General features: G+C 40.7%; 1 pseudogene; it reads right to left on the bottom strand.

Annotated features, from left to right (window-relative positions):
* Window positions 1-34,224: 34,224 nt before the first annotated feature.
* On the bottom strand, window positions 34,225-34,980 carry LOC118543189 (large ribosomal subunit protein uL1 pseudogene; annotated as a pseudogene).
* Window positions 34,981-72,089: the final 37,109 nt, after the last annotated feature.

The following is a 72,089-nucleotide window of genomic DNA, read 5'->3' on the forward strand; positions in this document are numbered from 1 at the left end:
TCCCCACTACATTAAAATATACTTCAATTTAACCTATTGTAATTTGCATAAAATTCTCTAGAGGCAGACTCTTAGAGATCCTTCACTAGTGAGTCTCCAGGTGTGAATCAATTTAGGATTCTAGTTTAACTATGAGAGGACACTAAAAATCATGCTCACTGCAGAGATCAGTTGAATCCACATTTTCTCTTATCAGGTATGACATACATACTTTACAAAAGATGGCTTATAAAAGAAAAGCTAACATAGCTAGTGTAGTTAAACTGTCAGTTGAAAGAACCAGATGAGTGCTAATGGTATCAGAAAATAAAGCACATTAGTTCTAGGAACAATACAATGTTTTTGACAATAGGAGGAAAAGCTACATAGAAGCAAAACCCGTTGCAATGGTTTTTCACTAAATACCAGAAGAAGACTTAAGAAATCTGCTTTGCTTCCTAATTCCTCCAAATTCGGAGTCTGATTCTACCCAAAACATGAACCATTACAATAAAATTAACACACAGCCTTAAATATCTCCTTATCAGTGACCTCATACTCCTCAACTCACGCAATTATGAGGGTTTTTATCATCAGCACCCAAAAATACTAAGTTGGGCTCAAACAGTTGTGTGGTTTTACGCATGCAACAGCTCACATTGGAGCATGCACTTGACCTCTGTGCACGGAGATATCAATTTCTGACATCTAACACTAAAAGTCCACCCACAAAACACTTCATAGGACTGTTCTGAGGATATGTTCCAGTTAGATTTACAAGTCACTATTGCTGAAAATGTCCTGGAGTCCACTTTACCTATTTTTCTCATCACAATGTCAAAGAAGATTATCATATTGTAGGTTGATCCTTCTCTCCAGGCTTTTAAAAATCTATTACAAAAAGTTCTAATGAAGTCCCATTACAAAGGAAAAGTAAAAAATCAAAACACATCCACCCTTAATTTTGTTCCAGATTTATGCTTTTAATAGAAATATTAATATTGTTTCTACCTGATGTCTTGGATCTTCTTTGGGAGGGCTGGAATGAAAGCTGGGGTTAGTCTCCTTTTTTTAAAAGTTTTTATTTTAATTCCAGTTAGTTAACATACAGTGTTATATTAGTTTCAGGTATACAATATAGTAAGTCAACACTTCCATACATCACCTGGTGCTCATCACAAGTGCACTCCTTAATCCCCATCATCTATTTCACCCATCCCCCTACCTATCTCCCCTCTGGTGACCATCAGATTGTTCTGTATACTTGAGAGTCTGTTTCTTGCTTTGTCTTTCTCTCTCTTATTTTTCCTCCTTGCTTGTTTACTTTGTTTCTTAAATTCCACATATGAGTGAAGTCATATGGTATTTGTCTTTCTAGGACTGACTTATTTCCCTTAGTATTACATTCTCTAGCTCCATCAACATTGTTGCAAATGACAAGATTTCATTCTTTTTTATGGCTGAATACTATTACATTATCTATCTATCACATATATATATATATATATATATATATATATATATATATATATATATCACATCTTCTATATCTATTTATCAATTGATGGACATTTGGGCTGCTTCCATATCTTGGCTATTGTAAATAGGTTGCTGTAAACATTGGGATGCGTGTACCCCTTTGAATTGGTGTTCTTGTATTCTTTGGGGAAATACTTAGTAGTATGATTCCTGGATCATTAGGTAGTTCTATTTTTAACTTTTTGAGGAACCTACATACTGTTTCCCACCGTGGCTTCACCTGATAAAGACACCAGTGAAAAAGAGAACTATAGGCCAATATCCCTAATTAACAATCAAAAATCCTCAATAAAATATTAGCAAACCAAATTCAACAATACATTAAAGAAATCATTGACCACAATCAAGTGGGATTTATGCCTGGGTTCCCAGGGTGGTTCACCATAAGCCAATCAATCAACGTGATACATCACATCAATAATAGAAAGGATAAAAACCATATGATCATTACAATAGATGCCGAAAAAACATTTGACAAAGTTCAACATCCATTCATGACAAAAGCCCTCAACAAAGTAGGTTTAGACGGAACATACCTCAACATAATAAAGAATATGACAAACCCACAGCTAACATCATACTCAATGGGGAAAACCTGAAAGCTTTTCCCCTAAAGTCAGGAACATGGCAGGGATTTCCACTCTCACCACTATTATTCAACATAGTACTGGAAGTCCTAGCCTCGGCAATCAGACAACAAAAAGAAATAAAAGACATTCAAATTGGAAAGGAAGAAGTACAACTTTCACTGTTTCACTGTACGTAGAAAATCCTAAAAACCCCACCACAAAACTGGTAGAACTGATACACTAAGTCAATAAAGTTGCAGGATACAAAAGCAAATGTACAGAAATCTGTTGCATTTCTATACACCAATAATGAAGCAGCAGAAAGAGAAATTAAGAAAACAATCCCATTTACAATTGCACCAAAAAGAATAAAATACCTAAGAATAAACCTAACCAAAAAAGTGAAAGACCTGTACTCTGAAAACTATAAAACCCTGATGGAAAAATTCAAGATGATACAAAGAAATGAGTTTGTCTACTTTTGCGGCTCAGTGGAAAGAAAAGAGCACAAAATGGACAGAGTACATTAATGTAACAGCATTTGCTCCCTAGTATGGTCTACCTACTGAGGTCTCACATAGATGCGCTGGAAATGCATCTAGAAGGGGAAACAGATGGTATTTCTTATCCCTCCATTCTTTTGTTTGTTTGTTTCAAGTTTTTTTTTTTTAAGTTTTTATTTATTTATTTGACAGAGAGAGAGAGAGAGCACAAGCAGGGGAAGCAGCAGACAGAGGGAGAGGGAGAAGCAGGCTTCCTGCTGAGCAGGGAGCCGGGTGTGGGGCTCAATCCCAAAACTCTGGGATCATGACATGAGCCGAAGGCAGACGCTTAACTGACTGAGCCACCCAGGCCCCCCCTCAAGTTTTTTATGCAAATTCTAGTTAGTTATCATACAGTGTAGTATTGGTTTCAAGAATAGAATTTAGTAATTCATCACTTTGATACAACACCCACTGCTCATCACAAGTGCCCTCCTTAATCTCCATCACCCATTTATCCCTCCATTCTTAAAACCAGTAGTAAGAGAGAGAACTTGTCTTTTTTCTTGCTTTGAGACACAATATCCTCACCATTGGGGAACAAACACAATGTGGTCAAAAATTCCTTCTTTTTATTTTAGGAAACAAATAATAAAGTGCAGAAAGGAAAACTAGATGCATCCATCCCATTATTGACATTCCTGGATTGTTGAGTGGAAGCCAGTCTCCTCTATATAAACACGAAAAGAAAGGAATACCTTTCCTCCTCAATATGACATGAGCAAAGGTATATTAAATAATACGTTGGAGAAAATCATGTATCACAATTAACTGGGATACATTCCAGGAGTGAGAGTGGGTCAATATGAAGAAACCTATTACTATAGTCCATCAGATTAATAGAGATAAAGGGAAAATTCTATGATCATCTACATAGATGCAGAAAATGTGTTTGATGATTTTCAACTCTTAACACACATTCATATCAAAACACTCAATAAAATAGGAATTGGTACTTGTGTTGGTATGTGTACGTACATATATATATACACACATATGTATATGTCAGACGTACATAAAATTACACAGAAGAACGTAATTAAGGGCACAGAATTTAGAATAAAATAAGTAAAACTGTATACATTTGCAGGTAATATGGTTTTATATTTTAAAAATTCACAAAAACCAGTGGAAAATTACTACAAATAATATAGTTTATGGGGCTCAGTTGATTAAGCGCATCTTACTCTTGGTTTCAGCTCAGGTCATGATCTTACAGGTCATGAGATTGAGCCCCACATCTGGCTCCGTGCTCTGTGGGGAGTCTCCTTGAAGATTCTCCGCCCTTCCCCCCCCAATCTCTCTCTCTCAAATAAATAATCTCTAAAAAAACAAATAATAAGATAATTTAGCAAAATAGCATGTTATGCAATTAATAATCAGTTTATAATAATGAATAGCTATATATATATCCATATATATGAAAAAATAGAAAACATAATAGATCCATCGATAATATTACAAATTAATATAATACATAGGAAAGTAAAAAAAAAGAAAGGAAAATAAAAAAGTAAAAATAGCTAGGCATAAAGTTAAATTTGAAACTCTAAAATCCCTTGAAGGACATGAATTAGACGTGAACACAAACGAAGCCATTCGAAGTCTATTTTCCCACTAGGTTATTGGTGAGAATATGGCTCACTTCTCACATGCCTCTGTCCCACTGGGTCTCAGCACGGCCGCTTGAGAACGCAGTAAGTGCTCAATAAATCTTGTTGAATAAATGGATGTGTAAACACTTCAGCATTGAAGTGTTTGGAAAATGTCAAATGATTAAAGTTTTATACGCCATAAAAAGCCTGGCATGGTGTCATTGAGATTTCCTTGAGATAAAAATTGTTCTTGCAAATCTGTACATATATATCTCACTTGGAAAAGAAAATGATGGAGTTTTACAAATTATACGTTTGGCATATTTACATACTAATTATGCACATTACGCAATAACTTCTTCCCTATATAATGGTTTTATTCTCAATTTCCTTTAAATAGGAAGTAACTCTATTAAGTTAAAATATTTCTCAATTGAATAACAAAATTTAACCTGGTGTACACGCAACTTTCTGGCTCTGGGATGAGTGACACCTATTTTTTTGCATGCTCACTGTGATACATGGAAGTTTAGGATATTGAGATCAAATCTCTCAGGCTGTCCTGGTAAAAACTTTATAGGAAAACTATGATCTGGCTGTGATTCATTGTCCATGAATGTCAACCTTCTTTGGTATTTATTTAAGGAGGTAATTAAGGTTAGTGAGATTGTAAGGATAGAGCCCAAATTCGATAAGACTAGTGCTCTTAAAAGTGGGTATGCAGAGGAAAGGCCATGTGAAGACACGAGGAGGAGGCTGTCCTCAAGCCAGGATGAGCAATCTCACCAGAAACCAACCCTGTCCATACCTTGATCTTGGACTTACAGCCCCTAGAACCGTGGCACAAAAATTTCTGCTGGTTAAGATACCAACAAGCCTATGGTACTGTGTTATGGCCAGCCAAACAAAATAATACAGGTTTTGTCCTCCACAGCACCAGAAAATCCCTCTCATTATAAAATTAATTTTGATTTTTTTCCTCATTTCACAAATGTTTATTGTTCAAAGCCTTAGTTTCATATAGTGGAGGTAAAAAGCAGATTGAGGGTGCTTGGGTGGCTCAGTTGGTTAAGCATCTGACTCTTGGTTTTGGCTCAGGTCATGATCTCAGGGTCATGAGATGGAGCACCGCATTGGGCTCCATGCTCAGCAGGGAGTCTGCTTGAGATTCTCTACCTCTCCCTCTGCTCCTCTCGCTCTCAAAAATAAATAAATAATTTTTTTTTTTTTTAAGGAGATTGAAGTCTCTGTCCTTACAGGGTGTATATCTAAGATGAGAGATAATATCTACAGGGCTGCTTAGCAGCTTCTAGCAGCAACCATCCTCATCCTAACTGCTAATTGATAACAATGATATTGCACAACAAAACTTCAGGCTAACTGAACATAAAAACAAACAAACAAACCACAAACCACAACTTGAGAACTTCAGAATCCCAATTAACACAGTATCACTACCAAAGGATCAGATGAAGAATGTTCTAGGAGAAACTTGCTGGTCCAGTGCTATATGCAGAGAGGCCTGGGAAGTGAGCACTATAACCACACCTGTAAGTTCAAAGAAAAAAGTCACAGAAGTCATAAAAGAAAGTCTGTGGGTGCATTTGTATGCCCAGGATCATAAAAAAGCTAAGCAGGCCTTAAAAACAGTGTTCTAACTTTTCCTTTAGGTATGGTTACTATATCATTTCTAAAACCTCAACAGCTGCCAGACTGTCCTCTATGTCAAACTGTGTGACCTTTGTTTGGCTCCTTACCTTATGAACTCATTGACTCACAGCCACTCAGTACCTGCATTTACCAGCATTTAGCTCACTGGGGGAGTGTACACGGGGCCCGGGCAGCTGCAGTGCATTTACCTTGCACCACACACTCACCCGTCTGTTCTCTCCCCGGAAAGTCACTGAAAACCCAAGAAAACGTAAAATGTTCAGCCTTGTGTTTATTGAACCAAATTCATAATGTTTGTACTTTTCTCTCTCATTACTCTTGTTTTTCATTTCTAAGTGACCAAAAAATGGTTTCCTTATCATTTCCACTCTATTTTTCAAAAATGGTAATTTCTTACTCTTTTTCAGTAGAAAAATATTATTTGACTTTATGAAACATGCATGATATCAGATAGACACAATTAAAAATGCCAACCATTCATATCTTTTTTTTTAAAGGATTTCATTAATTTGTCAGAGAGAGAGAGAGAGCACAAGCAGAGAGAATGGCAGACAGAGGGAGAAGCAGGCTCCCCGCTGAGCAAGGAGCCCGATGCAGGACTCTATCCCAGGACCCTGAAATCATGACCTGAGCTGAAGGCAGACACTTAACTGACTGAGCCACCCAGTCATTGCCATTCACATCTTTTCTATTACTCTCAATAGTCATATATTATAGATCTACCTGACAATGGATCTACCAATAATGTATCTGAATTAGCACATGTTTCCGGCACCTTGCTTTGAACAATGAAAGATAATATAAAAGCATTGTCATGATAATGATTGGCTAGGATACTTCCATTTGAATGAATGAATGAAAACAAAATCTTGACTACATGGCTTCTATATCATTTCATAGCTTTTGTTTTAAAAAATGTTGGTTTATGTTGGCAATCATTAACTTATGTTTACTTTTTTATGATTAATGAAGATTACAGAATGACAAAATTCTATATCTGCTCCATAAACAAAAGATAAAAAGAAAGGATAAATAAAAAACAAATAAAAGCAAAAGAAAACAAATCTGGCAATGTTATTCTCAGACAGACCCTAATTCAAGATCTAAAAAAAAAGCATATTTTATACTTACTAAAATAACAACATTACAAAAAATTGTATCATTCATTAACTTTATTCAGTTACTAACATAGGACTAAAACATTGAAGTCAAAATTTAAGGGAACTACAAGGAAAATTTGACAAAAGTACAACCTATCTTGGAAACTCAGATTAATAAATTATGCAAACATACTGAGAATACTGAGGATTTGAAAAACAATTCTACCTGAGTAAGCAAATAGCACATATATTATATTCTGTAATGTAAGAACAAAGTTTACTCACATACCCATGGATTGTTGAAAAAATGATCGCATGTCTTTCTTGCAATCCAAAGGAGCAGAAAATTTCACAGGCTACCATCACTAGGTCATATGCAATAAAGCTTGATTATAATGAAAAGGTAGGAAAATAATATTCTGAAATTTATAAACATACATTTCAAAATAGCTCCTTTTTCAAGAGAAATTCAAATGACGAGTTAAAAATGACTTATAAATGAACAAAAATTAGAACACTACTTCTGGAAATCTTCAGAATGTTGTCAAAGCAGAACGCAGTGGGACATTTATAATTACAAACACACTCACTAAAAAACAAAAAGGAAAAGGAACTAAGATAACTACATAAAAAGCTAGACCATAACACTAAATACAACAAAAGAAAAGAAGCAATTTTTTAAAAATAGAAATTGATTTAAATTATGTGAAAATGTGATGGACCTGGGAAAGCTAAGATGTCTGCACAAATAAAAATAAAATCGCAATACTTAATAAATAGCAAAACTTAGTAAAAGGCTAGTATAAATAAAATGATATGACATTGATGTAGACAAGAGAATAGAATCCAAGATATCACACACACGCACACATGCACACACACACCACGCACAAATGACAAAGATGCTACTTGAGAACAATAGATGAAGGATGATTTTTTTTCAATACGTGGGTCCTTATCAATTATATGTCCATATAGATTTTTAAAAAAAGAATCTTGGCCTTTATCCCATACTACAGACAAAATCGGTTCCAAGTGAATTATAGATCTAAAAGTGAAAAAGTAAAACAACGAGACTTCTAGAATATTCTCATGATTTTGGGCAAAGATTCCTTAAACAGGTCATGATAATCAGTTACCATAAAGTATAACGATGGATAATATTCGAATAAAGAAAGTTTATTATTAAAATACACCATTAAGAGAGTAAAACAACAAGTTTAGGCTAGAGAAGAGCTTTGTGATGCACACAAGCTACAAAGAACTAGTACCCAAAATGTATATAGATCTCCTGTACATCAGTTAGGAAACATATTTCAATGCATTTGTATCATTTGGCAAAGCAACTCTTTCTTTTCAATTTTCATATTAAGATCATACAAGCAAATCAAACCCCACAACCAGGAAGTGTCTCTGTGGGTTATCATCAGCTAACAAGCCAACAGCTTTTCCAGATGCTTTTTTGTAGAAATTGCACGTGAGAGCTGTAAATCATCCCTTGACTTAAAGGAGATGTTATTTGCAATTGTGCAGATGCAATCTGATTTATGGTCCTAAAAGTTCTCTCTAGCTGCTCTGTAGGAGGAGAATCTAGGCAGCCAAGGGCAGGAGTAAGGAGACCAGTTAGGGGTCATCCAGTGAGAGATGATGGTACCTAGAGGTACCTACAGGTAGATTGGATGGGGGGAGGTGAGGAGAAATGGCCAGATTTGGTCTGTATGTTATAGAAATAGTGGACAGGGCTTATGAAGCACAGGATGTCAGTGAAAACAAGGCTATTTAACACAGCAGAAGCATTAGAAACTTAGTTTCCCCCCTCCACTTACATTTTATTTTGAAAGTTTTCAAACATTCAGCAAAGTTTAAATACTTTTCTAATGAAGCCCCTCAGAGCCTAACTCTATTTTCTGCTATTAACGTTTTACTTCATCAAGTATCCGGACATGTACCATCTATCTTTCCATCAACCTATTTTTATGTATTTCAAAGTAAGTTGCCGTAAATACATCTTCCTAAATACTCTGCATGCATATCATTAGCTAGATTTCAACATTTGTTTATAGTTTTATATAAAATTTACATGAAATGTGAAATGTGTAAGTCATAATTGTATATTTGCTCAATTTTGACAAATGCCTACATCTGGGAAAACATTATTTTTTTCCAGTAGGATAATGAGATGCTGCAATTCATTATGAATGCATCAGCCTCTATTAAGTCATAGGTAATTGCTCAAAGATGTACAGAAGAGCTGGCAGGGAAAGCTAGAATCAATATGTGAGGAAAATATACCCCAAATCTAGTAATTTAAATAGCCACCTAAAGGTGTGCATATTTTTTCAGCTCTTTTTTTATTAGAATGATAAATTTAATGGCTTTTTTTTTTTTTTTTTTTTAGATTTTATTTATTTGACAGAGAGAGCGAGAGAGCACAAGCAGGGGGAGCAGTAGAAGGAGAGGGAGAAGCAGGCCTCCCGCTGAGCAAGGAGCCCGATGCGGGGCTCGATCCCAGGACCCTGGAATCACGACCTGAGCCGAAGGCAGACGCTCAACCATCTGAGCCACCCAGGCGCCCCTTTAATGGCTTTTTAAAACTAACTAGAATTCCATATGGAAAAGATAAGGTTGTTAATTTGATTTGTCTATCGATTACTCAATATGTTTAGCTTGGACAAGTATTTTTAAGACTCAGGTTAATGAGACATAAAGCTTTAAAGAAAGTCAACAGTTCTGCCTAAACTGAATTCATAAATCGTAATTGTAATATTGACACAATAAAACCGTTATCTGCATATAGGCAATATATAATGACATTATTCCAAAAGATAAAAAAAAAAAATAGCTCTCAGGATGCTAACAGTGCTAAAGGACTCATTTAGCTATATTATACCATATAGATGGTTTATTTTTGGGGTGCTCTCCTTAATTTTAAAAGTATCTCTAATTAAAGCAGCACTACAGAAATGCCCAATACAATTTCTCCTCAGTATATAGTCACCTCAGGCATTGCTTATGTAACTTAAATACAACCACGGATGTCTCTACAACTGGCAGCGATAAGAATTTCATGATTTTTCATACAAACTTGTAAATAGATATCAAACAACATAAGTCTCTTTTTAAAAAAAGGCCAAATGATCTCCATTTGTTATCAAATCAGAGAAACAAAGACTTCATGTTCCTTCTTGAAAAAATTACTTTCTCGGTCATGGCTCTAATAGAAGCAGTTTGTTATAAATGGGGTAATCGATTCCAAGTTCAAAGGCTCATCTGAGAAATTTGTCATCGGTAAATATTTAAAAACAAACGAATAAACAAACAAGCAAATGATCAATTTCCACTTTCCTCCTGTATAGTGCAGAGAATTGTTTGATTTTGAGCCAGCTAACCCCATGTTTCTCCATCCTGCACCCTGCATCCTGCATCTGTTTGAGATGAATGGGCTGCATCCGTAGTTACAATTGGATGAAGGTGATCCAGACATGATGAGGCTGCATTTTACCCGTGCACACTACTGCTCAGTCTTTAGGATTCTGCTTCCTTTTTTTATGCATATTTTAACCTATTTTACCATCTAGACTTGATTTATTAAAAAACATAGTTTTAACTTTTGTAGGACTGCCATGATGTTGAGATTCTGCATTCAATTAGCTGCCACTGGTGGTATTTTTTTGAACTACTAGGCTCTTTTTGATTCCATATTTTAGGTATATAGTATGTTGTTTAATACTGTGGTAAGAAGAACAATATCACCTCATTAGGAAAAATGACACTGGCCATTTTCAGCAGAGATAGTTTGCCCTTCTTGTAGCTGAGAGTAACAGATCATACAATGTTCCTATAGTTTTCTACTCAAAACTTACAAACACACACAATTTCAACAACCCCAAGAGGCTTGTGGAAAGGAGGTCAAAGTTAATTTTTTTTCATATTTTAACAGCCCGGAACAAACAAAATGCTCTGCATTATCATCTTCGTCCTCAGCACTAAAATTTGGAGCCATGAGTCACAGTTGAGATTTTCAGAGAGGTCTTGGGAGATTCATCATGAAGTCATTTTAAATGTCATCCTGGGAAAATTAAGAGTGTGTCTTATCAGGATCCCTGAGCATGAGATAATCAGGAAACTATGAGGAAAGATAAAGCAAAGCCAAGAACTGAAGACATACAGAAAAAGCGTGGGAATGTCTCTTGGAGGAATTAATGTAAATGCTGTGAAAAAGTGAAGTATGAACAAGGCTCCCACCATCTAGACCATCAGGCAACTATATCATCCAGTTGCTTTCCGAGATTGGAGGTTATTTTCCTGCTTTTTTGTTCACTTAGTTTTTTTTCTGCACATTTTTTTTCACAGTTTAGTTTTTTCTTTTATTATTGAGGTATTAACTGACAAAGTTGTATACATTGTATGATCTTATGTGTGTATATGTTGTAAAGGGGTTCCCACCACCTCGTTCATTAACACGTCTGTCACCTGACATATTGATCTCTTTTTTTTGGTGGGGAGAACATTTAAATTCTACTCTCCTTGCAAATTTCAATTATACAGTATAGAGTTATTAACTATAATCACCATGTTTTACATTAGATCCTTGAAACTTACTCATTTTGTAGCTGAAAATTTGTACCCTTTTACCAATGTTTCCCAATTCCCACCCTACCCCCCCCACCCCCAGCTCCTGGGCAACCACTTTTCTGCTCTGTTTCTATGAGACTGTCTTCACTTAGCATAATGCCCTCAAGGTCCAACCGTGTTGTCCCAAAGGTCAGGATTTCCTTCCTTCTCACGGCTGAATAATATTCCACTGCATGTATATACTACATCTTTTTTTTTAAGAGCTGTTTATTTATTTGAGAGAGAGAGAGAGAGAACAAAGGGAGGGACAGAGGGAGAGGGAGCAAGAGAATCTCAAGCAGACACCCCATTGAACACGGAGCCTGACTTGGGGCTCGATCTCACGACCCTGAGATCATGACCTGAGCCAAAATCAAGAGTCAGATGCTTAACTGATTGAGCTACCAAGGCGCCCCTATATGCCACATCTTTATCCATTCACCCACTGATGGACACATAGGCTGTTTTCATATCTCGGCTACTGTAAATAATGCTTCAATAAACATGGGAGTGCAGACATCTTTTCGAGATCCTGTTTTCATTTCCCTTCAGATAAATACCCAAAAGTGGGATTGCTGGATCATATGGTAGTTCTATTTTTAAGTTTTTTGAGGAACTGTCATACTGTTTTCCATAGTGGCTGCTCTAATCTACATTCCCACCTAGAGAAGTTATTTTTTGGCATTTTAACTTCAAAGCAGGTCAGCCTTCCCCCCGACCAAAAAAAAAAGAAAGCCCTCACATGGTTTTCTTTATTTCTTCAGCTGTGGGGAATCTTTTGGGCTTCTTTTACCTTTTCTAGCCATTGCCACCTTCACACGATGCTCCTGTCATTTGCCCCGCCCCTCGACACACCCTTCCGTGCTTTGAGACCACAACCTCCATGTGAACGGTGGGTGGGCTGTGCTGGGGGATAGTGGGTAGGGATCTTGGTCCCTTACCCTCATTAGTTCCGTGTTGTTCTCCCCTCCTCCTGCCCTCTTTACTCCAACGTCATGATCACTCACTGCACAACCCCTGAAACACTGACTCCAAGTCGCCCTACCGTCTGATGTCCCATCCTTTCCTCTGGGGCCACTTGCTCTTACACTCCCACTTCCAGAACCCTCTGACCTTAATGATACCTCCCCACAAAGTGGGCTGGGTACTCTCTCAGCACCTGTGCACCCGTCACGTCCTCATTTTCCCAGCCCAGACCCTCAGCTCCCTTTGAAGCCCTGAGAAGGTGTAACTCTGGCCCAGTGAGTTTTATATCCCAAGAGACATCAGTGAACTGACAGTAGTGAAGAGCAGGACTTTGCCACTTGGTGTCAGGGTGGGAGGGTCCCAGTAAGTCAGCGTGACAGGCAGTGTGACAGGCAGTGCTCCAGGAGACAAAGGCACCAAACGCACAAGCGCTAGATGCTGCACAGCTAATGAGACATAAGGTGGATATGCCAACACAGACATTGATGGAAAATCCCCACACAGGTGACCCCAAATGTTCCAGGTTGATCTAGAATAGGAGTGCTGACAACACTAAGTCCATCTTGGGTCCTTCATCCTGTTCATGCCTGGGCAATGACTTGCCTCAGGCCTAAACGTTCCAACCCCTGTGCAAGTGAATGCACGCCCTGAATGGGATGTGGGAAGGTTTGTTCTGATCTTCCCTAAAGTGGTGCACAGAAGGCCCCACTGTAGATAACTACCCTGTGACCTCATCGGCGTACCCCTCAATCTATAGAAGCTGGTGGTCTGGACGTGGAGGAGAAGCTGTGGAGAATGGTCACAATAGTGCTGGGACCGTCTGTCTACCTGATGCCCTCTGTCAGTAAGGTGACCCTGAATACACCTCTGTGTAAACAGTATGGAGGGGTTTGCTTGGTTTTTTGGTCTTCAAGTGCCTTCTCAGGCTGTAGGATACATTCCTGTCCCTCCTCCATCTCCTATCATCCCCTTTGTTGTAACAAATAAGGGCATCCACTTGACAGAGAAAGAACTATTGCCACATCTTCAAAAGGAAGAAAATGACTCAAAAAACCACACCTAGACCATTTACTTATATGGAGTCCTGCTTCAGAACCTTTGGTGGTTAATGAGTTGAATAATGATTCCAGGATTCCACTATAAAAACTGATTGTAGCATGGTAACAAAAATGATGATTTGGTTATTTAAAATAATTATTTTATTTTATTTATTTTTTTTTTTAAAGATTTTATTTATTTGACAGAGAGAGACACAGTGAGAGAGGGAACACAAGCAGGGGGAGTGGGACAGGGAGAAGCAGGCTCTCCGCTGAGCAGAGAGCCCGATGTGGGGCTCGATCCCAGGACCCTGGGATCATGACCTGAGCCAAAGGCAGACGCTTAACGACTGAGCTACCCAGGCGCCCCAATAAATAATTATTTTAAAAAGTTTTGCAAACACTGTTTCCATAAAACAGTACACCTTCTTAAACTATCCCTGGAAACTATTGTCTCCTGAATTATTTATTGAGAAGATAAACACACAATATTTACACTCGCTATTTTTTTTATAATGCTCTTAAATACTAAACTTTTTATTTCCAGTGGAAACATTAGTTTGATTTTTAAGTAATACCCATATCTGTCCTTTCCACTGGTATCATAAGGAAAAAAGTTTTTGCTATGATAACACCAACGTCAGTAGATACTGGTTGTAAAATTGCAGTGGGATGACCACGCTCTGGAGCTTTTATTTTTCAAGGTAAAGTAGTTTTATGTGTTTCCAGTGCCTTTCACATTTCACAAAAAATCCTCCTTTCCCCAACAACACCCGCGCATTTCACTGCTTACCTTTTACTATCCAGCAAAACCATATTTAATGCACTTCTTGACCTCATCAGTAGGGATTTCTCACATCTCCATAAAGAAACTTAGATCCTAATCTGTCATATTTAAAAAAGATTTGTTTATTTATTTTAGAGAGCGAGAGAGTGAGCATGAGCTAGGGGAGGGGCAGAGGGAGAAGGAGAGAGAATCTCAAGCTGACTTCCTACTGACCATGGAACCAGATGCGGGGCTCAATCCCACGACACTGAGATCATGACCTGAGCCAAAACCAAGAGCAGGATACTTAACCAACTGAGCCACCCAGGTGCCCCTAATCTGTAATTTTTTTTTTTTAAGATTTTATTCATTTATTTGAGAGAGAGAGAGAGAGAGAGCACAAGCAGGGGAGAAGGAGAAGCAGACTCCCCGATGAGCAGAGAGCCCAATGCAGGGCTTGATCCCAGGATCCTGGGATTATGACATGAGCCAAAGGCAGACTGTTAACCGACTGAGCTACCTGGGCCCCCCACCCCAATTTGTCATTTTTAAATGCAATGAAGCAAGGGGGAAGCTCTATAAGATAGACTGCTTTGTCTCTGGGTTTCTATCACATACACTGGTTTAAAGTCCAGGCTCAACAAGACCAAGTACATATGCCTGAGAGGAAACTGCACAGGCCTGTTTACACATGCACTTAACCTTAATTAAGAGGGCATCCTGTTTTTGCTGAGACTCCATCCAAATTAAAAAAAAAAGAGAGCAATATTTTTCCAGATTAAGACACAAAACTCTACGTTGAATATAATCATGGAGAGTTTTTATCTGTCTCAGAACGTTAACATTATAAGGATTTTACACAGAGTATTGACTGATTTGATGTGAAATACAGGAAATTATTTTAGCAGGAAGAGTTAGAAGTGGTTATTAACAGTAGTTTAATGCTTTTAAGATTTTTTTCCTGCCAAATAATCTTTATACTAAAAATTGCACTTGTTTGATGGGTTCCTGGAGCAGTACAGAGAACCCTGGGACTCTTTTTATGAATGTTTGTTTTTGTTGTTTGTTGTTTTTTTTGTTTTTGTTTTTGATTTGTTTATTTGTTGGTTTGTTTTTTAGAGAGCATGAGCAGGGCTGGGGCAGAGGGAGAGAGAGAATCTCAAACAGACTCCATGCTGAGTACAGAGCCCAATGCAGGGCTGGACCCTGAGAGCATAATCTGAGCCAAAATCAAGAGTCAGACACTTAACCAACTGAGCCACCCAGGTGTCCCTAATGAATGGTTTTTATGTAGAGTATTATGATGAGACTTTTGTGTTCAAAGTCCATGGCATTTGGGGATTATAGTGTAAGACTAGAAAATAGAGAACAGGGGAGCTGAACTTTAATTGTTGTCGGCTATGATGTACTTTTTTGGCTAAATAAGTAAAAGTTTTGATACTGAGAATTTAGTGGGAAAATGAAGGGTGCCACCTAATGGGGTATATCCACTATAGTCCCTTTAGCCCTCATTTTGTTTTCTTTGAGCCAAAGTATCATTCAGGAGTCAAAAGTTAAAAGGCCCTTCAAGACCAGAGTAGAAAAACTGGTCCTTGAGATTGGGAAGCACAGAGAGGGACGAGAAATAATGGAGTCCCGCTACTCTAACGGAAGAGTAGTTTCCAAAGGTAAATATCCACAAACCTCCTAAATGCTACTGAATATACCGCTCACGTTCACTCTCCCCTCTTGAGCGCAGAGCAGGACTCCATTTCCTATGCCCCCCAGTTAGGTATCCTCCTTCCAGATGACTGGTGTGGTGAGCTCACAAACCCTCAGAAACCACACAAAATGGCTGAGCAGCTGGAACAGCCCTAGACTGTCGAGCAAACAAGAAATAAACATTTTTGTTCTAGCCTTTGCATTTTAGGTCCCATATTGTATCAGTAGTTTAGATATCCTAATTATAGTAGAACAACAAAGGTTCACTTCAAGAACAAGTCATAGCAAGTCACATTTCATTTTGTTTAAAATTGTCTGCTTATTCATTTACTGCTGACCCTTCCCTGTGGCCTCGGAGCTCTGTGGAAGCAGGATTGGTGTTTCCTTAGCATTCCCTGCACTCCACATGCTAATGACAGACCCTGGAGGCAATAGGTCCCCCAAAAGTCCTTTCTAAGATAAAAGTCAGAGGCCAAAGTCCACAGCCTTGTGAGGATCACCCTTTTCTCTCCGGGGAGCCTCAGGCATCAGGGCCCCTCAGGAAGGTCATGATCAGGGCTGTCAAGACTGTCCTGCCGGCCATTTCCACAGCCCCAGAGTGTGCCTATTTTGACACATCCTGTGCAAGGAGCAGACCATACTCCTTCCTTTCATGGAAACATACTTTAGAGGATTTTCATGACTGTACTCACTCTAGGACAGAGGGGAACATGGTTTCCAAGCTCACACCCTCCCTGCTAGTCCGAACATTCCAAGAGCTTGCTATTGGAATGGGACATTTTGCTTTATTGTGCTTTATTCTTTCTCAATATTCCCTTTCTTCCTTGCCCTCATTATAAACTTACTGTCTACATGAGGGACATGACAACAGAAAATGAAGGCAAAAGGAATCTTTTCTAATATTGATTTTTAATATCTTACATTCTGAGGGATGTGGAAAGACTCCTGGAATAGACCAAAATAATGGGCGAAAACACCAGACAAGAGCAGAAAACTACTTCCCAAGCTGGAGACTGGGAGGCGTGAGATGGAAGATACAATCAGATGATGGACACTGGGGACCTGGGACCAGGGACTGAGTTAGGGAAGGACAACACACAGGGGAATACTTTCAACAAAGGGAGGTTTCCTGCTCCCCTCCCCAGCTTAGCTGAGGATAGTGCCAGCTCCGGAGCACAGGGCTGCATGAGCTGTCTTTCATGGCATCTGAAGAGTTCCTTCTCAACAGAAGCCAATGTGAAGCCAATTCATGGACCATCAGGAATAAAATCTGAGCTTTTGCTCAAATGCACCCCAGAGATGGGGCAATGTCCCAAGGCACTGCTAACCTTCCTGAGAAGTAGAGTGGAACTCTATCTACACAGCTGGGAGAGTGGTAGTAGTGCCAGCCATCAGGTTTGAAGCAAACCAGCACCAGCGTGAGTCAGAACTCCCTTTGCAGCCATGACATTTACAACTGTCCTACAGGCAGCCAGGATGCAGATCTTTAGCAGAGGGCTTTTCTTTCAAGAATCCAGCCATTGTGTCCAACTTCAGCTTCACAGATTCGCATAGATTAGTCAGATGAAGATTGATGCTCTTTTTCTTCTACATCTCTGTCGCTATTTGAATTTCCTGTGCTATTAGCATGAAAGTTTTATAAACCATCGAACAGGTAAATTGAAAAGGGAAAAGGAACTTCTCCAAAAATTGATGAAACAGTCGTTGTGTTAGGGAACATGTGAATTTTCTTTTTTTTTTTTTTTTAAAGATTTTATTTATTTATTTGAGAGAGAGAGAATGAGAGAGACAGCACATGAGAGGGGGGAGGGTCAGAGGGAGAAGCAGACTCCCTGCCGAGCAGGGAGCCTGATGTGGGACTCGATCCAGGGACTCCAGGATCATGACCTGAGCCGAAGGCAGTCGCTCAACCAACTGAGCCACCCAGGCGCCCCAGGGAACATGTGAATTTTCAAGATGGTTCTAAAAAACTTCTCTGAACATCGGCTTTATCAGCTTACATTCTTTTTGAGTTCTAAGCGAACTCAAGTGAAAAAATATTGCAAATCTGTGGGAGAACATAGCCCCCTGTTACAATGAAAGGGCTGCACCACCTCCTACAGGAAGCCAGTTGCCTGGGCTGTGTGGCTCATCCCCCTAAACAACACCAGCAATAATAAACCACCATTCTCTTTTGTATCTTCAGTACCTTCCCCATGACCCTAACTCCTCCTTGGCTAGCTTGTCCTAACATTCACAACTAAGCAGCGTGAACCATCTACACCTTCTGCTTCCATCATGCATTTTCTCCTCCATCCTCAATTCACTGCACTCTGGCTCCTGTCCCTCCTCCCAGTGGAATTGTTCTAGTCAAGGCCACCGATGGCCCACATATCCTTAAAGCCTATGGTACTTTCCCTTTAGCAACCTTAGCAACTCTGCCCCCTCCCTCTCTTCTGTGGATCCTTTGCCACCACCTTTTCGTGGTTTTACACTCCCTTCCCTGTCTTTTCATTAGGCTTCTTCCCATCTTCCCCTCCAAAGATGTTGTCATTCCAAAGGTTTTGATACTGGACTTTATTCTTCTGTCCCTATATACTTTCTTTGTCTAATCTTGGGCAGCTCCCTAGCTTCAATTACTCCATGATAGCCAAGGTTTCTTGACTGTCCAATATCTTGCTCACTTTTCTTTTGCACATCTCCATTCAAACTCAAGCTGTTTGGCACTCAACTCGTCATATCCCCTCATCACCTCTACCAACTCCGTGCCACTCCATCATGGATCCTGATTCTCTTTCTACCTTACATGAACAATCACCCATTCATCCAGGGTAGAAGCAGATCTGCTCTTTCATCATTGAGATCTCAAGTTCACCATAGTGTTCAACTTCATCAAGAAACTTTCATGTAGATGTCATGGCAATGGCATCCCGGCATTGCTCAGTGCACAACCTGCACAGCTGTAGGAGGTATGCTGATCTTCTTCTCCCTCATTACCAACACTCAGATAGTCACTAAATATGTTTAGCTCTGCTTCTGAAATATCTGTTGCACCTCTCCATTTTCCCCTTCCAATTCCAGGTAGAGTCTGTATTTTTATCCCTGGACTATGGATCTAGTTGTCTGTCATGCCTCCTGCTCCCACACTATCTCTCTAGTCTCTGTAGCTAGAGGGACATTTATAAACACAATTATGGTACTTAAACTCTTTAATGGCCTCCCATGGCCTTGTAGGTAACAAAGAAACAACCTGGCTCTCAAATCCTCTGGAATCAGCCCCTCCTCTCTCCTTGTCACCACTCTTTCTCCAGGATCCAGACTTGGTGGCCAACTTCATTTGTCCCAAAAGAGCCATGTTGTCTCTCACCTGTTGGCTTTTGCCTTTGCCCTGTCCTCCACCTGGAACAGTCTTCCCACTCTCATCCTTCCCCCATGGTTCAGGTCTCAGCTTAAATATTCCTTTATATGGAATCCCTCTTCTGGCCTCAGACAGGGTGAGTTAGCCCTGCTTGTGTTCCTCAATTACCTGTGCTTCCTCCATTACAGCATGATTGAACACTATGGTGATTATGTGTTTCATTGTCTGTCTCCCAGGAAGACAGGAGGTCTTGTTCACTAACATAGCCCTGGTATCCAGTAAGTACTTTTAAAAAAATTGCTATTAATTGGATAACTTCTATTATTCCCTTAGAATCTCAAATATGTATGATAAAAAAACATAAGAACTTAAAATTCTGTTATCTTTTGGAAGTCTATGATTTCTAAGACAAGTTAGATGTTTAAATTGTCTTTTTTCAACTTGATCTTGAAAAAAACAAGTTTCTGAAAAGTAATAAAAATAAAAAGCCTCAGAGTTTTAAAGGTTACATTTAATGACCTCCAAACTTAAATCTGCACTAAAAATAAGTGTTTTTGCTCATGCAGAGAATGGCGTGACAGCTTTTCTGAGAAAGATACAGGGCTTTCCTTTTTTATTCATAATGTGCTTCTCATTGAAATCCTTAAGATTGAATTTCCATGTGGGGCAACTGGTAACTATTAATAAGCAAAAAGATTCATCATTTACGAACTGTGTGAATGTAGCAGAAATAGCCCAAAGACCGAACACTGTGGGAAGACATATGGTGTATTATCCTATGGCTGTATTGTTTAGTTTTGTTTTTCTGTTCCAAGGGAATAGTTTATATTTTCCTATCATTTCTTTTTCTTACTTCCCTTCATAAATTATGCCCAAGATCTATAAATGACCAAATATCAGATTGCATCCTTGCTGAATAGGGGTTCCAAAAGGGAAATATATCCCTACCTTCAAATGTAATGAAACAACTCTCAGATGAGAAGACATTATTAGAAACTCTTGGATATTTATTTTGACATGTAATTGTTTAAACCAACATTGGAACCTATAAATTGCTACCTGAGAGATCTAAATAGCTGAAAATATGTGGGTGCTTTGTTTGGCTTCTGATATTATTGTAGCTCTTAGATTTTGATGGAAGTTTTTCAGATTCTCAGGCTATAGGAAGTCTTTATTCTTTTTTAATGTTTCAAGTTTTCATTTAAATTCCAGTTAGTTAACATATAATATAATATTAGTTTTAGGAGTAGAATTTAGTGATTCATCACTTACATATAAAACCCAATGCTCATCGCAAAGCCTTTAGATCAGAATCCTCGTAGTAATGGAATCTCCAGTGAAGACAACAGGTCCTTGGAAGGTAGGGACAATCCCAAGCTGTGTGCTGGGAGTATAGAGTGTAGATGTCCAAGAGGCATCCTAGAGCCTGCCTCCCTCTCCTGCAAGCGGTCTATCAACTCCAACAGGGAAGACATACATGGCATAACTAGAAAGCACGTGAAACCTTGTACACTGTTACATAAGCCATAATGCATTGGGATGAATGTATGCTTTAGAACAACACTGTATAGTACAAATATGATGCAAGCCACATAGACAATTTTAAATTTTCTAGAACAAATAAAACAAAAACGGTTAAATTAATTTTAACAATATAGCTTAGTAAGCCCTATATATCCAGAATATTGTCATCTCAACATGTGATAATTTAAACAAATTATAAATGAGATATTTTCATTTCTCTTCTAGCTAAGTCCTCACAATCCATTGTGTATTTTACACTTACACCTCATCACAATTTAGACTGGTCACATTTGAAATGCTCAATAACCACATGGGAACAGCAGATTTGTACTGAAGAGAGTAGATCTGGACGTTGGAAAATGAGGGCATGGTTGGGACTAGAACAATCAGAAAAAGTTCCTGGGAGAAGGAGAGTCTTTATCTTGATTGTTGATTTAAACTAACAAGAGTATTTTCAGGGAATGTGTTTGGGGTATGATAGTGGCTGGGCAAAGGTATCTTTTTTTTCACTACCAGAGATAGTGGCTGAGACGTGATCACAGCCTCAGTATGGAGGGTGGATAGAGAATCACTGGAGAGAGTTGGAAAGAAGATGGGGGTTCAGGAAATAAGACATCATGAGGTTGCCTAACAGAGTTACTCAAAATTTATTTTTCATTCATGTCTACTGGACACTTGCAATACTGTTTTTTTTTAACTTTTTATATTAGAATAGTTTATGTTGATACACCTCACAGTTTCCCTATTTTTAACCTCTTACATTGACAATTTGTCAAAATTATAAACTAATATGGATAAAATATTAACCAAAGTCTGCACTGTATTCAGATTTCCTTAGTTTTTGCTTCTTGTCATCTTCTGTTCTAGGATTCCATCCCAGAGGCCACATGACATTTAGTGGTCATGTATTCTTAGGCTTCTCTTGGTTGTGATAGTTTTTCAGAATTTCCTTGTTTGGGTGACCTTGAATTTGAGGGGTACCGGGCAGATGTTTGGTAGAATATTCCTCATTTAAGACTTGTCTGATGTTTTCCTCATCAGACTGGGCCTGTGGGTGTTTTGAGGGAAGACCCCAGTGTAAAGTGCCATTCTCATCACATCACCACGGCACCTACTGGCAACATGAATTATCGTGGTTGGTGTTAACCTTGATCAACTGGTTGAGGTAGTTTTGTCAGAGTCTCCACTGTAAAGCTACTCTATCTCCTCCCCTTTCCATTTTGTACACTTTGGAATTCATTACTTGCAGCCCACACTTATGAAGTGGGCAGTGACACTGCACTCCTTGAGGGAGAGGTATCTACACAAATTATTTGGAGTTACTCTACATTGGAGAGTTTTATATTCTCCCCCATCTATTTATTGATTAAATCATATATTTATTTCAGTATGGACTCATGGATATTTATTTTATAGTTCTGGTTAAATCAAATACTACTTATTTATTTTGTTGATCGAATTGTCCCAGTTTTGGTCATTGGAAGCTCTTTCAGTTGGCTCCTGTCCTGTTGATATAATCACATTATTGTGGGGGTTTTTGAGCACTGTCTTACTTTCTCACACTGCAAGATGCTCCAGATTCATCTTGTGTATTTCCTGCCCCTCTCCCCAAAATCAGCCATCTCTCTGAGGAGTCTGGTTCCTTTGGGACACCTGGGTGGCTCAGTCAGTTAAGCATCTGCCTTCGGCTCAGATCATGATCCTGGAGTCCTGGGATCAAGTCCCGCATCGGGTTCTTGCTCCCCAGGGAGCCTACTTCTCCCCCTGGTAAGACTCTGTTTAACTTTGTCAGAAACAACCAAACTCTCCCCAAGTGACAATATCATTTTGTTTTACCACAAGCTACATCATTGCCAGCAATTTTCATTGTCATTTGTTTTGGATTTAGCCATTCTAATAAGTATGTAGTGGCACCTTATTATTTTAATTTTCATTTCACAGTTGAGAAATGATATTGAACACCTTTTCATATGCTTGCTTGCTATCTATATATCTTCATTGGTGAGATGTATGTTCAGATCATTTGCCCATTTTTTAATTGGGTTGTTTGTTTTCCTATTTTTGAGTCTTAAGTGTTCTTTGTATATTTTGGATATCAGTCATTATCAGAGTATGTGTTTTGCAAATCTTTTATTCCAGTCTACGGCTTGTCTTTTCATTTTCTTATCAGTGTCTTTGCAGGGTAGAAGTTTTTAATTTTAATGAAGTCTGGCTTACTGTTTTGTTGTTGTTGTTTCATTAATTTTGCTTTGGCCTTGTATTTTGAAAATATTATGCAAACTTAAAGAAGCTAGTAAATAAAGAACATATATAGTATGATTCCATTTATATGAAATTTCCAGAATAGGCCAACATATAGAAAAAGTACATTTGCGGTTGCCAAGAATTAGGGGAGGGAAGGAATGAGAACTGACTGAAAATGGATAGGGGGTTTCTTTTTGTCCTGGTCAATGAGATCTGGAATTAGATTATGATGACTGCACATCTCTGTGACTATACTAAAAAAACACTGAATTATCCACTTTACAAGGAAGAATTTTATGCTTTGTGAATGTATCTCAATAAAATTGTAAGGAAAAAAAAAGAACTGCTCAAGGAATCCTAAGTCATAAAGATTTTTCTCCTATGTTTTCTTCTAGAAATTGTATTTTACATCTGGATCTATGTTCCATTTTGAATTAATTTTTGTGAAAGGTGTAAGATCTTTGTCAAGATTCTCCTCCTCCTCCTTCCTCCTCTTCCTCTTCCTCTTCCTCCTCCTCCTCCTCCCCATCCTCCTCTTCTTCTTCTTTGGCATATGAACATACAATTATCCCAGCACCATTTATTGAAAAGACTATTTTTTTCCTCAATTGATTTGCCTGTGCACCTTCTCAAAAATCAGTTGACTACATGCATGTGGATCTATGTCTCATCTCTACTGCGCTTCACTAATGTGTCTTAAATATCTTACACAATGCCCTGTCTTAATTACTCCAGCTTTAGAATAAATTTTGTATATGACTTCTGCAACATTGTACTTGTAATAATGTTTTGAAATAGAAAGTTTAGTGCAAGTTTCTTTTAAATTAAGGGGAAGTAAAAAACAAAAACAAAAACACCTCTAAAATTCCTCAAGTCCTTAATTCTACAGTTATTTTCCACAGTGATAGAAAATCCAAGCCATCATTTTTATAGAAATCAAATTAATGAGGTTTATTCTGGGGTTTTTGTGTGTGTGTGTAAGTCTGAAGTACAAATATGTCCAACAAAATTTAAACTAATTTGTGGAATGTGGATTTATTCATGTTTACTGAGGAAAACAGCAGTATTTGGTCTAAAAGTGAGCACAAAATGACTGCAAAGATCAAAACACAAATTTATAACATTCCCACAAAAAGTAATAGAAAATGTAATAGAAACTCAGATACTATTTGCATTAATATTGATCTATAACCTACCTAGATTAATTAGGGATATAACTGTTTATGTATAAACTTTAAAATCAATTAAGTTACACAAAAGAGTGAATAAAGGAAGAAACATAACATTTTAAATATATCCATAGCCCCAAATTAATAAAAACTTTAATACAATCCATTAAAAGATGAGTGATATTAGGGCGATATTGGACATCTTTCAAAAATATATATGAAAATAAAGAAATAAGACTTGTCCAACCTTGTAGAAAGGACTATTCTGTAGCCATAGCAATGGGGACAGAGCGATAGTTTTAAAGCAGTGGTTCTCAACTAAAGGCAATTTTGTCCTTCGAGGGACATTTGGCAATTTGAAGACATGTTTTGGTGTCACAACCGGGGATGGGGGTGAGCTACTGGCGTCCAGAGGGTGGAGACTAGGGATGCTGCTAAAAACGACACACAAGGCCGTCCCCACGACAAAGAATTATCCAGCCCAGAACGTCAGTTGTACTGAGTTTGAGAGATCCTGCCATAAAGGAACAGAAAAATGGACCATATCACAAACACATAATGGAAAATTTGGTTCACCCTATACAGAAAATAAAGTTATATCACTACTCAGATTAAGTTAAAAAATGTCTCCGGATGGATTAAAGATCTGAACACAGATGGGAGAAATATGACACCATTGTAGAAAAACATGGAGAATAGTTTTTTTTTTAAATTCTTCCTAATATGAAATCAGAACACGCCCCATAGGAATATTTGATAATAAAAACTTCACTATTTATGTGGTCTTGGTTAAAAGCCAGCTGAGGTATCTCAATTTCTACCAGATAAAGTTTAAAATTTCTGCCCATTTCTCATTGATGAAATACAGTCATGCTTTCGAAATACCTCCATTTTCTCTACCTCTCTTGGCCCTGGGGGTGGAGTCAGCTGCTCTGCTCCACGTGTATTTTATACACATTGAGCTATCACCACACTTACAATGCCTAATTGACTTTCTTTCAGTCCTTCTTTGCTACTAGAGGAAGAGGAGAGAAGAGCCTGTCCTGAGGCAGACATTTTCACCCCAGCGCTGAGCCACAAGCCTACAACAGAGCAGCCAGACTTGTGCTTTGATTGAATGAATCAATTAACCTCGGCTATTGGCATATAATCATTATTCCTCACTCTCAAGGCTGCCTAGGATGAACAACAATCAATTACATAACCACAGACTCAGCTATTTTAAGCAAAAGTTCATTTCTGCTTCTCAATTATCAGAGACTATTAAGAGCCTCACCCAAAAATGACAAGTGAAACATCTTGACATAAATGCAATTTAATAATGTAACAGAGAAACCAATACCCCTAGAATCAAATAGCGTATTATGTGTCATTAAAAATCTTACAAAATAGTTAAACTGGGGACACATTCCCAAGTGGAAAACATTTTAGTTTTTGTTCTCCTATGGATTGATCACATTGATTTACTTATCTCAAATGTTGTACCTCAATCCCACACTCATTTTTATTTTAATCAGAGAAGATTTTTCAGAGTCTTACCTACCTTTGAAACAAAGGTGTGCGAAAGTAGCTATTCCTGGTCCTGTTTACACTTTAGATAATATTCATAGCAAAATCGGGATGCATATGAAGTACAAAATGGGAGGGGTGAGTTAGTTTTGCCTTTAGAATCTCCAGCAATTCTTACAAACACAAACTTAATTTCCAGCTCAGGGAGGCTTAACTAGCTTTACCATTGCCACAGGGTCCGGCTCCTGTGATGGCCCTGAGGCACAATGATTCGTTTCACCAGATAATGAGGAAAACCCAAAGGCTTAGGAGTTATCCAGCAAGTCTTGTCTTTTCAGAACACCCAGTTTTCTTCCAGCAGTAGCTCATTCAGAGGAACTGGGAGACAGAAGTCCACTGGCTCAGAGAGCTTCAGAAAACATTTATTCCAACCTTTGCAAGATCTACTAACGCTTGTGCTAAAGCAGAGTGACACATCACAGAAGTCCGTTTTAATGGGGACGAGATGAAAAACATAATTAAGCCTCTAATTCCCTTCCCATGCCAATTTTCCTGTAAAGTTTTTCTTTCTTTCTGAGATTTCCAAGAAGTTAACCTTGAGGATTGCTTTGGGGTTTTCCCAAGCTTGTCCCCAACCCTTTAACTGGGATGGACTGTGGGGCTGGACTGTTGGGGTGGAAGGTCATTTTAGCCAATAGGAGTTGCTGGGGTTTTTCTCAGCTGATTGTGATCAATAATTCAGCTGGACCACATAGGGTAGCTTGTGGAAACCTACAGCAGATGGGGCAGAATATGGTAAGGGGACCGAGATCAGGCAAGAGACTCATGGAGTTCATGGGGAATTTTCCCAGAAGGAACACCCTGGGGTACCCAGCCAGTGGCCCATTGCAAAACTGGAATTATTGCCAATTCCACCAGTGGGATTAAAAGTAATACAAATGCTGCACTGCTAAATGCCAAAAGGCCAAACTTTTTGGTGTGCTTTATGTCAGAACATGTGCTTATGGAATGCCACAAAGGCCAAATTTCACACCCAGTTTTTTTTCTGAACTCTAAGGCAATGTTTTAGTAACAACAAGGTCTGACATTTCCCATGGTGCACTTATAGTGGAATTAGTCTTTCCCGAGTAAAGCAGGAAAAACAAGGCCCTGATTTACTCGGGAAAGACTAATTCCAGTTTGTAGAGAGGTAGCAGCCTAAAAGATATTTGACTTTCGGGCTGTCTGGGTGGCTCAGTTAGTTAAGCAAGTGCCTTCAGCTTGGGTCATTATCCCAGGGTCCTGAGTTCTGGCCCAGCGTCAGGCTCCCTGCTCCGTGGGGAGTCTGCTTCTCCTCTCCCTCGGCCTGCCACTCCCCTGCTTGTGTTCCCTCTCTCTCTCACTCTCTCTCTCAAATAAATAAATAAAATCTTTAAAAAAAGATATTTGATTTTCCATTGGTAATAATCCTCAAAGTGAGTGATGGTCACTGCACAGAGCATGCGCTGACTGGGAGTTCAGGTTGATCGTGTGCGCGTGGGAGTGCCTGGCAGAGGCAGGATGTGCACTGGCTTTGATGCTGGACATGGTGGGTCCCCTTCATGGCTGGGCAAGGTCCAGACATCACTGGTAACCACGCAAGTGCTTCCCCCCCTGTGGTAAGCTCTCTCTGGTTCTGTCTCCCTGTCTCCCACAAGGCAGTGAGAAAGGACTCACCCTCCCCTCATGGTCTCAGATTAAAAAAAAATAAAATTGAGTTCTCTGTAGCTGAATTGCCTTCTGGTTTGCCCACCAGTCTTACATCAGAATGACTTCATTAACTGAAAATTCCCCTCAAAATTCCAACTCATATTCATTCAATAATCAAATAATTCTCAGTGTGCAGCCTGTAGGCTTGTCCCCACCTCTGTAGGTGCTCTCTCCTGAGGCTGTTAAAATATCTAGTCCTTTTAAAATCTCAGGAGTAATTTGTTTTCAGACATTTGATTGACATTATTTTTTATTACAGTGGAAAGCAAATCTGTGGTTAAAAAGTAAATCATAGTTAATAGAAACATGAGGACTAATACCCAGAATAATCCACTAATGGATGGGGTGATGTTGATCCCCTTAGTATCTCAGAGCCAATGCCACTGGCCCGGGAACACGTGGTGAGTGCCATGGTACTGTACCCCTTGAGTCTGAAAGGTCCTTTCCCTTTTCTGGCCTGTGCTGGAACCCGCAGTGAGAGGCTTCCTGGGGCAGCCCATGCTGGGCAACTCTGACAGAGAAAATTCTTCCTCATGTTGGATTCAAGGATGTCCAGTTACTGACTCTGCATCTTTGCCAATACAACTGGTGCAGAGAAATGACCATTCTTCTCCTGGGCCAGGAGAAGGCAAGGAGCTGGGAGATCCATATTGTGCCCATACTTGTTAACTTGGGCAGCTAACATGGCAAGCAGTGGAAACCCCACCCGTAAAGTTGAGGAAGCCCAAGGGTTGTGTTCTGGTACTCTCCCTGGGAATGTGGCCTCCCCATCGAATCAAGTTTCCTTGGCCTGCTGAAGAACCTGTAAGATTATGTCTGGAAGGTACAGATATTCTACCCTCACCATCATCAACCTCCAGGACTTGTGAGCTGGGGTAAAGCCTGAGGATCTTTCCTTCTAATCAGCTCATTCAAAGATGGGGAGATGGAGGCTTCCAGACACTAAGGGGCTTTCTCCTGATTTACATGTTGAGTTCAGGACTGCAGTGCTTGGGGTGGGGGTCCCGGTCCACTGACCTAGTCCTCCATCACACACAGTCTTGGACATCAAACGTGGTACTCTTCTTTGGATTCAGAAACATGTCTGAGAAAACTTGAAATCTTTTATCATCAGAGAAAACTTGAAAATAATATCTTTTCTATAAATTACAATGCAAGGGCAAACTTTATCCTTGCAAAACAATAAGTATTGTGTATACAGGCTTAGGAATTAAAAAACAAACAGATGCACCAAGAAATGAAATAATTTGTCCATAGTCTGACTATAATAAAACAATTGTGATTGAAAAGCTGTAGGGGTGGAAAACTTTTCCCTTTTCCCTTCTAGGTTCTTTGGCTGGTCTAATAATTAAATTGACATAAGACAAATTAACAGGGAGAAAACACATTTCATATGTATGGAATCCCCATTAAAATATGAGACTTCCCAGCACTCAGGTAATTGAAGCTTATATTCCATCCTGAGCTAAGGACAAGGAGTCTCAAAGGGTAGAAAGACAATTCACTGGAAGCTGAGAAGAGCAGACGTTTGGTAAACAAATGTTTCCATGCTGTGCAGATAAGTCTTTTGGATATAGAACATTATTTTTGGTAATAGCTCTCTTCCTGGCACAGGCCCCTTATCTAAATTCTTTCAGGCAGTTAAGGGGGAGGTAAAAAGCTCTTCCTGAATCTGCTGAACCCTGATTGTCTTCAGCTTGAAATAATCCACGTGCCAAAGTGGCACGTTCTGGGGTAGCATATTCTGCTCCCCCTCAAAGCCAAGCATCACAGTGGCCAAATCCCTTTTCTACTTTGAGCCATAAGGGCAGAGGCAATCCACACTCCTCTGCCATCACACTTCACACTTACCTGAAGCAAATCTAACCACCTGATCACTTCCAGATGTGGCAGCTCTGAAGAGACCTAATCCTCTCCTTATGAAACTCATCCCACCCGAAGCGTGCTGTACGATAATGAGGCGCCCATTCTACCCCCACACGACTAACCTGCATGCATAAGCAGCATCCGTTTACTGATGGGAAAATCCACAGAAAATGTTCAAGACCTGACCCCCATCTCAGAAAGAATGAGCTCATGGCAGTCATGAAACTCTGAGCCCAGAAACATAATTTCCACACCACGCTAGCTAGTTTCTTTATTCCCTGAACCATATGCTCACTTCTTAGCTGAAATATCCTGAGTGGTTGTCAAGAACTAAGATTTGCTAAATTTGTATATTTTTGCTTTTCTCTTAGCTCAAATTAGAAACATATGTTCACTACCTCTGCCTACAAATTGTTCAGCATGAACTGTTTTCCTCATTTTATTCAAAGCAGATCAGACAAATAGTTATCACTTCAAAGTCGATCTGCAAAAAAATGCGACACGCATAACTTATTTTATTAATTGTGTTTCTTTGCAAACTAGCAAATGAACTCAACTGAAATATGGCTGTGCGTCTTAGTGCCTTAATTAGTGCTGCCTTCAGGTAGGAGATGCTAATGGCGTCGTTAAGCTGCGGAAGCCACATTAAGAGCCTTCGAGACCCAGAGTTCAAGTTTGAAGTAGGGACTAATAATGGGATCTGGGACTTTTCATCTCTAGAGCTCTGTCTTTAATGGGGCCATGGCTGCAGCCAAGAATAACTGCCATCTGAAGATAGCTCCCAGCGTGGTCCTGGGAGGGCTGGAGGTGCTGACGAAAAAATCATTCCTGGGTCAGCCCACCTGTACTGGGTGCTTTCCTGCAAGTGTGGCGGATCAGGAGCAGTGAAGATTATCATAAAGCTCAGATGTCATTTAGGGCCACTTAGGAAGGCAGATGGTCACATCCTGGTCCAAAAGTGATGCTGGAGATTGACAGGGGTCTCTAAAGAAAGCTGGGGCTCAGATGACAAATTAGGTAAACAGCAGGTATCCCTGTATTATAGTCCAGGAGCTATCGTGTGCCAAGCTCACTTTATCTCTCCCTGGATAGATACGGATATATAGATATATCTGTGTCTACACACACTCACATATTTTATATATAGATATATAAATATATATTTGTGTATACCTACAGACACATATGGGTGTATAAGTGTATATACATGTGATTACCTAGTTTGTGCTCACAGAAATCCTACTAGATAAACATTTAAGTAACTTAACTTTACCAAAAAACTGAGGTTTAGATTGTTGTTACAGTTTGTGCAAGATTCCACAGACATTAAGTGCACAATGAGAATTAAATCTATCTATCATCTATCTATCATCTATCTATCTATGTATTTGTCTACATATCCTACTTTCTTATACAGTTGTTATTATCTGCCTTGTTTCCACAATCTAGAGTAGTGCCTGGCACAGGTTAAGCCCTCAATAAATTGTGCTGATCAAATTGCCTTTTGACAACCCAGGGCCCGTGTTCTTCTACCACATCCCCACACCTCACCAGAAGAGTTGGCTCCCATCATTTCTGCCCCATGTTTCTCATTCTAATTTCAGCATTTCCATCTAAGGATAGGAGGAGATGGGGATGCAATGCTCCTGCCCTGGAAAAGGCAAGGATCTGCATAAATAAATTCTTGCTTATGACCCCCACTGATCTGGACCTTGAAGGGGCAGGACTAGAGAGAAGATGGGTGGCAGATGAAGAATGTGAGAGAGAAGGAAATGCTGTCTGGACTACTCTACAGACATGATCCACTGAAGAACATGCAATATAGAAGTCAAGGATTGGCATAAATTGATTCCTTTGCAACTAGTATTTTAGTTGACCTTGGAGAGGCAGGGACTCGTGAGGAAGATAGAATAGAGAATAAATGATTAACAGTAGTGCCTGCTTTCAAGAAGTGTATTGCCGTTCACTCATTCATTCACTCCATACATCTACTGACTGCACACCATGTGGCCACCATCCCACTGTGTGAAGAGAAAAAGAGTGGGAAAAAGTCCTCATTGCCTTTAAGAAGCTCCCATCCCAGTGGCCCCTTATGTCTGTCTATTTCAGCACAGCCAGCTCTCCTGGGCACCACGCTGGGTGACAGCAGTCAAAGTCAAGCATTTTTGGAGTTTGTCAGGACTTCCCCCGCTGATTCCTGATCTGAGATGCTCTGCTCCCATATTACTGCCGCCCACAAAAACTGTAGCACTTGCCACATGCCTGTGTTATTTCACAACAATTCCGATACTATCTCCACTTTACAGATGAAAAACCGGAGACTCAGAAATATCTATATTTTCTATAGCACAGTGGTTAAGTGTGTGAATTGGAGTTTGTCCATCTGGGTTCAAGTGCAGCTCCAATACACACCTGTGGGGCTTTGGGAAATTATCTAACCTGTCCGCACCCCAGATTCTTGGTTTGTAAAATAGTCCTAATGTTGGCACATATGTTAAGGAATCCTGGTATAAGAATTAAATGAGTTAATACATGTAAAGTGTTTAGAACAGTGTGTTGAATATAGTAATTGTATTAGGTTGAATGGTCATCCCCCAAAATGTCTAAATCCTAACCCCCAAATTTGCAGAAGTGACTTTTTTTGGAAAAGAGTGTTTTTAGTTGTAATCAGGTAAAGGATCTCCAGATAAGAAAATCTAGATCCAGGATGGGCCCGAAATCCCATGATAGGTGTCCTTATAGGAAGAAGGAGGAACACAGACATGCAGGGAAGAAGGCCAGATGAAGATGGGGGTAGAGGCTAGAATGATGTGGCTACAAGCCAAAGAGCACCAAGGACTGCCTGGTGGCATGGACAGATGCTCCCCTTCAGAGCCTCTTAAAGGCACCAATCCTGCCAACACGTTGGTTGCAGATTTCTGCCTCTAGAATTGTGACAGAAGAAACTCTGTTATTTGAAGTCACCAGGTTTGTGATGTCATTTGTTATGGCAGCCATGAGAAATGAATGCAGTAACACACACACACACACACACACACACACAGAGTTTTGTTGTTACACAGCAGGTGAAGCCTGCTGAATCTTAACCTCCATCATCTGCTTCAAATCCTTAATCACCCAGTCCTTCCATTCTCATTGACCCTCCAGTTCCTGGTTTTGCATCCAGATTTGATCCCTTCCCTTGACCCCTCATGCTTCTTTCTGTGGCTTGCTGAGCTTGCCTCCCCACTCAGGGCTCCATTTTCCATGCACACCTGCTTTGGATTTTCCCCACAAACTCCAGGGGCAAAACACACCTTTGCCAGACCCCCACTTGCAGAACCTTCCACTGTTGACTCCTTATCCCTCCACGGCCTCCCCAGAGCAGGAGACTCAGCCATTTACAGCATGAGTTATAAGACCTGCTCTTAATACACAATTGTGGAGTCATTCAAGCAGTTTATAAATAAAAGCTAGACAGAATATAACGTAGACTAGAGGCAGCATACACACCATTTTTTGCAGTGATCAGATAGAGTGTTATGGAGAAAGAGAACATTACGATGTGCAGTGAAGAGCAAGAACCTAATGAATTCAGGAAACAACCCACAGCCCAACGCAAGAGCAAGTGACAGGGAAAGAACAAGTCATCTCAGACAGGTGGAATTGGGAAGGGCTTTCTGGCAAAAAGTTTTCACAAAATAGGATTGAAATGGGGCAAGAGTCCAGTTTCCTGTACTGGAACAGTTTATGAAATCTCTATATCTCACATCCTTTCTTTGATCTCCTATTTCAAGCCACTACATAAAAGCCTGAGGAATAATTGAAAGGAAAAGTCCCACATATTATTTATACAGAAATCCGTGTTTTTAAAGTTTAAATATTTCAGGAAAACATTTTCCTCTGATTTGTCAACATGTAAAAGACACAAAGCATTACAGAAAATTAGTCCCCAAATTCCCACTCATGATAGAGAAGGTGGGCACAAATAACCCTGGTGTGACAACTGGCCTCTGACTCTCTGGCTTAACTATTCGGTTAACAGAGCAGATGAGGTGGTGAGTGGGTATGCAGAACCCTTCCTAGTTCCTCCAAGTGTGACAGATAGAGTAACTGGGGACCATGACCCAGTTCATTACAACAAATGTTACAGGAAGTCCATCTGGCAAAAAGAAAATGATAATCCACTGGGATAGGTCTACCAGAGGAATAAAGAGCATTAGAAATGGTAAGCACATGTGTAAATACAAAAAACTGTTGGAAAACTTTATTTATATCTCTTTAAAAGATAATGGATTGTATAAATAAAAAATAACAAAAATGTAGTATAGAATTAATAATGGAGGTAAAATTAACGTGTATAACAACAAAGGGATAAAGGCTGGGAGGAGAGAAATAGAAGGGCAGTTAACTTTTGAATAACATGGGTGTGAACTATGTGTATCCACTTACATGTGGATTTTTTTCTAGGAATGTGATACTGTAAATGTATTTTGTCTTCCTTATCATTTTCTTAATAACATTTTCTTTCCCCTAGGTTACTTTACTATAAGACTACAGTACATAATACATATAACATACAAAATATGTGTTAATTGACTGTTCGTATTATCAGTAAGGCTCCAGGTAACAGTAGGTTATTAGTAGTTAAGTTTTGGGAGAGTCAAAATTATACACAGATTTGTGACTGTGTGGAGGGCTGGTGCCCTATCTTCCGTGTTGTTCAGCGATCAACTGCATGCTAGTGTGAGTTTTTTATTCTATACAAAGGGGTACAATATCACCTGAAGAGGGTCTGTGATATCTTCTACATGCCTACTTATTTATTTATTTATTTATTTATTTATTTATTTATTTATTTTTGGTAGCACTAGGATTTATTGAACTGTGCCTTAGCACAGGCTCTGGGGTTTGCCCGTGGTGCTCTCCATGTATAAAGCCTGGATGTTCTGCCAATTCTTCTTGAGCAAGGACACCAGAAAATTCATAGCTAAGTGGATGTTTTACACAAGCTCGTCATCAGTCATCTTCACGTGGCCAACAGTCACTGCCAGACACAGCACCTTCTTCATCTGTAATTTGAAGGTGGACTTCACTTCATCCACTTTGGCCACCATGTTCTCATTGCGTGTCAGCAAGGAAGGGAACTTGCCAGCCTTATTCATGCCTGGGCCCAGGATTCATGGGATCTGCTTGATCAGAGATTCTGAAGCCAAAAAGGCATCATACGTCTTGGCCACCTTCTTGACTAATTTCTTATTCTTGTTGAGTTTCTTTAGTGCCTCAGTGTCCATGTGGGGAATATCCACTGCCTTGGCCTCATCACAGTGCTGCTGATCCCCCAAAACACATACAGAGAACTTGGGGCGGGGAGTGGACTTAAGCCTGATGGTGCCCAAGAAGCGTTTGTCCTTCTGAGGGTCATAGATCTTCAGGCTGATCTGCGTTCCACCGTCTCCAAAAACCTCCGGCGCTTGCGGAAGGTTCCCGTGGGGACTTCCTGCACCGCCTTGTACAGGGTGTCATGGGAGACTTTGCTGCTCATGGTTCCTCGAGCCTCAGTAACCAGAAAAGAGCCTACATGCCCATTCAAATAACAACAACAAAAAGGCAGTAAAGGAGAAAAAAAGAACAAATAATAGATGGGGAAAATAGTAAGCAAATAGCAAGTGGCAGACATAAACTTAACTATATCAACATTCACATTGAATGTACATAGTCCAAACATCCAAGTTAAAAGGGAAAGATAGTCAGATAGAATGAGAAAGACTCAACTATAAGCTGCCTGCAACAAATTAAAATAAGATGACCCAGATAAATCAATGGAAAAGGAAAAAGATATGCCATGAATCAAAGGACAGCTGGATTGGTTATTTTCATTTCAAAGTAGGTTTCAGAGAAAAAAATATTATCAGGTATAAAGGAAGTCAATTCTCAATGATAGTGGGGTCAGCTCATCAAGCAGACCTACTGAATTTAATCATTTATGCTCATTGTATGCTTCAAGCAGTGACCCCGGTTGTATAGACTTGGTCAGACTTCAGGGAGCCAGTTCCTCCCATTTCTTCCCAGAGGATGCATTTCTGTGACTTTTGAGAGCTGGGTGGACAAAGGAGACTAGTGGACCCATCATTCAGTTCAGATATTCTAAAAGTATTCTCCTGTTTCTGAAAGCTCTTTTGCCTCCAAACATGTCTGCAATTCCCCAGTCTGCAGTCTCACAGTTTTGCTTTTTAAAAAGCATGAACCTCCATTATTTTTGCCATGATTGGGAAGGGCAGCCTCTTCTTACGTGGATTTGGAGCTGCAGGTCTCCAGGAATCGACTTACTTCTCAAATAGCTTTCAGTTCATCTTCGTCACTTGAATTCTGTGTCATAGTGTTCAATTAGGGGAGCAGAAACACTGACTTATGGGGTAAGGGAATTATCACTGAAATCAGATTTGACACAATTATGAGAGAATCTGGAGAAGTGATACCCTAAAAAAGGGAAGAGCAGCTTCAGAGGAGACACCCAGTAATCAGTCTGAAAAGCCAAGCTCATCCAATACTGAAGTTGGGCAGCTAAGCGGTGCGGGTGGACCAGTCCCCACCACGCATCCGAGCATCCTCAGAAAGGGCAAAGTTTGTGTATCCTCCGAAAGAGCAAAGCAGCCCCTGACACTGGGGTGGGGCCTGGCGTTATCAGCCAGGTCTTGGTGGTCTCCTGTTGGATATGAATGATTTCACACACACACACACCACACACAAAGAGTACTCTGTAATCATGTCTAAATGCAGGCAAAACATGACTATCATCCCAGCCACTATTACCAACATGTCCCTCCCCCAGCTAATACAAGTGACTATTTTTCCTTATAGCTTTACTTTCACTTTATTTTATTTTATTTTTTTAAGATTTTATTTATTTATCTGAGAGAGAGAATGAGATAGAGCATGAGAGGGGGGAGGGTCAGAGGGAGAAGCAGACTCCCCGCCGAGCAGGGAGCCCGATGCGGGACTCGATCCCGGGACTCCAGGATCATGACCTGAGCCGAAGGCAGTCGCTTAACCAACTGAGCCACCCAGGCGCCCATATAGCTTTACTTTCACTTTAATCTGCCCTCCCTGTAGGGAAGATTTAAGAAACCACTCAGGATTACCCTGACTTTCAGACTGCATCCAATAGAGAGCAATAGAAAACACCACCTCATTAAACTCTCTCCCAAATCACCAACCATAGCCCAGATTCTATCAGAGGGCTTTCTAACATCCTCATCCTGGGATACCCCCAAAGTCCCCCATGGTGGGCATGAGCCCTCACTACAGTAAGTAACAAATTTGTAATTAAGTTCAAGTATAAGCAATTTCTTGGATAGCTATGTGAGAGGGAAAAATACACTTCTATCATGTTAACCCACCAAAATTTGGGGGTTTACTCCAATTGAAATATTCCAGTTCAATTATGAGTGTATAACAATATGAATATGTCATCCCTTTCTGAAAGAAATATTTCAATCAAGATTCATTCTTTTCTTTAGCTGACAAATGTTAGGATTGTTGATTTTGCTTAAGAATCATCACAAAGATAAAAAGTTAAGGAGCACACACTCTGTGGGAAGGGGCAGGGGTCAGATTAAGTGACAAAGCAGGAAACGCTAATCCTTTAAATCAGGAATCAGGGAACTTTTTCTATAAAGGGTAAGAGTAAATATTATCAGTTTTGTGGACCACATAGATCTCTGTTGCATGTATATATGTATTTTAACAACCCTTTAAAATGTAAATATCATCCTTAGCTCACAACTGCAAAATGACAGACCCTGTCATGGTACTTTTTTTAGTAGCAACAGTCACTGTTATCTGATGCTATCATTCAATGTCTATATCACTTTCAATTGTGAATATTTAGATGTGGAAGCTTCAATGAGAAAAAAATAATGCTTGCTTTTTTCCATTGACTTGATACATACAGAAACAGAGTAAAAAATATTTGTAAATTTCATACGAGGCTTCTATCTGAATAGAAACAAAAATAATATAAATTTTGACTAAGATATGGTGATCTCACCTAGGGATAGATTTTTATCTTTTCCAACTCATTCTAAAATCCCGCACATAAAAATTCCTTCACAAAGGTCGGAGGTTGGGCACGTCTGGGTTCCCAGAGCAAGTTGGGGGCTAAGAAGCAGGAGGAATCCTAGTTTCCCTGTTCCCTTGAGTTATGATTAAGTTCTTTGTACCTGATCTGTGAATATTCCTGCTAGAATGAACGCGTTGGGATTATTCTATGAGCAAAACCTAGAGCACAGCGTCTGGTCTGTGCCTGCCGACGTGTGTAACACAAGAGCTATCTTGAAAATACAATTAATGCTCACGCCAACATCCTTCAGTTCATTTGGTAATTGGGAACCTAAAGAATGCATGCGGATTTGTGACACCATAATGGCTTCTGAGTCTGTATAATGAATGAATGAATCCCTGGCAGATGTGTTTGCTGAACTAAGATGTGTGTATGTTATTTTTCTATTTTAATCTATGCATCATGTGTCAGGGTTTTTCAGCTCTGGCTCTAACAGGAGCCACATTTGAATTGCTACAACTTCCCCTAAGGAGCTCGTCTCCCTGTAGAAATACTTCCATTGAACTGAATCCAAATTTTCGCTTGAATAAATACAGTTGAATAGATCCACAGTGAAGAAAAAATATGATTATAGCCAAGAAACCCAGTGTAATGAGATCAACAGCGGCTTGGCAACTTACCTGATATTCAGGCTTTTAATGATAACAGAATAAATCCAGAGCACACATTGCAAAACTCCACAGGAATAGGTCCTTTCTGGATTTGAACTTTTTATGCATCTACTGAGTCCATGATGATCATCTTTTGCCTTGGATTTTTTCTATCTCTGTAGCTGATTCTCCCAGAACATAATTTTCATTGAACGCACAGTGGTGGGATAGAGATTTCTTTGCGTCTCTGAGGTTATTATCATATGTGGACGAGAACTTCCTGTGTTTAGAAATAGACTGTTTAAAACAATCCTGCCGATTTGCACCCAGAGAAATTCTCACTAAAGACAAAATATTTTTTAAGAGATATCTTGCTTAGTAAGAGCTCCAATATCATGATGATAGTCACAAATCTAGCTAGCATTAGTCATTAGGATGATTCTTTTTTTTAATTTAATTTAATTTTATTATGTTATGTTAGTCACCATACAATGATTCTACAAATACAACTCCAACAACATTTCGGAGATCACCTCTATTATGACATATATGCTAAAATGTCACATTTCAAATGGCAATTGAGTAGCTATTTTTATAGGATAAATTATTGTTGGCAAATAACTAATACTATTGCTAGTATTTTCAGCCCTCATTGGTTAAAACATAATTTAAATGTATTCATTTTAGTATGTGTGAGTGAAAATAAGTCTACATAGGAGACAAACATATGCAAATACTTTTAACATGTAAAGCAGCTAAGTTCAAATAAGTAAATCTATCAATAGACAGCAGCTAAAATGTATCAACTTCTTTCTTAAACCAGGTATCCCTTCTGACATTCTTTAGTATGTAAATGACACACACTTTTCTCAGGTGTCCAGATCTAGGTTCCAACCACTGAGTCATCTTTTGGCTCCTCTCCAGCCAAGTTATGCAATTTTGATAATTCTCCCTTTTCCTCCATTCCATTGACACCACTCTTATTAGTTAGATCATTATTCTCTCACACATATGTTATTACAAAAACCCTCTCAGCAATCTTTATTCTCCTGACTTATTCAACCTAAATCCACACGGCATGCCTCCATAACTTCCTCCATGCTCCCTTTAGTCTTTAGACATTTTTGGAACGTTGACTAATTACAAAGCACCATCCTTCTCAGGCACAATAGGTGGGCCGTGCAAAGTGCTTGCTACTTACATCTCCCCCTTCGGTGGAAGCCAGGGGTGTGCACCTTATCCCTAAACTTCTAAGAAATTCTTCGAATAGAAATCTCTGTGCTCACTGGTGGCCCAGCTCTCTTTCCAGACATGGATCAGTCAAGGTTGTTCAAGGCTGACCATGCCGACCTGGGTGACATTGCCCCCAAGGAGATGAAAATTAGTGGGAAGAAAAGAACATTTTTATATGTAAAACTTTAAAATTAATGGGGTAATTCATAAATAAAGGAATAATTAACTAAGATTAACGAGCGTTACTGTTTGAATATCAATGGTGGATTTGTTGTCAGGCTTAAATTCTTAATCCCGTATTTCCTTTTGAGCCATGAAAAAGTCTTACAGGTATGTAGTATTGTCACCACTTTACAGTTGAGGAAAGTAATGCTTGGAAAACCCAAGTGGTTTATCAGTGGTCAAAGAATTAATGTCTGAAAGTCAAGATAGTCTCTTTGATTTGAGACTCTGTAATCTTACCTCCTAATGTCCTTGAAAGATAACCCATTAAAACCGCTATAAATAAAGTCCAGCATCTTAACTATGTTAAGAGTAAATGCATCCCTGTGGTGCAGGGAGAGGGAACTTCTCAGAGTGGGTCCTTCCCATAAGGCACGTTATGATGAATGTCAGAATAATGGTAAGAAACTTGGTCTATAGTTAAATTCTAATTCTATGGGCAAGCAGAAATTTGTTTTCAAGGACTAGGTATACAAACTATCGACTGTTTACATCCATAATGCCAAACATTTATGTTGTGTCAACAATGTATAATTTAACAGCTAAGGACTCAACAATGCTCCCTGTTAGCCCCTGTTAGATCAGCAAACACTAAAAGGCAATCACACTTCTATGCTAGCCCCACATAGGCTAGGCTGTGCTCAGGGTGAGTGATCCACACAAATGCACGCAGAGGTGGCCCAGGAGAACATGACCGGATGCCAATTAAAGAGGAGTCAACATGTCACCGGAGTCTCCTTCCGTTTGGTTCAGATGCATTATGCCATTAGCTGCTCCGTGCAGTATGGACTAGTGTCCTGCGCATTTCGGCATCACTGAGCATGCGTGTTGTGCCAGCTATTCTTTTTTTTTTTTAAGATTTTATTTATTTATTTGACAGAGAGAGACACAGCGAGAGAGGGAACACAAGCAGGGGGAGTGGGAGAGGGAGAAGCAGGCTTCCCACGTGCCAGCTATTCTTAATAAAAAGGTCTACACACAAGCAGGGACTGTGGTGAGGGCTTCTTTTCCTGAAGGCTCAGCAATTGGGATGAAAGACCTGGAGGAGTTTTTGGATTTCATAGGGCCTTCACCACTGAGACATCCCAATAAACCATTTTCTCTCTTCACTTTGACACTGACTTGAGTTATGACCTATTCACAGGGTAGGTGGCTCAGAAAAATCTGCAAATACAACTGCAAATCTCTATGTAAGGCTCACAGACTGCTTACACTATTTTTTTCTTCTTTGGAATCAGTAGAGCACCATTTATATTTTTCCTGATGGCTTAGGGATATTTGAAACATACTCAGGACTTTCCATCTAACTACTAGTCTATGGCTCTGATTGAAAATATTATTACTTTAAGGAGTCAAAAAATGGCTCATTAAAAAATACACTTGCTGGAAGTCACATCTGGGGCTTCTCGGCAAAGCAAGAGGGAGGAAACTGATGTTCTCACATTAACATTGTTAACTCACAAGTCATTCTTTTCTGCTTTATTGTAATTTCATCTTTTAAGATCAATGTGTAATATTTGATTTAGTGAATAAGTGAATTCATTGCATATGAGTAAATGACTACATAGCTTTTGGGGGGCTTTGAGCTTATATGTTATCTCCATTAAAATAAACTAGGTCAGTTGCATAAGGAGTTAAAACAAAACTTCTGAGAAAATAAGCTTAGTGATTAAAATAAGCATATTCTTTTATTCTTGATCCTATTTTCCACTCTTTTCAGTTTAGTTTGGGGTAAATTAATTAAATCCGTATCCTGCTGGGCAAAGTCCTTTCCTGATTATTCTCTCTGCTCCCCTCTTTTCCTATTGACACTGATAGACCTCGGGACTGAAAATAAATACTAATTATTTTCCACCTTTACCCCCACTGTTCAAAGCAGTGTGTGATGTTTTGACTGTGACATTAACACAGAGCTCATTAAAGCCACACAGAATGAATGAACTCACAAGAGCAAAGATTTTGTTGAGTTAAAGATATAAATAACATAAGGCACAAACAAGAAAACAAATATTATACAGAAAATGTTACCCACTCTATTTTAATTATGAAAAAGGGAAAAAAAATAACGCTGATGAGTGCCATGCAGAGGGTGACACCTGTCCCAGTCGTTACAGGAACACACATCCTTTGCTGCCTCTTTATAGTCAGCACTGGTAGGACTTAGTTGGACAGTCAGGTAGTCAGGGCCAGGGTCCCCAGCAAGAAAATAGGGAGTCAGGACAGGTAAGATAAAACAACACCAACATCCTGCTTTGCAGCGTAGACTGGACCACACTGACGTTCTGCTTTGCAGCCTTTGCAGAAATGACTTCTGCAAAACGTCCTAAAATAAGACAATTAACCACAAGGCATTTGTCAATATCATGGGCATGGGGCAGTTAAGACCTAAGCCCCCAGACGTCAGCAAAAAAAAGACCACCAGCACATAGACATGAACCTAATAGGTAGACAGATACGTGACCAAAGCCCTGATTTGCATGACTCAGCACACCCTAATTGCTTGAGAATGTTCCTCAAAAGAGCTCATAAAACCCCTTAAACTTTGAAACTCCAGGAGCAACCTTCCAGGAGAGTCCCTTTCTGGGAGCTTTATACTCTTGCTCAATAAACTTTGCTTTGCTGCCCACCACTCTCCGTCTGGTCTACCTCTGCATTCTTCCAAGCGGTATGACCAAGAACCCGGGCACTAAGGGGACACAAAATCCTGCAACAGCACCACTAACAGTTGCTCAACCCTTGGCCCCCATGCCCAGTCCCAAAGGAAACTAAACTTATTGGAGAAATTAGGTGAAAAATAGGTGCTAGAGTCATCAGGCACCTGTGTTGGTGGAACATTTTGAAGATTTGAGATTCTGCAACCATTTGCTAACCAAACTGTACCCAAGAACAACCTCCTGCCTCTACATTGAGAAGTTTACTCATTGAGTGAAAAATTAGTTCCCAAGGAAATAAATACTCCTCATCTTGAAAAAGAGAGAAAATGAGAGAAAACAAACTAATCACCAACAATATGTAAAAATGGAGATCAGCTGACCGGCTTGCAACAGGGCCTGCTTTATGGTGTGAAAATAGAACAAAACTATATTTGTGCGTGGTTTTATTTTTTATTTTATTTTATTTTTTTTATTTAAAGATTTTTATTTATTTATTTGACAGAAAGAGAGACAGTGAGAAAGGGAACACAAACAGAGCAAGTGGGAGAGGGAGAAGCAGGTTTCTCGCCAAGCAGGGAGCCTGATGCGGGGCTCGATCCCAGGACCCTGGGACCATGACCTGAGCCGAAGGCAGACATTTAATGACTGAGCCACCCAGGCACCCCTCTGCGTGGTTATAATGCACAGACTGTGAATTCATTAGCATATGTCCTGAATGATCAACCTATCATTACTTTTATAATAGAACTTACAAAGCAATTTTGGATTTACAACCGACTTCTACATAACATCCCAATGGGATAAAAAAGACAAATTTGGGGGGCACCTGAGTGGCTCTGTCGGTTAAGTGTCTTCCCTCAGCTCAGGTCATGATCCCAGGGTCCTGGGATTGAGCCCTATGTCAGGCTCCCTGCTCAGCGAGGAGTCTGCTTTTCCCTCTCCCCCTGCTTCTCTCCCCAGCTTGTGTTCTCGCTCTCTCTCTCACTCACTCTCTCTCAAATAAAATCTTAAAAAAAAAGAAGACAAATGTTTTACTCCTTTACAGAAGAAGAAATCAAAGCTCAGAAACTTCAGTTAATTACATAAAGTCACTGGCTTATAAATAACAGAACTGAAGTCAGACTGCAGTGTCCTAATGTTTATCCCGTGCTCTTCCTGGTGCTTAGTGATAAAGATGTATCAGCGCATAATACACACTTGGCCCTTGAACAGCAAGGAGTTAGGTGTGCAGATCCCCCGCACAGTCAAAAATCTGTGTATAACTTTTGACTCCCCCAAAACTTAACTAATAGCCTACTGTTGCCTGGAGCCTTAACGGTAACATAAACAGTCGATTAACATATTTGGCATATGTATTATATGCTGTATTCTTAGAATAAAATAAATAAGAAAGAAGAAAATGTTATTAAGAAAATTGTAAGGAAGAGAAAATACATTTACAGGACTCTACTGTATTAGTTGGAAGAAAAAAAAGTTGGATATAAGTGGACGTGCAGTTCAACTCCGTGTTGTTCAAGAGTTAACTGTAGTCAATGTGATGTTTCATTGTATGTGTTAACTTGGCTGGGCCATGAGGTGCCCTGATATTTGGTCAAATATTATTGCAGGTGTTTCTGTGAGAGTGTGCTTTAGATGAGATTAACATTTAAGTTGGTAGACTGATGAAGTGGTTTTTCTCTCTGTGTCTGTCTCCCCCCGGCGCCCCGCCCAGTGTGTGTGTGTGTGTGTGTGTGTGTGTGTGTGTGTGTGTATTTGTTTCTTTTCTAGAGAACTTTAATACAGTTATTCTCTCTGAATTAGCAAAAACCTGATTTATAATTAGCATTAAAGTTACATCGTTTGGGATTTTACAAGGCCAAACACTAGGTGAACAAAGTTAAATGCACATATGTCTGGTTTTTAATGTACAAAGAAGAATTATATATAATGTACTATATGGTGTCTGTCATTTATAAAGAAATAGGATTATGTCTTAGACCAGAGTTTTTCAATATTTTCATTTGCATTATCTCTAAGCTAATTTTGAAAAGCAATTGTCCACTCAAAACATTTTTATATAAACATCTAAAATTTGTTAAAGACTTTTAAATATTTGCAAAGAATATATATTTATTTTATTATGTGCTGTGTATGAAGATTAAATCTATTTTCACCAAACTGTTGGAAGTGAAAGTTTCCCTCATTCTTAAAGGAAAATGCATGCTGCAGACAGATTGACAAGAAGTCCTCCTCATGTTTGCCAAATCAGACTTATATCCTTTCAGAAAATAACCTCAGTTCATGCTTTCTTTCCAATAAACATAGTGATGGGTAACCACACAATAGCTTTATCATCTCTGAATTCTATTTTGAAGATAAATGATTGATAGATGATAGATAGATATAGATAGATAGATATAGATAGATAGATAGATAGATAGGTAGATAGGTAGATAGATAGATAGATAGGTAGATAGGTAGATAGGTAGATAGGAAGATAGTATAGACACAGAGCCTCCATGTGACTTTTTTTGCCTGGCCATATAAGGTTTGACTCTTCAGTCCTTCTTACAATCTTTCTTACTAAAGTTTCTCTTCTTTGCTCTCCTGGGATTCTTCCTTAGATGTGGAAATTCTAGATCACATCTGAGGTTGGTGCCCGGAGGTTTGCATACCTCAAAGCCATGCACCAGAGGAAGAGGGGATGAGAGAGAGATTTGCCTTCCTCTGTAAGGTGGGGGGAGCATGGTAATGGAAGGGGAGGAGAGAGAAGAAACAGCCAACCACAGGGTACTCACGCACATCAAGTTTAGCACAAAGCACATGGGGATGGAGGGGCTGGAAGCCGACTCCCTGTAATACCTCTGCATGCCCAAGAAATTGCATCAGCTGCAGAAGTATGGACACCTCACTGGGATAGCAGTTCTTCTTGACCAGGGTCAGCAAAGTGTATGCTCTTGAAATCTGCAAGGTGCTCCACAAAATAAGAGTCCCAGGGCCAATATCAGCAGTATATTACAAAGAAGCAATGGAAAGCCTCTATTATATCATGCAGAAAATACAAAGAGAAGGGTTTTAAAATATTGATACTAAACCAAATAAGACCAGCTTCTTTCTGTACATAAATACAAAAATCCTAAGGAAAGTATTAGCAAACCAAGGTCAGCAAGTTAGAAAGAAAAAGTATAAAGCCAATTTAAGTTTATGGCAGGAATTCAAGTTTGGCTTACTGATTAAAAAACAAAAAATAGAATTATTAATAACAGATTAAAGGAGAAATATGGATATCTCACTAGATGAAGAATTAGCATCTGGTAAAATTCCATTCCCGTCATAATGAAAGCCTTTGCCAACTGGCAGTACAAAGAAATGTTTCACAGAAGTTTATATAATTTAGAAAATGTATAATCCTTATATAAAAAATACACAGGAAAAACAAGGAAAGTTAGCAAACTCATCTTATGAGGTATTGTTATAATCTTGATAGCAAATATAAAATAAAAAAAAATGGGTCACTTTCATGTATAAACCCAGAAGCAAAAATTCTCAATCAAATATTAGTAAATGGAATCTAGAAAGGCACATAAAATTAAACATTATGATTAGTTAGGGCTTTTTCCAGAAATTGTAGAATGTCTTAACATTTAAAAAGTTTAATGTTGGGCACCTAGGTGGCTCAGTTGGTTGAGCATCTGCCTTCTGCTCAGGTCATGATCCCAGAGTCCCAGAATCCAGTCCTGCATCCAGCTCCTGGCTCAGTGGGGAGTCTGCTTCTGCCTCTGACCCTCCCCCCCCATGCTTTCTCTCTTTCACTCTCTTTCTCACATAAATAAAATCTTAAAAAAATATATTTAAAAAAGTTTAATGTTATTTTCTCACATTAACTAATTAAATGAGAAACTTATAGGATCATCTGAGAATATGTAGAAATGTAAGATTCAGCAACCATTCAAGATTGTTCAACTTTTTGGGGCACCTGGGTGGCTCAGTAGTTAAGTGTCTGCCTTCGGCTCGGGTCCTGATCTCAGGGTCCTAGGATCGAGCCCCGCGTCGGGCTCCCTGCTCCGCGGGGAGCCTCCTTCTCCCTCTCCCTCCTGCTCCTGCTCTCTCTCTCTCTCTCTCATATAAATAAATAAATAAATCTTAAAAAAAAAGAAAAATACCCATCACCAGGCTAATGGAGCACTGGGTGTTATATGCAAACAATGAATCATGGAACACTACATCAAAAACTAATGATGTAATGTATGGTGATTAACATAACATAATAAAATAAAATTTAAAAAATTAAAAAAAATAAAAAAATAAAATTCATTAGTTGTGAAAATATATCCAATATAATTTTATAAGGTAGTATGGACAGCTTGGTTATCGTTCTAGTTCTCAAGTGATATTATAAAGCTATATTGTTAGAGAAAAAAGTTTAGAAACATTCTATCTATGATGAAAATCTGGTAATGAGAGAGATTGCATCTTGAACCTGTGGGTAAATGAAGAAATACTTCAGAGATAGCACTAGGTGAAGACCCTATATACATAGGACATAGGACAAATAAAAAAAATAAATTGGATGCATATCTCATACTATTCTTAAAATTAGTTCTTGGTACATTGAAGTCATAAATGTGAAAATAAGTATAACTTTTACTAGAAAATTTTAAAAATTATCTTTATGACCTCAAGGGAAGTATATCTTAAATTATGACATAGCATTGAGGATGGGTCTCCTAAAGGTAAATTTTGATAATTTAATTAAAATTAAATCCAGTATCTCTGAAAAAAATACCATAGACAGAATTAAAGAGAAAGTGACAGACTGGGAGAAGATATAACAACATAAATAATAGTGTAGAAGGTTAGTATCAAGAACATATAAAGACTTTGAACAACGGAAAAAAGAGCCCACAATACAAGCATTTTTTTTATAAAAGTTAAGCATTAATGTTCCATTAACATGAAAAACTGCTCATCCTCACTAGGAATCAGAAAAAAAATGCAACAAATCAATGAGCTGTTTCAGATCCATCATATTAACAAAGTTAAAAGATCTGGTATTATAACTTTTAGTAAGGACATGCAGAGAAAAAAAGAAAACTTACATATTTCTTGTGGAAGGATCAGTAGGTGAAAGAAAATTTGGGAGCAATTTGGCAATCAATCCCCATTGCCATGCATGCTAAATATTATCCAAAAATTCCATTTCTAGAAATCCATCCTTGAGGTGGAGTGAGAGGAGAATAAAGCAAATATGACCCTTGTTGTCATTGTTGTTGGTTGTTAAACACAGGGAAGTGAGGAATATATTCTCTCTACTACTGTGTATGGTTATATTTTTTCAGATTATAAGTAGATTTTTTTAATTTAAATTCAATTAGCCAACACATAGTACATCATTAGTTTCAGATGCAGTGTTCAATAATTCAGCAGTTGTGTATAACACCCAGTGCTCATTACATCACGTGCCCTCCTTAATGCACATCACCCAGTTACCTCGTCCCCCCACCCACCTCCCCTCCCGCAACCCTCAGTTTGTTTCCTATAGTTAAGAGTGTCTCATGGTTTTTCTCCCTCTCTGATGGCTTCCCATTCAGTTTTCCCTCCCTTCCCCTATGATCCTCCGCACTGTTTTTTATATTCCACATACGAGCGAAACCATATGATAATTGTCTTTCTCTGATGGACTTATTTCACATAGCCTAATACCCTCCAGTTCCATCAAGCAATTGCACTATTAGGTATTTACCCCAAAGATACAGAATATAAGTAATTTTTAAAATGAAAAAGCCCTTACACTTCACAGTGTTCAGAATTTTTTTCCCCTTTTTGGTAAATTCAAATGAAAAAGCACAAGATTATGTAAAACACAAAGTCACAATAATGGTAAATATACTGTTTTCCCCACTTATTTGCCCTTGAAGTGTTTCAAGAAGATGCTTGAAGTTTGCGCACTACATGCATCACAGAAACATAGTCCTCTGGAACTGATTTTGTATTTTGCATTGCAATTGGAAAGCTGCAGAGTATGAGATGGGCTACTCCCAGCCCTAACTAATGTACCTGTCATCAATGAAAAGATATTTTCTGCGTTAAGGGCTTGAGCCAAAAGCTCAATTTCTGAAATATTTCATATACTACTTTGCTAGCTGAAAATAGGGCTTTTATTTGTTTTGTGTGTTGTTATATCCCCTGTGCCAAGATGAGTTCCTCGTGCATAGCTGGTGCTCAGCGAAGACTTGATACCTGAGAAGAGTCACAAAATGTATGATTCATCTAGGATTATGAGTGATCCATTTCCCTCTGTATTACATGATTCCCATAAAAAGCATGCATCGCAAGTAAAATGCAAAAAAAAAAAAAAAAACCCACCTGACTTTCTGAAAACATGTTAATTTTCTTTCCTATAGCTGCTTAGTAATTCACTTCTACTAGAATCTCCTGAGAAGCAGAGACTCCTTCATAACCGCCTATCTGAAGGATGGCAGGTCGAAGCGATTTTCTTCGGGCTCCACTGAGCATTGGCTGAAGTTTGCCTGTGGGAGGTTACAGTCCCCTTGGTCTTCTGAACCGCATTCCTGGCTGGGCCACTCCGACAACCTGTTATAGAGGAAGACCCAGAGTGGGAATGGAGACATGAGGGGTGCACACTTGAGATGAGTGGCTGTAAGCACAAGCTGAGGGTGCATTTGCTTTAAAGTGCCTACTCGGGTTCTGGCTGAAGCCAAAGGTGGGCCATGAGACAGTGATCCTGGCTGGGCACCAGGGGACCTGCTACAGGTCTCCACTCGGAGGATTGAGATTGTTTATGGCCACCGTCGAGTCACTGTGCCACTGAGTCTTTGAAGTTACAACTGGCCGCAAGCTCTAGGAAAGGAGAGCCTCTGAAAGGCTGCCTGGGGGCTCCTGGGTGGCTCAGCTGCTTGAGCAGCCGACTCTTGGTTTCAGCTCAGGGTCATGATCTCAGGGCCGTGAGATTGAACCCCACCTCGGGCTCTACGCTCAGTGTGGAGTCTGCTTGACATTCTCTCTCCCTCTCCCTCTGCTTTCCCCCACTTATGTTCTATCAAATAAAATAATTTTTTTTAAAAAGTTAAAAGGCTGCCTAAAGGTACAGTGTCAATTCCTGGTTTGAGTGGATGTAAGTTGCAGTAACTGGCTCTTTAAATTAGAAAGGATTTCCTAAGCTGTCAGATGCCAATGGCCCTAAAACCATCACCGTGTGTCAGGTCCCTGTGTCTTCTAGGGTTTATCTCCCACTGTTTGGCATGTGACTTGATAGGGCATACAGGGCATCCTGTTCCCCTGTCTGGCCAGCACGCTGTCATCAATACAGTGACTCAGCATGGCTTTACATACAACGTCATTACAATCAAGGTCATGGTTTACACGTTTGTAGAGAAGATGGTTGAAAAAATGATATTGTTAACCTAGCCTGGGCTGGTGAGTGATTATGTATGGCTGGAGCTGTCCATCTTAAATGACAATCAATTTTGATCCTCTTTCTTGATAGGAATTGAAAAGAATGCACTAGTGTTTCAGATATTTTTTCCTGTATAACAAGCCAACCCAAAATGTAGTGGCTTAAAAGAACAGTTTATTAACTTATGATTCTGTGGATTAGTAATTTTTGGCTGGGCTTTTTCGAAGGATTCTTTTGATCTTTCTGGGGCACACTCATGCATCTGTGGTCAGCTGCTGGGTCGGCGTGGGTCTGGGGCTCTAACATGGCCTTTGCAGGGTGGATCTTCTCTGTTCCACATTCTGTCTCATCCTATTGCAGGCTAGCTCCTGTCGAGGTGGGGAAACCCAAGGCCAGAGACAAGAGATATAAAATGCAACTCAGACGAGGAGCTGCCAGGCCACCAGGTGAAGCAGTGGCCAGAAGGTGAGGGTGGAGCCTAAAATATGACCTGTTCAGTGGTGGGAGAACTGCTGGTCCTCCCATACCTTGAGATAACTCTTAGTAGTAAGCTACGTCAATAGTCACATTTTATCTTTGAATTGTTCAGGCCTTGATTGACAGTTTTGGGAACCTTCTAATTTGAAAATAAAGATTGATGAAAATTAAACAAAAAATACAGAAAATGTATAATGCTTTCATTAATAAAAAAAAAAGTCAGGAAGGAGTACTGAAAAATTTACAAATGTAAAACCCCCGATAATATGATATTCTTGCAACACATCAAGTTTGTGTTACCAGTAGAGGTTCAGAGAGGTAACAACTTCCAATGTTGTTTAACACAACAGAATTCACTTCTCACGGGAAAAGCAGTCCAATGGGTTGGTTTGGGTGGGTGATCCTCCTCATGGTGACGTTGGGTCCCAGGCTCTCCTCCAAGGTCCCAAGTCCTCTGTTGGGTCCTCTGCAACTTGGGAGCAGAAGGAAGAGGAGAATGAGGGGAAGAGCACAGGGAATTACTGTGAACCACGGGTGGAACAGATTTCCACCATTGCAGCACACAAACCACTGGCCAGATTGCAATCACAAGACTGATGCAAAACATGCATATAAAATTCAAAAAGAGGCAAAATTAGTGATCTCAGCAAGCAGCACTGTGGTCACTTAGGGCGCTGACTACAAGGGGCCCGTGGGGGACAGTCCATGGGCTCTCGCAGCTCTCTCCCCACCCCAGGGACGTGGGTGTGACCACCTGGAGGTAATTCACGGAGCTGCACAATTATGAACTAGGTCATTTTCTGTGTATGTGTGACACTTCCATTTAAAAGTTTAAAATAATTTAAGGTGTTTAAGAGAAAAAAAATACAAGCCACGAACAAGGGAGAAATATTTGGAAATCACATGTCTGACAAAAGACTTCTACCCGGAATATATAAAGAGCTCAGAAAACTCGACAAGAAGAAAACAAACAACCCAATCAGACAAGGGGAGCAGCACTTGAACAGGTCATGCTCCAAAGGAAGTCACGTGGATGACAAAGAAAAAGATACTCCACATCCTTAGTCATGAGGGAAATGCAGATTAAAAGCCCAATGCAATACCACTGCACAGCTGTCAGGGCTAAAGACAGACAAACCAGCCTGGCCTATTCTTGCTGTTTAACTTTGAATCCAATGCTCAGATTTTGCTCTTGGAAATAAAGACAGAGACTGTGACACATTTGCAGTGTGCTTATATTACCGTGGTTCAAATCCTACTGCTGGGCAGAGCCAAACATGTGTGCGGATTATTTTATATACCCGCAGACTGACCTCTAAGGACTTGCATTTTTGCCTATGTTAAAGCCTGTTTTAAGAAAAACCCCGTGAAACTCATAATTTTATCTGCCATAGGGATGTTATTGGGAACACTGTCCACCCCACTTCTAAGGGAAAACTCCCCACGGATCTAAGTAGCAATTGTCTGTGTGTCCCCAGAAGGGCTGAGTCAGCTGGGGGACTGGGTGGGGCAGAGGCAGCGGGCATCCCCATGAAGAACTGTGACACGCTGGACGTCCATGGCTCATGTCCCGGCATCTGCTGGGAGGACACTTCTCCTGGGAGGTGGCATTGCCCCTTTAAGGAGATGCTAAGTCGTTTGAACTTCGCTCCGTTCTGAGATGTGGAGCATCAACGGTATCAGTTCTCTGTCTGTTTTCATGTTTCTCATTTCACTTCTGTGATTTCTGTAAAATAAAATCAAGATAAAATAAAATAAAATAAAATAAAAAAGCAATTACCTCTTCCATCCTCCCTCCACTAACAGCGGACACCCCCTGCTATGTAAACCACAGGGTGGAAACGAAGCAGAGAAATAAATTTGGAAAGAGAGAGGCTCTCAGTCCCACCCAGAGCACCCAGGACTATCTGGACATGAGCTCTCTCGGTCTCCCTGTCTTTGTTGGTCTGTCACTCCTCTTCTTTCAATCTCCATTTCTTTCTCATGTATACACATAAACACACATCCATACATACATGTTTTATATGAATATTTAAGAGCATATATGAAACAAAAAACAAAGGGCTAAATAGCTGATTCTATCAGTATAGATCCTAGAAAACATTTGGGGCAACTAATGGCTTATTTGTGACAAAGGTTAGATACTGTTTAAAGGTAGCACACGTTTTAAATAGCGGCGGTATAATTACCTTCTAAATCTTCCTGGAGAGCTGCACCCCGTGTAATGAGGCCAGCAGAGAGACAAGGGAGCACGTATCTTAGTAACTAAACCTCTGTCTTACCTGCATCTAATAACTTAAGATAATAAAGGCCAGGGAGTTAGTTTTGTGGGTTAATTAATGTTCTAGAGATGGAAATGTTTTTATTCTTCAGGAAAAGAGCATAAAGAAATGTCCTTAGCTAGTGAAAACTCACGAAAAATGTAGATTCTCAGATCTGATTGTCATCTTACATTTAATAGACCTTCCTCTAGGGGATAAAGGACTTTGTGGTTTTACAGTGGAGAGCCAAGCAGGGGCCGAGTTTAGGTGAGTGAAACAGGAGGTAAGCAGGACCCAGTACGTCTACATATCTGAGTATCTATCTGTCTATCATCTATCTATGTATCATCTATCTGTTTATCTATCTATCTATCTATCTATCTATCTATCTATCTATCTATCATCTATCTATCATCTATCTATCATCTATCTATCTATCATCTATCATCTATCTATCTATCTATCTATCTATCTATCTATCTATCTATCATCTATCATCTATCTATCATCTATCTACCTTTCCTATCTACCCAATTCATCCATCCATCCATTCAAGAGATTTAAACGGTTTTGTGGGGAGTGGGGGACACATCCAAGAGGGAGGGGAAGAGGTGAGGGTTGTGCAGGGAATAGCAGGTGAGGGCGGGGTGTCCTGCCACCGACGTTTGTTAGAATTCTTCACCAGTCCCTCAGCCAATCAGATATGCTCACATACTGTATTTACAGAACTCGGGTTCTGTCTGCGGTCCACGCATGTTCTCCTTATGTGTTGACCCTGTCAGCATCTCAGGAAGCCCTTCCTGGAGCAAAAGGAAAACAAAAATCTGAGAGGTTCTCTTCCCTCAAACCAGATACAGCTTGGGGTGCCCATGCTGAAATCCTCCTGCGGGCTTCTGGTTATGCTTGGGGTCTCCCTCCCCATGGACACCCCCCCCCACAAGCTTGGGAGACTTCCCCGGGGATAGGATAGACCTTTAATGTACATCGGAGAGTTCTGTAAATACAGTATGTGAACATTTCTGATTGACTGAGGGACTGGTGAAGAATTCTAACAAGCGTCGGTGGCAGGACACCCCGCCCTCACCGCCGTGGGTGCCACACAGTAAGTCTGGGGACAGCGCAAGTCCCCCCATACCCTCCGTCTGAACGATGAGTGATAATGATCATTCCTCCTCATGCTCTGGTGCTGCTTCTGCTCGGGAGGAGATGGAGGCCCTGACCTTGAATGAGCTGTACAGCAATCTTCTTTTCCCCAGAGCTGAAAGACACAGACCCATTGTGACGCCCACGTCACCACCCACCCAGCCGCTGGCTTTGAATCCTGGAATGGATCTGATTGCTTCCCCTCTGCCTCCCGCATCGTCCTTTGGTGATGCTTATACCAGGTGAAGTGTGAAGAAGGGCATCTTCTCTTTCCTGAGTGAGCATCTCTAATGTCCGCTGCTCAGCTTCTGGACGACCCGGTGAGTGGTCTGCGGCCCACGTTTGCAGAGGCGCTACCATCTTTGAAAACCTTGGAGCATTTGAACAAACTGCTCAATTGTCTCCTCAGCGCTCCCTGTCAGGATAAATGTCTCTGCAATCACTTCTCCAAAGCTTGCTTTTGTCCCCACCTGGGGCAAGGCATGGACATGTCTGAGTTCCTGAGGAAAGGAGAGTGTCCTGTAATATTTTCTACAAGACTTACAGAAAACAGAAGCAGCATTTATGCACACTGAGACACCATTATGATCTCATAAGGAAAAATTCACCATCACCAAAGCCATTTATCTTTTAAAGTCAGCAGCGGGAAAGAGCCTGCCTAGATTTTATCGTGTTCTGTACCACAAAAATGTATGTTTTGTTTAGAAAGATAAGATCTGTTTTTGATCAAAAGTTACAGTCATTTCTTTTTCTTCTGTGTAATTTGTGGTAATTACTGGTGAATAAAACTCTTTCTGAAACAAAGTATTGTGGGCTGTGGACTAGTTCAACGCTCAACAGTCAGCTTAGGGGGAGCTTGGCTACTTTCACTTTCGGATCAAAGTTTAAAACCAGGTCTTTTCTCATTTTTTTACTCCCCGTACCCTTCCAAAGAGTGTGTGTGTGTGTGTGTGTATGTGTGTGCGTGCGATGTGTATGAGTTGTGTGTTTGTGTAGGGTGTGGTGTGTGCATATGTGTGTATGTTTTATGTGTATGGTTGTGTGTGTGGTATCTGTGTGTGTGTTTTATGTATGTGTGTGGGACGTCTCTGGTGTGTGTCTGCGGTGTGTGTCTACAACAGCTTTCCATTTAGTAAAACAAAAGTTCTGTTGCTTCTTTATCTTAGCGCAGACGTCTCCACTAGCAAAAGCTTCTTAATATTCAATATTCACAATATGTTCTCAAAGATTTCCCCAACTCAGGTTCAAAGCTTGATCGCTACACTATTCTCAAAGGATTTCTTGAAATAATTGGGCTTACCAAACCCAGCCGAAGCGATGCTCACAAATGCATCTTCCTGCCCTGGTGTAAGTTATGACTTGCCAAACTCCACATAGCAGATGCTCAGCTGTGGAATGTGGCTTTTGTTACTGAAACCTGCATGAGACACTGCTGAAGTCTGGGTAAATATGCACAGAAATGTGTCCTGCTGCATAACCAACTGCAATCTTGTTTAGCATATTTTGATTCTGCCTCTGCTTAACAAAGAATTATACAGGTGGGAGAAATACACTGCATGAAATGGAAACTTGGCCAAGTTCATAGAAACATTGACAAGAGAGAACAATTTTTAAATTGTTGACTGCTCCTGTGTCCCTTGAGGCCAACAATATGACCCTCTATCATAAAGAGTTTCTACTTACGGAGCTACTCAGACAGATGCTGCCCCTTAAGCATTGTGCTTGGGTCCATTTGATTTTTGCAACAAGGATACATATTCTGTGAAGGGGCTGAAATTGGAAGCTCCTGAAAACTGTATTTCAATACAGGTCAGCTACAATGGTTTTGCAAACAAACAAACAAACAAACAAAAAACTCAAAAATCCTAAGAGAATTGTAATTAGAGGATCTAACTGGTACCTAAAAATGCAAGCCTTTTTCCAGCCAGAAGTTCTCAAGCACGCCGGGCAACTCTGGGGCAGCCTGCGTCCGCCAGGCAGCCCTGGCCACCAGCATGTTCCTGGGCGGCCGTCCTTCTCGGCACCTCCTTGAGATCACCATGCCTCTTCCTGAGCCACTCTAGCCTGGGCAAGGAGCCCGATCCTTCAGAATCCGTCTGTCCGCACCAGTTACGAGGAGATGACGAAGTCCCACGAACAAACAGGATAACTCGGGAGCAGTTCTTTGCAAACCCCAAAATTCTCCCCCAAGACTTCAGGCCCCATATTTGCCCCTCTGACTCAGTACCCACACCCAGGCAGACACACGTATAGAGTCTCCCTACATGCATTTCAGGGACAGATAAGAGCAGAAGCTTCATTTTAAGGCCTTTGCACAAGTGTGACTATGTCAAGCGTCCTCCTTCTGTCTCCAACCCCTCATGTGCGGCACATTCCGGCCTCTTGGCACGTCACAGAAATAAGCATGGAGGCAGCTCACTGTCAGCAGAAAGCACCACGCTAATCCCGTCTTGTCTCTTCCTTGGGTCTTCAGTTTCTTCATTTTCCCGTGAAGGATTATACTGGCCAGTGCTTATCACTAGGACCTGTACATGTGAAGTATGTGCACTGCAAAGAGTCAGGAAAGGAGCAGATTATGGAGGCATCTGGACTTTGGTGAACTGGATGGGGTGGTTCACAACCTAGTGAAAAGGAAATAAAGAAAGCAAGTGAGTCCTTGAGAATTAAGAAGGAGACCCCATGCTACCAGGAGCTCTTCCAACTCCTGACCTCCCTCCCTTGGCTCCCTTTCCCTCCCTTCCCCCCTCCCCCTCCCTCCCTCCCACCTTCCTTCTCCATCCTCTCTGCCCTCCCCCTCTCCCCTGGCCCTCTCTCTCCCTCTCTCTCATACACACATTCAATTTTTTTTTTTTTCCCTTCAAGCACAGAAAGAAGTTTGCTAGGGTCAAGTGATAAATAGCATCTTGTAGGAAAAATAAAACATACATAGACGATGACTAATGGCAGGGTAGGCACAGATAAGGCAGAAAAAAATGTGGGAGATAAAGAATTTCAAAAATTAGATCTATTTAATAAAAAAAAAATCCTCCTTGCCATAACTAAACAAATAGGAGTACCAAACAATAGCAAAAAGCAAAGCTCATTTGTTCTATCAATTGGCAATATAAAATATAGCTGGTGTCAATGAGGGCAATTTATCCCACTGAGGAGAGAGAGATACGGCCATTTCTAGTGGCGCTCTTTCCCTCACCATTTTCCTGTTACATCCTTTTACTTGATTCTTCCAACTAATTTAGAAAGGGAAAGGGCAAGAAGCAAAAGCAAAATTTCTCAATGAAAAACAAGGGCATGAATTCATCATGAATAAATGCAGCATTTTCCTTAAAACCAAATCTTTCAGAGCCACAGTCCCTTCTGCCAGGAGGTTGGCGGGTGGGGAGGTGAGGGTTGGAGCTCCTGGTGTGCACAAACCCTGCAGCCCAGCCCTCACTGCAGATGGAACCTTCCACAAGGCTGCTGACTGGGTTTTGACATGTGAAGTCAGAGGCCCAGAGTTCCCTCAGACCTGCCGGCAGCTTCTCTGATCGGTTTCCTCATCTGAAAGTTGGGATAATAAGATCTGCTTGGTGTCTGCCTCTGGAGTTAAATGACACCAGGTAACTCAGAAAAAAAAATTATGAGGTGTGTTATAGGCTGAACTGAACTCTGTTCTCCAAATGTCATATGTTGAAGCTCTTGCCCCTGTGTTGTATTTGGAGACAGGGCCTTGAGGAGGTGATGTGGTTAAAAGGAGGCTCCTAGGGTGGGTCCCCATCCAGTCTGGTGGGTGTCCTCATAAGAAGAGGAAATCCAGACAAGAGACACCGGGCATGCATGCGCAGAGGGAAGGCCAAGTGAGGACCCCGGGGAGGGGCGTCTGCTCGCCAAGGAGAGAGGCCTGAGGAGAAACCACACCTGCCGACACCTTGATCTTGGACTTCCAGCCTCCGGAACTGTGAACAAATAAAACTCAGTGGCTAAGCAGCCCAGTCTGGGGTGCTTTGTCATGGCAGCCCCAGCAGATGGAGAGAGGAGGTGAGTCCTTATACAGACATGACTGATGCTTTGAAAAACATGCACATCTGATGGGTGCATAGGGACCTCGGTGCCAGCTCCTCATCAGCACCCGATCCGGGTGAAACCCACCACGCTTTCCTAAGGCGTCCTGACTTCAGATGAGTGGGATTTGCTCAGAGGAGAGGCACCATTCCCACCTGGGGTTGCCTGTCCTCCCCACACGTCTGGCCCCTAATTCCTGAAAACCAATTTTACAAACGTTAGCCCCGGGATGGCAAACCTGAAGAAGATTGAGAGGAAATGAATATTTATAAATGCAAAGGGCAGAGGTTAACTCTGCAAAAGAGCATCATTAAATAACTTTTCCCTTAAAGCATTAAATATTTTGTGGGCATTTTATACTTTGTGAAATATTAAAAATGTCAATATTTATGCTATACAATGCTAAAAAGAATACAAAAAATTATGATTTTTCACTATGCAATACTAATTTAAAAAACAGTGTCAAAATAAATCTATAATTATACCATGGGGCTCCTGGGTGGCTCAGTCATTAAGCATCTGTCTTCGGCTCAGGTCATGATCCCAGGGTCCCGGGATCGAGCGCCGCATCGGGCTCCCTGCTCTGCGGGAAGCCTGCTTCTCCCTCTCCCACTCCCCCTGCTTGTGTTCATGCTCTCGTTCTCTCTCTCTCTGTCAAATAAATGAAAATTTAAAAAAATATTTTTAAAAATTTATAATTATACTGATACGGAAATGTCTTTGCCCTTTGAACTCCCTAAACCACTAAAATGTGATTTATTTTTCATTTTTCTTGCTGCCTAAAAACCTCTTAAAATTTAATCCTTGTTGTTTTTCAGAAGATGGTTGTCTTGGGCCGTGGATTTAGATCGGGAAGATGAGCCCCTCCCATCTCCTGTCTATATTTCATTTCCGCCCGGCTTGCCCCTGACACCTGCCCATTCCAGTAACCACTGAAAATTAATTATGGAGTCCCCGAAATCACAGGTTTGGGTTTAAATTCTGAGCTGAGAGCAAAATCTTTCCAAAGATTCCCTTCAACCTGGGACCTCCCACTGTGCCCAAAAGCAAGAGATTTATTCTTACCCTCTTTCCATATCCCCCCGCAGGTCACGCCTCCAGAAATTAATCTAAACTCTACTTCAAAGCCAAATGCCAAAATGCCAAATACTGCAGGTGTCCAGAGATGTCTTGTCAATGATTTGGGAATGAAAATAAAACAATACAAAACAAAAACCTAGATTGGTCCCAAGTGCTACTGGCTATCGTAATTCTCTAGCTAGAGTTGCCTTTTCCTTGTCCAGGTCCCCAAAGCAGCAAGTTCGTGTCTCAGCCTGCTTTCACTCCGGGCCCCGTGTTAAGATTCTTTCTCTGTCTTTGGACACTGAGATCCTGGCAGGCAGAGACCACCATGCCAATCCTTGGAGTGCCCCTCACCAGGACTCTCCGGGTCATCTGAAACAGCATTCCCACAGAAAGGGCCTCCCTTAGTGTCTGATGAGCTCCAGTGTGGGCAAGGGGATCAGCTGGGCACACGGTGATGAAGAGGTGTGTGTCTCACAAGGAGAGGGGAGTGTCGGTCCATCTTCACAAGACAAGGCTGACCTTCTTACTCATGGCTGTTTTTCACTGTCTTCTATGGTACACATGTAGGCTGACACAGAGGGGTACAGCAAATAAGGCACCTGCTCACCAGTCATCACCTGAGGGACATTTTGCCCCAAGGGAACTAATCATTGACAGGAAAACTCATGCTTTGTTTTAGCAGAAACGCTTGGCAATCTTACAGAAACTAGCATTTTATTTTATTTTTTTTATTTTTAAAGATTTATTTATTATTTTAGAGGGTGAGAGAGAGAGAGAGAGCACAAGCATGGGGAGGGGCAGAGGGAGAGGGAGAGAAGCAGACTCCTCACTGACCACAGAGCCCGACGTGGGGCTCAATCTCATAACCTGGAGATCATGACCTGAGCTGAGATCAAGAGTTAGATGCTTCACCAGCTGAGCCACCCAGGGGCCCCAAAACCAGCATTTTAAAACAAGTATCAGTAAAAGCATCACAAGGCTCCAAATGCATCCTGGTAAAAACAGTTGCATGTCTTACTGAAAAAAAATTTTTTTTAAAGATTTTATTTATTTATTTGAGAGAGAGAGCACACAAGCAGGAGGAGCAGCAGAGAGAGAGAGAGAGAGAGAGAGAAGCAGACTTTCCACTGAGCAGGGAGCCTGATGTGGGGCTCGATGACCTGAGATCATGACCCAACTGAGCCACCCAGGCGCCCCCCCCAAAAAAAAACGCATGACCCTGAGACCTAGAGCCTAGCTGTGATCAAGAGCGTCAAGAGTTGATGCTCAACTAACTGAGCCACCCAGGTGCCCTGAGATTTTTCTTGTTTAATGAAAACTCGACAGAGCCAAAGAAGGAGGCTGTGAGGCAGCTGCTCCAACAGAAGTCAGAACTGGGAAGACAGATGCCAGAGGTCCCCTGTCCTCTGCCCGCCTGCACCTTACTCTGTGCTTCTACCTCAAAGAGGGAGAGAGCCGCCTTGTCTACTGCCCCAGAGAAGAATCCACTTGACTTTAACAGTAGTCGCAAGGGACTTGTGACAGGAAGGTGAAAAGCATGGGACACTGTGCTGTATATTCCACTGAAAAGCCCCAAGAAACGTATTTATTTTCTCACAGATTGCATTCTCAGGAAGCAGATGCTGAGTTGGAGTTTGGATAGTGAGATGCTTCCTGGAGATCAACACCCGGGAGAGGGAAGGGAGGAAGCAAGTTGGGCAGAAGAAGTCAAACTTTTGATGCCAAACTGACAAAGCCTATTCTCTCCTGGCACGGAGCTCCGGAGAGGGCCATGCCCCTCAGAGTATCCTGGGTCAGGGTATCAGGACTAGGCTCCCTACGTCTCTAACTGCAGGCTCCGGGCAGGGGTATGCCCTCCACGAGGTGACCATCTGCAGCTGGGGCAGACCCTCAGGGAGCCCGTCTCAGGAGCCTTCTACCAACCAATGCTGTGTCATCAAACATCGAATTTTTCATGAAGGGAACTTGAGGGACAATCAACCCTCTTCGATAACCTCATATCAGACTGTCCATCAGCCTTCACTTTCACAGGCTCACAGCTATTCAACTTTCCCTCTGCTCTACTGTATTGAAAAACACAGCTCTTTCTTGGTGCCCAGTGGTACCTAAGAAGGCAGCGCAGGGACCACACTTGGCCATTCCCTTTGGGATTGCACTCCTACACCTACTGGCTTATTAAAACAGTGCTCTACACAGATGCACTGCAGTGGAAGTTCTGATAAATACTCCCCACCTTCTTAGAGTTATATGGCATAAAAGATGTCAATAAGCAAAACATATGAAGAACTTCACTTGACGAGTAGAAGTCCAAGACCAACAACTCAGTCAGAAGCTGTTGCGAGGGTCTCATGGAAGGGATGGGGTGACCTGGCGGTGTTGAGAACGGCCTGCAGTTTAGGGGCACCTGTTTCAGCCAGTGGGTCCAGCAGGGGACCCTTTTCACCCTCGGTGGGTCCGAAAATGGACCAAGAGGGTGATAACTCTTAACAGCCATTTTGGAATGTCACATGACTTCTAGGATCTGCTGAGAAAAAATTATTTCAGAATTGTTTGAATCCTAAATATCAAAAAATCAATCTTCATATCTGGACTCCCTTTCACCAGAGGCCAGCCTATATCTCAGGTAGGCTCCTCATGTTGCCTGCAAAGACACTGCCCTTCTCCCCACCATCCCAAGCACTGCTCTGTCCGTCCCTGCCTCCCACATATCTGCTATGGCTACTAGGCACTTTTTTTTTTTAGGTATATGCACTGAAGACATTACTGCTCTGAGAAAACAGTAAGAAATGCTGGATTAAAGAACTCTTTAGTTTTAGAAAAAGGAGATGAAAATGGAAGTATGATCTCACATAATATAAAATGACAGATAAATCAGGAATTAATGGGTTCTATCATAAATAAAAGTTAAATTTCAGTTTCACATAGGGATGGCTTTGATCTGTTTTTCATCTGAGTATGTCCACTTGGAGAATTCAAGGACTTAAAAAGATAATCACAAAGAATAGAATTACCACTTGTGTATTTTAAAACATTAATTATTGAGGGCGCCTGAGTGGCTCAGTCGTTAAGCGTCTGCCTTCAGCTCAGGTCATGATCTCAGGGTCCTGGAATCGAGCTCCACATTGGGCTCCCTGCTCCACGGGAAGCCTGCTTCTCCCTCTCCCACTCCCCCTGCTTGTGTTCTTTCTCTCGCTGTGTCTCTCTCTGTCAAATTAATAAATAAAATCTTTAAAAAATAAAAAATTAATTCATTAGTTGTTGAAGGAGACATTTTCCTGGGGAACTCCTACATAAAACATTGAAAATAATGTGGAGGCATAAGGCATAATATATCTTCTAAAATATATCTCATATTTTTCAATGGATTATATATACATATGTGGAAATAGATCAGAAGAACTGAATAACTAAATTGTAAAATAAAAATGGTAGATCAAATCCAACAATATCAATTTAAGACCATTAGATATGAAGGGATAAAACAATCTAATCAAAGGTAGAGATTATCAGACTGAATATCTATCTACTAGGAAAGAAACCCAGCCAGTAGAATTTTTATTTTATATGACATTAAGTTTCTAGTGCACTCGGTATATCAACTTTGATCTTATACCTAGAGAAAATGAGGGAGGAACAACTTTATTGCTCCCCTGAAAGCTGCTACCCATGAGGGCAGCCAGTCACTAGGAGGTGGTTACACTTAGGTGCTGTATTGTTGACTTCTTTACTCCAAAGAGGTTCCATTTGCTTGAGTTGGACTCTTTTAATGGGGCTCATCCCCTTCATCTCAGACAATTTATGCCTCTCTCTCTCTCTAAGCCCCTACAACTCACACATGCCTGGTCTGCAGCAGGCGTCCAATAAATGCTTGCCAAGGAAGTTTGTGAATCCATTACCTGGAATAAGACTCTCTGTTGGAAATTATCATGTATGATATGCCAAGTCCCCAGAGGTAATTTTCAGTGGAATAGCATTGGGTTCTCTACATCATGGTCTGATAACTCCATAAACAAAAATCAAAATAAAACACACTTGACATTTTCTTGATAACTTGGCTATGCATTCAGCTCAGTGATTTTTAAACCAATCAACCAATAGGTATTGAGTAACATTTATATGTAAGTTTCTGGGCTTTAAAAAGATTTGTCCTGCCTAAAAAGGAAACTTGAAGAAAGGGGATATCAATCCCTCAAATCAACGTAACTATTTTATAATTATAATGTATTACATAGGATTTTCTGTTCTCTGAATGGTAGGACAGAACACAAAGATATTCAGGCAGATGAAAGGCAGCACTCTTTCTTACTTGCAGTTTCAAATAGAGGCGCCAACGCCCCTCCTTTTCCAACCAGAACTTTAACAAATCTCCCTAACCCCACTAAGTCCTTATGCTTTTCCGTGTCATTCACGAATTTCGTGGAAATACATGAATTGCAATATTTCAATGACTGGGTTGAGAAAGAACGTAAACACAGGTGCTCTCTGAAGACATTTTAAACATTGTAACTGGAATAAAAACTAAAGTCACGTTCAGAGTTGGGACCAGACAAACGAAACACACTGAGTTCTGCATATTCTAAGGCATCTGTTGATCAATTGCTATTGTGACTTTGTCATCATTTGAAGAAGTGAGAATTTAAATGGCTCCTCCAAAGTCCCTGACAGAGTGCCACAGTCATCAAATGACACAGGGCACAAGTCAGAATGTCACAGTCCCTGTGCTGAGGGCAGACGGTGTTTGGCAGTGGAATTAGGGCCGTATTATTACCCTATTTGGCAAATGCAACTTGACACGTCCCTTGGCTCCCATACTGGAACCCGTATTGATCAGTCCTCTATAAACTCGCTAGGAATCTGTGCAAGTCGGCTTGGTTTTTAGGAGGTAACAGCACCACAGATTGGATCCTATTTAGTTAAGTCAAACACTATTCACTTTTTTAAAGTGTGCATTTCTTTAGAGACATGAAAATATTATTTCTCATAGAAATATTAAAATAACTTTTCTCCTAGTAGTTCCTAAAAAAACTATGTATTACTTTCCAGATTTCATGTGTCACACCAGATAAATATAGGATTATTTAGGAAGAAATGATACTCTTGGTTTGCAGACAAATATATATATGGGGTATATATACGTATATCTGTCTATATGTGTACATGGTACACACACACACACACACACACATTGTCATTGGAAGAAAGTGACTTTAACTCCCCCGGACCTGATTTTTTTTTATAATTGAAACTGTTGGACAATACAATCTTTAAGGTTTTATTTAGGTTTTACAGCCTTGATTCTATTAAAAGGAAAAATGAAAAAGAGGAAAGAGGTTTAATACCTATGGTTATAAAACATCTCTACTTATAACATTTTACTATGTTCAAAGAAAGAGACACTAGTTGATCTCATGGCCTTGCTAACTTTTTTCAGAGCTTGTAATTTAATATATTTACATAAAATGAGGTGGGGAAGCTGGCTTATCCCCCTTTACTTGTAATATACCTTAAGGAAGTTTTTGATTAATCTACAAGACCCTAGGGCAGATGTTAATAACAAATAATGAGAGCATATGGTAGGACTGATTCATTTGTGGTCTACCGGTGCTAACCCTCTTGTGAAAAACAATAAAAAAATAATTCATTCAGTAATTTTAAAACTATCCTTAATAGTGCCAGAGTCTCTTAAGCCTTACACTATTTGCTTTATCTTTAAAATCTCTTTCTAATTAAACATATTGATACTTGGAATTAAATAAAAGCCTCAGAGGGTAGGCAGTACTTTTGCTTTTAACATAATTTAAAATGCAGACACCTCAGATTTGCCAGTGGCAACCGAAGATTTCCTAAAAATAAATCCTCATATATATCTCCTCTTTAATAAGAAAGAGATATAGCACTTGTTGTTATACGCAACTCATGAATCGTTGAACACTACATCAAAAAAAAAAAAAAAAAGAAAGAAAGAGATATAATTCCAAGAAGCTCCTGTTCAAGACTCAAGGAAAATTAACATCAAGCAATTATCAAAAAGAGAAGAGATAAAATGTGTTGGCAAGATGTGGAGAAAAGGGAAGCCTTATTAACTGTTGGTAGAAATGTACATTGGTACAGCCCTTCTGAAAAACAGCATGATAGTTCCTCAAAAAATTACCAATAGGGCTAGCATATGATCCAGCAATTCCACTTCTGGATATATACCAAAAAGAATTAAAATCAAGATCTCAAAGAAATATCTTCGGTCCCATGTTCTTAGCAGCATTATTCACAGTAGCCAGGCATGGAAACAACCTTAATGTTCTTCAACGGATGAATGGAGAAAGAAAATGTGATTACACACACACACCAGACTATTATTATGTCATAAAAAAACATCTTGCCGTTCATAACAACATAGATGAATTTGGATGGCATCAAGCTCACATAAGGCAAAGACAATTACTGCGTGGTTATCACTTATATGTGGGATTTTAAGAAAAAAAAAAAAAGCCAATTTCATAGAAACAGAGAATAGAGGGGTGGATGCCAGGGGCTGGGGGAAGGGGAAAATCAGGTGATGTAGAGGTCAAAGGGTACACATTTTCAGTTATACGAAGAATAAGTTCTGAGGATCTAACGTACAGCATGGGGACTCTAGTTAATAATGTGGTATTCTATACTTAAAGTTTACTGAAACTGGATCTTGAGCATTTTCATCACACACACGAAAAGAACAATTACCATCAAGAAATATAGACGTGAGACCAGAAGCAGTAAAGTACACGGAAGATCTCTCTTTGGAGACCTACAGGAGCTTTCAGTGTAGCGGAGACAGAAGCAATGATTTAAGACTCCCACCCTTCATCTTCCGGCCTCCAGAAACAGCTCTTGGATGTCTCTAAGAGCTGAAAATTTCAGTTTGCATAACAGTCTCTTACTAGCTTTTATCATCATAAATCTACATCGTTATGAAATACTCCTCAGCCCTCAGAAGAGGTTTATTTACAATTCAAACATTATTTTGCAGCCTACCATTCTGGCAGGCTAGCAAGACTGTGCTTTTTAGGGGCTCTGTCTACTCTCAAATCTAGCTTTGCCAAAACACCCAAATGTGTGTATAGATGTACCTCCAGAAGAGCAGCCACGTTTTGTTTGCCTTCACATCCCCAGAGACGTACCAGTGCCCGGCCCAGAGCTGGTGGGTGACCCATTCGTCTCTGTAAGGGCGGTCCTGGAACATAAAGTCATGAGGTCCCATACTTTTGTGGTATCTGCTTTGTATCCAGTCATGTGCTGAACACCTCCTTGACTCACAGGAAATGTGATGGCTAATTGTTCTCCTTGTACATTTTTCTCAAATTATGATTTTTGTTCATTGCAATGCAAAGAATACACAGCATACATCATCCACATTCCAGGTATTCATCAAATTCTCTCTATTTGTATATTCAGGTACCAAGAAATCTGGAGCTCCCGACTTGGTTTCCCAGGAGTGACCTATGTAAAGCATTATCACATGTCCTGAAACGAAAATGGGGACAATATATAACATCTCAACATTGCACCATGTCCAGGTGCAGGATGATGTCCATGAGACATGTTTCGGATGCTGATCATTGTCATATCTGATTAATTTTGTTGATGTAGGAAATGAAAGAATATTGTAAATTGGAACGTCTCCTGAAATTTAGCGTTCAGAATATAATGTTACCATAAAATATAAAGATCTATTTGCAACAATTTTGAAGCATCAAGATTAGGCCAAACCAAAAACAACAAACAACAACAACAACACAACAAACTAAACCAAACCAAACCAATAAAAAAACAGTCCAGACTTAAGACCAAAAGTAAGTAATTACTCTTAAGCCTAAAATAAAAAGTTCTACCTCATCTATTTCCAAAGCACCTCCTCAAAGTAGAATGAGTATAAGTTAACTTCGAGGGAGGCTTGTTTATTTTTCTGTGATGTCATTAACACATTAACATTCACTGGACAGAAATCAGATCTGGTTTTGGAGAATTTGAGTTTCCAGAAGCCTACATGGTGATTACTTCAGCTGCACATAATTAAACGTGAGTTTTCTAATGAAATAGGAGATAGAAATGAGAAAGTGTTCTGATAAAATATGAAGTTGATACACTGTTAATTTTAATCACGGTGCAGAAATCCCATTTAATTATGCATATATGTATGGAATACTCCACATTCACAGACTGTGCTAACGTGAACGAGAATGTGCCAGTAACTCCACAGAAGAAGAGGAAACTCCTTCCTCTGGACTCCTGGAGACTCACTGGGGGGAGGTTTGCAGGAGGTGGGGGGTGGCAGCTGTGGCCTTGGAACTCAGCCAAGTTAACTAATCCCAAGAGAAGTTGCTCCCATGACTGGGGCGCCTTGACTATAGGCCCCTCTAGGTCTTGGTCATGTTTGCAACTGCAGGGGATTTTCTGGGCCTGTTATTGAATAAATAGTTAAAGCTTGTATAGCTTGAATTTGTTAGCAATATAATATGGTCAACACAGGACACATACATACTGCCCTCAAAGCCCAATGCTTTGGAAGGACATTGGTTTTGGAATCAGAGAAAATCAGAGTGGAGGACCCAAGGAAAGATCACAGTGAAAAGAATCACTGTGTTTCCGCTATGACAGTGGGGAATGCATTCCTTTACCATGCGGGTATGTGTGAAAGGGCAGTGTGGTGGCATTCCTGGTTAGCTAATCATCCCCCTTCACGTACAGAAGTCTAGGGCTTCCCAGACAAAGAGGGCAAACCAAGTCCATACGGTGGACATTCAGAAAATCATATACCATCACTTGAATCATAAGAGGGTGATGTCATGGGTATTTACTGTTTTGCTCAGTTCAATTTTCATTCTGCCTTTTTCTGGTAATAACACCCCAGTCTTCAAAGGAGAAACAAGCCATTTTTAGGGTGAATGACGGTTCCCCACTTCTCACAGGTCTGTGGGAGTTCCCAGGATGCAGGACTTTCAGTGATAAAACTAGGAAGTCTCAGGCAAATAGGAAGAAGCAGTAACCCTACTTCTCCGAGATCAGGCCTACTAACACTATTCATCGGACTGCCCCTTCCTCCCAGGTTCAGAGGGTAGCATGTGACCCAAACCAGGCCACTCAGAATCTCTCTCTTCTGGGACTTGAATCTTGACTGGGAGAGAGAATCAAGGATCAAAGATTTGAAACCCTGCACCCTGAAGGTGCTGTCCATCGTGTCTCAAGTCCCAGGACACCTGTGTTTGTTGGCTCCGGACCTTCTGAAAACTGATTGTTCAGCCACCCTGAATCATGTCAGCAAATTTCCCCCGAGCTCAAGTTAGCCAGAGCGGGGGTAGGTCAGTCACACCAGAAACTCTCACTGCTGCCGAGAATGGTCCCTGGAGCCGAGCGGGGACAAGTGAGAGATGCTCTCTGTGGGGTCTGCCGAGGCAACATCAGTGGAGGGGGCAAGAGTTCTTCTCTTTCCCTGCTTTTCCCAAGGATGGAACGGGAAATCCTGCTGCAAACACAGCATTTTGTTGAAGTGTTTCTGTTGTGTCCTGTGACTCACACCAACACCACCGGTGGATGAACCTCAAAGGACTTGACAGAAGAACGTGAAAGCCTTGGAAATAAATCAGGAAAGGAGGAAAGTTTTGCTCAGACGGGAGCTTTCTCCCTAGGGCCAGTACTCCCAGGTGACCCTCGGGACCACAGTATTTAATGTTGGAAAAGCCCAGCTCCCCACCCACAAGCTGGCAATGGCTGTCGACACAGGCTTGGGGCAGGACCTAGAGGGGAGGAGAAGGGGACCTGCGCCCTACCTGGTTCTCCCAGAACACGCCCCCGGTCGGACGAATGTGGGATTGCACGCAGCCTCCCCTGGGATTCCTCCTCCGGGTAAAGTGCAGGCTCTCCGTTATTTTGAATCGCCTGACGGTGGAGAGCAGGATACAGATTAAACTGAACATTGTGGAGCTGGGCCCGTACTCAGGTCTATTCTAAGGGGCAGAGTATCCCAGACTGGACCTCAGTCCTGGAACAATATCTCGACATTGGTCCCTATTTAACCGACTTGCCCAAATGCAAATCGACAGGAAGCCCGCTGCCCCTTCCCAGGAGCTGTGTTCTCAGAGACGCCGGGGCTCCCCTGCAAACAAGGAACTGGGGTCCCTTAGCCCCTCTGGTGACCCCGAGGCCCCACACCTAGGGGAAGCAGGTATGTAGGTGGTGCTGCTCCAAAAGGGACAGCCTCCCACTGCATCTCTCCAAAGGGTGCTTGGAGAACAAGAGACAAAGGAGGGGAGGCCAGTGGGCAGAGGCCCCACCTCCGACCCCTGCTCTGCCAGCGCCGTGAGTCCTGCTCTTCTGACGCAGCAGGATGTGGGCACTGCTCAGGACCCATCACTGTCACCTGGGTCTGCGGGGTGCATCTCTTCTTCCCCTTTCCCAGTGACACTGCAGCTTCGTGGTACCTGTTGCCTCTGAGAAAGGTCAAAGTGAGGGGAAACTGGGAGAGGTTCCAGGGCTCGTGGACAAAATATCGACATACGTTCAGTATTTGTGGTGGATGCATGGGGATGGGGAACGTATTATTGCCTGCACATTCCTGTATTGAAAAAAAAATTTTGTTTTAGAAGTTAGCTCAATTAAAACACTGTTACTCCTATTAGTAAGCAGCTATACATTATAATTCTGTTATTTGTAATCCAGTCTTTCTGTCTGAAGTAATCATTCCAGATAGAAGCTTTAATTGTCTCATTCATAAAAAAGCCAGTGTCATTTGTAATTCACAACAACAGTTTATTTATATCTATATCTGTATCCATCTATCTCTATCTTTATATACATAGATATCACCATTCAGCCAAGAATTCCTGGACAAGAATGAAAATAATAATAATAATAATAAAAACCAAACCACTCTTGCTGGTCCCATCCTGTCTTCTCCTTTCCAGGGTGACCCGGCAAGGTGACAAGGTCGATGATCATTTGCTTCTTATCTTTTCCTAAGTGAAGATGGTAATTTCCCCTCACTCTCTTTAAGCTTCTGGAGAGATTTTTGGTGTGGTTTTAGCGATAAGACTCAGAAATCAATTCACAAACTATGCAAATCAAATGTAAAATACTACAAGATAAGCCACTGCTCAGTTGTGTGGATGACAGCAAAATCTAGAGGAGTCAGAGTAGGCAATGATCTGACTGCAGGGGAAGGCAAGGCCATACAGATCGGGCGGCCAGGAACCATTCAAGTAGAACAAAGCATCCAAAGGATTTGAAAATGCATTTCCGGGGCACAGACCACGGAGACAGCTGAGCGAGCAAAAATGGGAAGCATTTATTCATTTGTATCATAGGAAAGCATCAGCTCCTTGAGCTGGGGTCTCATGTAGTAACTGCAATTACTCTTTGAGGACAAACCTGCTCTGCTTGTGTGGAAACATGGTGGGAAGAAACTGCCTCCACCAAGCATCTGCTTTGTGGTGTCGTCGAGGACAGCTCAACTGAGGAAGGGCCATCCTTCCAAGCTCACACCTTGACCTTCAAGGGCTTGGAAGCAAATGAAGACCACCTGAATAAGAACAAGCACAGGCTTGCGACAGCAAGGGAGTTGGCCACCATTACATGACTTTGGAAGAGACTCCAAGGCAGACGGGGAGAGTAAAAGCTTTGTGGTGAAAATAAGGAAGGCTTCAGGGGTACCCTGATTGTAGGATGTTGGCGTGGGGAAGCTGGAGGTGGGCAAACTAGAATAAGGGCTCCTAGGTGATTGGTTTGGGGCATATATTTGACTTCCTCTGGTTGGTCCTGATTTGCAAGGGGGAGGCAACAATGAGAAAAGCTCTCAGTTATTACGTCCTGGTTATTCTGGGCTGGTTGCTGCCGAGGTCTGAAGTCAGACGTCTATATTCATATATGGTATGACAATTGTCCCCTTGTGTAGGTAGTCTATCATGAGGAATCAAGTTTTTCACCATCATTTTATAAAATATGATCAATGCCCCAGGAACTACCCACTTGCATTGTGCACACATAATTTCCCATGAGAAACTGAAGGCTGATTCCCAGTTCAAGTCTATCTACGAAAGCACCATGACGGTGACCTACAAAGCCTCCGACCTAGGAGGAGAACCTGGTTTCAATCCCAGCTCTGCCACTTCCAACTCAGATGCCTCACTTGTAAGGCGTGGATTGCAATACCTGTTGGAGATAGCTGTAATACCAATAGTTGTATTATTATCGAGTATTTGTATTATTATGCAAATGTAGACATGGGCGCTTAAAGGAATGAAAAAATTTACAAGAGTCCCCTGGAACTGAAAAAACACAGCCTGGGGACCAGGTCTACCTGCAGCCAAGTTATTCCCTCCCACCAGGTACAGGACTGCAAATAAGAGCAGAGCAGGAGAGTGTTCTGCAGAGCCGAAGGCCCCGAACCCACATGCTCACTGCTATTGGATAGTTCCGTCAAGAGGGACAGTACAGTGTGGAGGAGGAACCAAAGTTTATAGAGCACTTCTGTGACTCAAAAATAAAATAAAATTTGTGGATCTATCCCAAGAGCTTCTCTGTGTTAGGTGAGGGAATAAAATTCAAAAAGATTTGTAGTTAAGAAGAGGTTTTAACCCCATTCAAACTTCTGTGGCTGGCTCCTTTTGGCTCCTGCAAGTTTGATCTATGTTCAAGAGAGTTACTTGCTTTCAAAGCCATAGTAAATATTATTGAAGTGTGTATGCTAAATTTCTTTGAAGAAGACATCTAGAAAAAGAGACTTAGAACATACTGTATAACTCCAGTAAGCTGCTAGAGGAATGCTAAAAGTCAAAATTCTCAAAATCCCAAAGAACAGAAATCATTCTCATGAGCTAATTCCCTTGCAAAGCTGCTAAGGAATAGCTCTGTCCCTCCCAGGGGTTGTGTTTCAGGAGGGACAGGGGTCTGAACTCTGGTGATCTGCTTGGCCATGCCCAGTATCCAAAGGAGCAAACCACCCAGACTCAAACCTGAAGACCCTGGATGTGGTGTTTGAAGATAGGAGTGACCATGTCCTGATTGTCCGAGGGCCTGTTCCACAGAAGAGAGAGGGGAGGGTGAGAGCCCTCTATGCATCAATCACCGCCAGCAACCCAACAACTTCGCCCTGGTCAAGGAAAGATGCTATGTAGAGACACCTCTCAGGGCTAGAGACCAGGAGGATACATGGTTGGCTTGGCAATTACAGTCAGCTTGCCGTGGGCAGGGTGCTGTGTGAGCATTTTATGCTCATTGAATCTAACCACCTTATGGGGAAGGTGTTACCATTACCATTTCCATTTTACAAAGGAGGATGCTGAGGATTGGAGAAATTGCATAAATTTCCCTGAGCCAAATGGCTATTGAAAAGACAGGAAAGAATATGATTAAGAATTATAAGAACAATAGGGGCCCCTGGGTGGCTCAATCAGTTAAGCATCTGCCTTAGGCTCAGGTCAGGATC

The sequence above is a fragment of the Halichoerus grypus genome, chromosome 2 (assembly GCF_964656455.1).
Source record: "Halichoerus grypus chromosome 2, mHalGry1.hap1.1, whole genome shotgun sequence".
Taxonomy (NCBI): domain Eukaryota; kingdom Metazoa; phylum Chordata; class Mammalia; order Carnivora; family Phocidae; genus Halichoerus; species Halichoerus grypus.